This window comes from Perca flavescens, chromosome 15 (genome assembly GCF_004354835.1).
Source record: "Perca flavescens isolate YP-PL-M2 chromosome 15, PFLA_1.0, whole genome shotgun sequence".
Taxonomy (NCBI): domain Eukaryota; kingdom Metazoa; phylum Chordata; class Actinopteri; order Perciformes; family Percidae; genus Perca; species Perca flavescens.
In genome coordinates this window covers 34,778,628-34,850,716 of record NC_041345.1, presented here as the reverse complement: position 1 = coordinate 34,850,716, position 72,089 = coordinate 34,778,628, and the positions used below count along the sequence as shown (strand labels likewise).

The window sequence follows — 72,089 nt, the reverse complement described above, 5'->3', positions numbered from 1 at the left end:
TATTGTAATTCCCTACTGTCAGGTTGCTCAAATAAGTCCCTTAAGACTCTCCAGCTGATCCAGAATGCTGCAGCGCGTGTTCTCACAAGAACTAAGAAAAGAGATCATATTTCTCCTGTATTAGCTTCTCTGCACTGGCTTCCTGTAAAATACAGGATTGATTTTAAAGTCCTTCTCCTGACCAACAAAGCTCTAAATGGTCAAGCACCATCATATCTAGAAGGGCTCCTAATACCTTAGAGTTACTTGTGGTACCTAGATTGTCTAAAAGTAGAATGGGAGCAAGAGCCTTCAGTTATCAGGCTCCTCTCCTATGGAACCAGCTCCCAATTTGGGTTCGGGGGGCAGAAACTGTCACTTCATTCAAGAATGAACTTAAAACTCTCCTATTTGATAAAGCTTATAGTTAGGGAGTGAGGAGTTACACTGTCCACCTATCTGGCCCACCTGCTTCTCTTCATAATTGTTAGATTAATAACATATAACAAAAGTAGAGGGAGGCAGGCCAGCAAAGCCCGATCCGTCAGGGGAGAGTTCAAAGCCCAAACAGGCTACCTCTCCTTATGTCCTGTCTCTCTTAGTTACGCTGTTATAGTTCTAGACTGCCGGGGGACTTCCTTCCTTTGACACACTGAGCTGCTCTCTCCTCTTCCTTTCTATTACCATTTGTGTGCATCCCGTCTCAGAAATGCTTGTTACTAATCCTAGCTTCTGGGGAGTTTACTCCCCGGAGTCCTTATGTTTTTTCCCCCAGCGTATTTCCTTGGAGAACGTTGGCACCAAGATCCTGGTTGCAGCTGTCGCCGTGGTCCTGCTGCACTCCCTGCTGAGCTCAGCGGTGCCCTGCTATGTCATGCTGCTTCCTGCTGAACCCTGCTACTTCCTGCTGAACCCTGCTGCTTCCTGCTGAACCCTGCTACTTCCTGCTGAACCCTGCTGCTTCCTGCTGAATCCTGTTGCTTCCTGCTGAACCCTGCTGCTTCCTGCTGAACCCTGCTGCTTCATGCTACATCAATCCATGCTCTGCTGGGCCACGCTACATCCTGTAACGCCCTGCAGCGCCCTGATATGACATGAACTACTATGACTACCATTTGAAGTCACTGTTCCATTATTAATTTGACTATTATCACCACTGTTCATCATATCCCCAACCGGCCCGTCAGACACCACCTACCAAGAGCCTGGGTCTGTCCCAGGTTTCTTCCCAAGAGGGAGTTTTTCCTCGCCACTGTCGCACTGCTTGCTCTTGAGGGAAATACTGTAATTGCTGGAATTGTTGGGGCTTTGTAAATTATAGAGTGTGGTCTAGACCTACTCTATCTGTAAAGTGTCTCGAGATAACTCTTGTTATGATTTGATACTATAAATAAAATTGAATTGAATTGAATTTAAACTTTGTTTCACAGAGAATAACGTTATCTCACATCCTGTTCACAGTTCAGGTCTCTGCTTCAGGCTTCTCCGCTGCAGCCGACAGTAACGTTACACATCGCGGATCTAATTCTTCGTAAAAGTCGTTATATTGTTTTGGGGACAATGACATGGCTGATAGCTAGCTTGTCTTGTTGTTCAACATACTGTCAAATTATTTTTACTGATTGCCAACTGTACACAATGTTATTGACTTTGGATATTGCTAGCATAGCGTTAGCTTTCTGGCTTGTAGCTAAACTGAAGGGTTCTATCAGCTGAGCTAGATAAATATCTCCGGTTGCTAAGGGAGGCAAGTTGTATCTAAGGTCATTCCTAATTCCTGGGGGAGTGAACAACATTTGCATTGCATAAGAACCTGATGGATGGGAATGATTGTTCCAGGTATTAGTCAAACCCTCAGGCGTAACCAGGGAAACAGAGTTATTGTTTGGATAAACTTTAATTCCCAAAGAAGCCATTTACCGTGTCCCGCTTCACCGTCAACAGAAATGTTCAGTTTAATGTAAATTAGAGCAGCCGATAGCCTGCTAGCTCACTACAACGCTTCAGCTAATGTGTCAATTCCTGCAGTGATTAAAACAGCAGCTGGGTCATTTGTCCACCACGGCAGCACCCCATAAAATATACGGCTACTACCACAGCCCGTAAGGTGGTGTTGAGTAGCTAATAGACGAAGGGCTGCATTAAAAAGCTAGAGTTTACGTTGCTATGGACGCAGGATTCCAACCGTAGAGACGGAACAGACTATTTTCTCTAGTGGAAGCAATACAATCGCATTTAAATCAATAAACTCCCATTTAAATCAGTATTTTGTCAAGTTATTGGTCAAATTATTGATTTATTTGGTAAGTAGCCATGTAATAAGCGGGATAATGTAGAGCGAGGCGGTTGTTATAGCGAATACAACCCCTTCAGGCTGATTGAAGACCCTTCCGCTTCGCGTTGGGGTCCTGATCACCCTGTCGGGGTTATATTCGTTATAACAACCGCCTCGCTCTACATTATCCTATATATATATATATATATATATATATATATATATATATATATATATATATATATATATATATATATGCCCTACACAAGTAAAATTTCCACATTTGTGATAGCAGAAATGGGCTTCGTGTTCAGACAGGCTGTGCACCCAGGAAAGAAAATGTAAAATGCGTCATTTCCCAGAAAACCTTTCAAATCTGCTTAGAGATGTTGACTGCAGACTTGGTGATTTGGACTCAGGTAACCTTTCTGATGACTTACAATTTGACAAAAAAACTTTTAAGTTAATGACTCGAGACAACTTGATTTGAGGCGTGATGACTTGGATGATTTGCATGTAATCACAAGTTTGAATGTTAGCTGTCAAATATAAAACAATATAACTTAACGTTGTCACATTTCTGTCTAAATATCAAGTATGCAATGCAGCGGCAGCAGCAAAAATTGTGAGTCACGATTGGACGACTCAAAAAGGTCCTGGTATGTGATTGTCATGATTGGATAATTGAATGATTGAAATTGAATGCTTAAAAAAAAATCTTGATTTGTAAAAAAATAATGATATTCAAACGAATATTAGGCAGCCCTAAATATTCTGACCTGTTATGAGCATTATTTTTTGTAAATGTGTTTGCTTGTAAATTGTAAATTCAGATTCCAAGGCTTTTTCACGCATTTCAAAATGTAACTACACGTCTTTTCTTGCATAGAGAAAGTGTTGGCAACCCCCAGAGAGGTGTTAGTCAGTGCCAAAGGATTGGATTACATTGAGACAGTTTCTTAACCTGTGAAAACATCTCGTAGTTGCATTAAATAGTAGTCTGACTACGTAATAGTGTTTTGATGCGAGCCGTACGGGAGTACGCAGGGAAACCACCGTTTGGAGCTCTTTTTCTGCACTGACAGCCTGAAGGAGCTGCAGAGGAGGGGGCGTCTCTCTGCTGAGCCCTTCAACTGGATTTCACACCATGAATTAATCCGTGGTTCACATGCATGCCGAACCGCAGGGGCAGCCCGTACACTACTGGATCACTGACATTTCATATTCCAAAATAGAAAATATTCCTGTACGTACACACCGCCGCCGACTTGAGCCTCTAAAGTTACAGGAAGTCGTTCATTTTCAACAGAAGCTTCTCTCAGCTGCAAGGAGTGGCAAATCTGTCGGCGTTGCGTTTTGAGCGACCAGAGCATCAATCAGAAAGTTAAAGTAGGTCAACTTTATGGTAATGAGCTATGAGGCGGGTCAGCGGCAAGCAGCGGCAAACGGCAGCAACCAATCGGAATATAGACGTCCTTCACGCTGACTAATTCCAGAGAAACATACAATGTAAACGTTCGTTCCTACCAAAACATTAGTTCAGAGAAAATGGAGGAAAAGCTCATAATGGCCGTTGCTGGGTTCCCTATCATTTATGATATGAGGTTGTTTGCGTATAGGGACCAGTTAACGTTACTTATTACCTATTGGCCATGCAGTGTCTGCTTGTGCTTTCTCCATGATCGAACATAGATGCTGCCACGTCAGAGCAGCCAAAGCGTCAAACAGCTTCCCCGTACTTTTTGACAAGCGTCCTTGACGGGGGGGGGCCAGAGCTTCTTTGCAGCTCAAGTCGGCCACGGTGTGTACGTGCAGTTACACTTCATAACACTATTGTATAGAGCTCTGGGAGTTAACGTCACGCAATCCCAGCATGCACCAGTCAATATCAAAACACCGCCATTTTGGCAGGAAAGTGGAGAGCCGAGTGCCAGAGTCGGAGCTGAGCCAGAGTCGTTACCAGTTAGCTACGTTTACTAGCTAGTTGCTCCTGTTGGAATTTGTTGCCTTTCTCAATAAACGCAAGATTAAACATGGTGGATAGCTGCTGTGTGCCGGGATGCCAGAACCATCGGGGAAAAGATAAAGGGAGAGCATTTGATAGGATTCCAAAGATCCCGAGAGAAGAAGGAAATGGATCGCTGCCATAAAACGTGCTATAAGCAGACAGAAGCAAACAAACAAACAATGGATATGGGTTATGCTTTAACCACTTCATATCAGGTAACGTATTATTAGAGGGCGCCACCTCTAGAAACCTAAATATTGGTCAGAATGATGCTGGAACAAACCACTGATGGGGGAGGACATAAACTGTAGTACAGTAATGGCACAGTGCAGTATAATAGTGTAGTATGTAGTATAATGAAGTTTTACAGAAACACTCACTGGATAATAATTGATCTTCATCTGAGTGAAGTCCAGTCTGTCAGGCAGAGGGATCAGGACTCCTTCATCAAACCATTCTACACACACACACACACACACACACACACACACACACACACACATGCACACACAGACACAGACACACACACAGACACACACAGACACAGACACACACACACACACACACACACACACACACACACACACACACACACACACACACAGACACACTAGCACACACACACACACACACACACACACACAGACACACAGACACACACACACACACACACACACACACACACACACACACACACACACACACACACACACACACACACAGACACACACACACACACACACACACAGACACACACACACACACACACACACACACACACACACACACACACACACACACACACACACACACACACACACACACACACACACACACACACACACACACACACACACACACACACACACACACACACACACACACACACACAGACACACAGACACACAGACACACACACACAGACACACACACACACACACACACACACACACACACACACACACACACACACACACACACGTGTATAGTACCCTTTAAGTGAGTTGAAGTGTGTGTTTCTGACAGTGTATCAGTACTTACCCTCAATGAATGATGAAATCTTTGATGATGTGTCAACAAATGTCGCCTGCACAGAATCAACACACACACACACAGATAGGACTTCATGACGACAGGGAGCTCAACAGGACAATAGAGGTACAGTTCAAAGTTGAATTGACGGATAAATGTGGACATGGATAGTGTGCATGTGACATAATTTTGGCCCAAATTGAACCCCTATGGGCCATACACAGAGTGGATAAAAAAGTAAATGCAAGAGATGTTTTCTTACCAAAAATCTTCCCCATATCGTTTTAGGTTCAATTTTACACCTGAAAAAGTTTTAGTGAGTACTCATAAAATACTACACAGTACAATATGATATGAATAATAATAATGAGGGTGCTTACTTGGAGCTTAGAGCCTGAAGAATCAGACGGCATCCTTCCATATCGACATTTATAAGAACCTGACACGTCTGGAGGAGACAGACACACTTTTTTAAAGAGTGTAAATGTGTGATTGGTCAGAGTCACTTGAAGCTCTCTGGAAGTGTTGACCAACATGAGTCTGACGTCTGAGGAACATCTCAAATGTCCTGGACAGAAACACTGGTCTAAAGGATGTGTCAGCATTGCCAGACCTTCCTCCACAGCACTGTGGAGGAGGGTCTGGTTAGTACACACATCTGCCTGGATGGGAGAGAAACGTACTGTTTTATTGGCATTTCTAAGCTCCGGACGGAGCCACTTTGCCTCTGCTAAACAGTCTCAGGAAGGAACTTGTTTTGGTGGAACATGTGTACGTTCAAAAGTAGTTTTAGTCATGGAACAGAAAACTCTGATTGGACAGATAGTCTAGCTAGCTGTCTGGATTTACCCTGCAGAGATCTGAGAAACAGTTAACCATAGTCCTCACAAATCCACCGGAGGTTAGAACGCCAACACAAAGAAAGAGGAAGGGGACGGACATCTGGCCTAAATGAAGGACATCTGGTGGAACCACGGTGGCACTTGGGCAATCCTGGAAGTGGAACATCATGGATATAGACTACACTGATACTGATTGTGTGTAAGTGTGCTCACCACGGGAAGATGCGGAAGATCTGGGTTAACTAAAGATTGGGCAATGGCCTTCACGTAGACAGAGACTCCATCCTGACTGATGGTGACGTCTGGCACCTCGGTTAGCTCAACTTCAACACGACCCTTCAGTTGTAATAAAGACAGCATTATGAAGAGACACAAAACAATAGCGATAGTTATTATTGGAGACCTGAAAACTGAAACAAGGTCTGTGGTGTTTCTGCTCACCTCAGGTAATCCCCAAGTGTGTAGAACATAATTTGGTATAGTACCAATCTGTTGAGGAAAACAGAGGAGGTCGTGAGAGGAGGAGCTGCATCTTCCTTCCTCAATATATCCCAAAACAGCCTGTATTTCTCATTGATTTAACGCAAATACTGGACCAATCTCAGTCACTTCGGTCCAAAGTTACCCTTTAAGGTTGTGTCAGATATTTTTTGGCTGTTCTGACCTGTGGAACATCCAGTTGTAAAGGCCCGTGGCTGTAGAGAGCCTGGGCGGCGCTTTTAAACAGGTCCTCAGAGATGCCCACATAAGCCATCCGGTTACTTTCTGTGAACACCGGCTCTATGCCTGCTGCTGGTAAAGCAGGCCTTATGTCACCGTGGTACACCACACCCTGAAACACAGACAGGGACCACTTTATTACATCGTAAACATATTCTTTACATCTGACTTTGAAGTAAAAGCACAAAAGTATCAGCATCAAAATAAACTACCACAAGTAAAAGTCCTCATTCTGCAGAATAATCTATTTTTTATTTTAAGTTGATGACTTTAGTGTTACAGCTGGTGAAGATGGATCTTATTTTAATGACTTTATATCCTGTTTGGTAGTAATACATCATCATTTATCAGCTGATTATATTTTGTGTTAATAATCTGAATCTGTAAAGTAACTAAAGCTGATGTAGTGCAGTGAAAAGTACAATACTATTTCCCAGTAGAGTATAAGTAGAAAGTAGCAGAACATAGTCTAGTAAAGGACCCATCTACCTTGAGTACAGGTACTGGTTCTAACACCAGGAGAGAGTGTTCTGTTGTCAGAAGGTTACTAGACCTCTTGGAGTCTAGAAGCTGTCTGTCTCTTACTGTGAGAACAGGTACTGGTTCTAACACCAGGAGAGTGTTCTGTTGTCAGAAGGTTACTAGACCTCTTGGAGTCTAGAAGCTGTCTGTCTCTTACTGTGAGAACAGGTACTGGTTCTAACACCAGGAGAGAGTGTTCTGTTGTCAGAAGGTTACTAGACCTCTTGGAGTCTAGAAGCTGTCTGTCTCTTACTGTGAGAACAGGTACTGGTTCTAACACCAGGAGAGAGTGTTCTGTTGTCAGAAGGTTACTAGACCTCTTGGAGTCTCTGTCTGTCTCTTACTGTGAAAACAGGTACTGGTTCTAACACCAGAAGAGAGTGTTCTGTTGTCAGAAGGTTACTAGACCTCTTGGAGTCTAGAAGCTGTCTGTCTCTTACTGTGAGAACAGGTACTGGTTCTAACACCAGGAGAGAGTTCTGTTGTCAGAAGGTTACTAGACCTCTTGGAGTCTAGAAGCTGTCTGTCTCTTACTGTGAGAACAGGTACTGGTTCTAACACCAGGAGAGAGTTCTGTTGTCAGAAGGTTACTAGACCTCTTGGAGTCTAGAAGCTGTCTGTCTCTTACTGTGAGAACAGGTACTGGTTCTAACACCAGGAGAGAGTTCTGTTGTCAGGAGGTTACTGGACCTCTTGGAGTCTAGAAGCTGTCTGTCTCTTTACTGTGAGAACAGGTACTGGTTCTAACACCAGGAGAGAGAGTTCTGTTGTCAGAAGGTTACTAGACCTCTTGGAGTCTAGAAGCTGTCTGTCTCTTACTGTGAGAACAGGTACTGGTTCTAACACCACTAGACCTCTTGGAGTCTAGAAGCTGTCTGTTCTGTTGGTTCAACACCAGGAGAGAGTGTTACTTACTAGACCTCTTGGAGTCTAGAAGCTGTCTGTCTCTTACTGTGAAAACAGGTACTGGTTCTAACACCAGAAGAGAGTGTTCTGTTGTCAGAAGGTTACTAGACCTCTTGGAGTCTAGAAGCTGTCTGTCTCTTACTGTGAGAACAGGTACTGGTTCTAACACCAGGAGAGTGTTCTGTTGTCAGAAGGTTACTAGACCTCTTGGAGTCTAGAAGCTGTCTGTCTCTTACTGTGAGAACAGGTACTGGTTCTAACACCAGGAGAGAGTTCTGTTGTCAGAAGGTTACTAGACCTCTTGGAGTCTAGAAGCTGTCTGTCTCTTACTGTGAGAACAGGTACTGGTTCTAACACCAGGAGAGAGTTCTGTTGTGGTTACTAGACCTCTTGGAGTCTAGAAGCTGTCTGTCTCTTACTGTGAGAACAGGTACTGGTTCTAACACCAGGAGAGAGTTCTGTTGTCAGAAGGTTACTAGACCTCTTGGAGTCTAGAAGCTGTCTGTCTCTTACTGTGAGAACAGGTACTGGTTCTAACACCAGGAGAGAGAGTTCTGTTGTCAGAAGGTTACTAGACCTCTTGGAGTCTAGAAGCTGTCTGTCTCTTACTGTGAAAACAGGTACTGGTTCTGAAGAGAGTCTCCTCTTGGAGTCTAGAAGCTGTCTGTCTCTTACTGTGAGAACAGGTACTGGTTCTAACACCAGGAGAGTGTTCTGTTGTCAGAAGGTTACTAGACCTCTTGGAGTCTAGAAGCTGTCTGTCTCTTACTGTGAGAACAGGTACTGGTTCTAACAACTGTTGTCAGAAGGTTACCACCTCTTGGAGTCTAGAGTACTGGTTCTAACACCAGGAGAGAGTGTTTGTCAGAAGGTTACTCCTCTTGGAGTCTAGAGGTCTGTCTCTTACTGTGAGAACAGGTACTGGTTCTAACACCAGGAGAGAGTTCTGTTGTCTTACTGACCTCTTGGAGTCTAGAAGCTGTCTGTCTCTTACTGTGAGAACAGGTACTGGTTCTAACACCAGTTCTGTTGTCAGAAGGTTACTAGACCTCTTGGAGTCTAGAAGCTGTCTGTCTCTTACTGTGAGAACAGGTACTGGTTCTAACACCAGGAGAGAGTTCTGTTGTCAGAAGGTTACTAGACCTCTTGGAGTCTAGAAGCTGTCTGTCTCTTACTGTGAGAACAGGTACTGGTTCTAACACCAGGAGAGAGTTCTGTTGTCAGGAGGTTACTGGACCTCTTGGAGTCTAGAAGCTGTCTGTCTCTTACTGTGAGAACAGGTACTGGTTCTAACACCAGGAGAGAGAGTTCTGTTGTCAGAAGGTTACTAGACCTCTTGGAGTCTAGAAGCTGTCTGTCTCTTACTGTGAGAACAGGTACTGGTTCTAACACCAGAAGAGAGTTCTGTTGTGAGGAGGTTACTAGACCTCTTGGAGTCTAGAAGCTGTCTGTCTCTTACTGTGAGAACAGGTACTGGTTCTAACACCAGGAGAGAGTGTTCTGTTGTCAGAAGGTTACTAGACCTCTTGGAGTCTAGAAGCTGTCTGTCTCTTACTGTGAAAACAGGTACTGGTTCTAACACCAGAAGAGAGTGTTCTGTTGTCAGAAGGTTACTAGACCTCTTGGAGTCTAGAAGCTGTCTGTCTCTTACTGTGAGAACAGGTACTGGTTCTAACACCAGGAGAGTGTTCTGTTGTCAGAAGGTTACTAGACCTCTTGGAGTCTAGAAGCTGTCTGTCTCTTACTGTGAGAACAGGTACTGGTTCTAACACCAGGAGAGAGTTCTGTTGTCAGAAGGTTACTAGACCTCTTGGAGTCTAGAAGCTGTCTGTCTCTTACTGTGAGAACAGGTACTGGTTCTAACACCAGGAGAGAGTTCTGTTGTCAGAAGGTTACTAGACCTCTTGAGTCTAGAAGCTGTCTGTCTCTTACTGTGAGAACAGGTACTGGTTCTAACACCAGGAGAGAGTTCTGTTGTCAGAAGGTTACTAGACCTCTTGAGTCTAGAAGCTGTCTGTCTCTTACTGTGAGAACAGGTACTGGTTCTAACACCAGGAGAGAGAGTTCTGTTGTCAGAAGGTTACTAGACCTCTTGGAGTCTAGAAGCTGTCTGTCTCTTACTGTGAACGGCACGTCGAGGCTGCTGGGCGTCACCGTCACCTCTCCGCTCAGAGAGTAGTCCAGGTTCATACCAAGGTCTTCGCTCAAACTCATCGCCATGGTGACGTTCGCCAACATGGAGTTCACTTTAGGGACAACATGTCTCTTAATAGCAGGACAGACCTGCAGACAGACAGACAGACGGACAGACAGACAGACGGACAGGCAGACAGACATTCAGGGAGACAGGCAGACAGACAGACAGACAGACAGACAGACAGACAGACAGACAGACAGACAGACAGACAGACAGACAGACAGACAGACAGACAGACAGACAGGCAGAAAGACAGACAGACAGAGAGACAGATAGACAGACAGACAGACAGGCAGACAGATAGACAGACAGAGATACAGACAGACAGACAGACAGACAGGCAGACAGACAGACAGACCGACAGAGATACAGACAGACAGACAGGCAGACAGACAGAGATACAGAGAGACAGACAGACAGACAGAGATACAGAGATACAGAGAGACAGACAGACAGTATCACAGTCTGACCCGGTCTGCACCTAAATATACAAGTTCAGAACTCGGTTCAGGGCTGTTATAGACTGAAAGAGGAACAAACCTTGGTCTTAAATAGACGTTGGAACTGTTTTTTGAATCGGTTCAGCACATGCCTGAAGCACAACGGGAACATCTGATCAATCAATCAATCAATCAATCAATCAATCAATCAGTCTATGAAATGTGGTTCATCATTCATGTTGCCCAGAACTAAAGACTCAGCTGATTGTTTTAAAGCATCATTATATAACTATGTTTACATTAAATGAACAGCTGTAAAATCATGTTCCTCTCTGTGGCGGAAAGAGCCAGAACTTGTGTGGGAGGTTGTTTGTTGTTAGGCTTCTGCTGTACTCATGGATTGTCTCAAACACCATGTTCGAAAATAAGGATGCTCATAAGTATACCTGGTCCCAGAACACCATAGGCTGATGATTGATTTTGTAATCTTCCACCATCTGATGGTAATTGGCGGACATATTTCTGTCTTGTAGTTTTACTCTCTATGCAGATTTTGATGCATCTGGCCCTTGATCTTAGTCTCTTGTTACCCGAGTCCTTGGTGGAACTTCATGGCGATCTTGTCAGCTCGGACATCACAGTTCTGTATTTTGAGACTCAGACGTCCTTGGTTTTGGTTCAGTCTCACTCCAATGGTGGCCCTCACACCTTTTCCTGTAACATTAACCGTCCCTTCGTCGACACTGAAAACACACCAAATGTTTGTCCAGTGATTCAGACGATGCTCTGTTAGATGAACTTAACATGATTTCCTCAGGATATGTTAAAAGTACAAAGTGACAGTCACAGACTTGCAATGTGGAAATACTTTCATTTTCATCATTTTCAATGGAATTTGGTGTAAAAATGTTTTTCTCATTTCCCAGAGAATTCCGCTGTTTTGTGATGTCACAAGCATATCGACAGGACGTCATACTGCATGTTCACACGTTATTTGGATATTGTTTATTGATTCATGCAGTTGGCATTAATTGTAAAACTACATGCAGAGGCCGGAGATTATATGAGGGGCCATTAAGGCCATAAATCAAGAATGCATGCACATACACAACTTTCACCTCACAAACACACTACTTTTATACACAACTTTTTCTCCCAAAAATTGTGTGTGAGCTAAAAAGTAGTTTGTGTGCGAGCTAATATTTAAATAAAGGCCCAGCGAAGCAGTCTGAATAGTCTCTACACGTCTGAATTTTATTGGCTCCTCAATTTCAACCTTTTTTTTGGACTGCGGCTGTGGCTCAAGTGGTAGAGCCAAGCAGTGGTCTTCTACCAGTCAGTAGGTCGGTGGTTTAGGGTTACAGCTATGTAATGTACGCTATAACTTAATGATCATTATTAATTAATCCATTTGAAGTTGTATTGATGATGTTGGAGTGTTTAGTCATGAAATAAACTTTGGGTTTTTTACGTACATCTTTCCCCTCACATTGATTTCTCGTTGAAGTTCTGCAGTAAAGTTCAGGTCCCTGAACTCAAACTGAAGACCTGAATCCTGCTGGAACCTGACAACAACCTTATCACGGTCCACATCCAGACGATTCACTGTCAACCTGAAGAGGAGGAGAAAATAATAGAAATATGCATCATGATTAAAAACGAAGAAACAAAACATAATGATGAAAAACTTTAAAAGGAAAAACTGAAATCTAAATATAAAGAAATCATTTAAAGGGAAATACAAAGAAACAAAAAGATAATATCAATAAAAAGTAATAATGATATTATTATTATTAATATGGTTATTTACCCTTTAATCTTGCACTTTGCCACTTTCATGCCCTTAAACTGAAAATCTGGGAAAGGTTTGCCAATCAGCTCCTTCAAATACGCCTGACCGAAAGATTTCACTGCAAAAACACAAATTCTACTTCACTGAAAACACAGTACTCATATAACAGATATAAAACCAAATGTTCAGCTCATTCTCCGTAACCGATGTAGCATGAAAGCAGGGCAGAATCAGCCAACCAGCCAACAGCCAACCAGCCAACCAGCCAACAGCCAACCAGCAAACCAACCAGCCAACCAGCCAACAGCCAACCAGCCAACCAACCAGCCAACCAGCCAACCAACCAGCCAACCAGCCAACCAGCCAACCAACCAGCCAACCAGCCAACCAGCCAACCAACCAGCCAACCAGCCAACCAACCAGCCAACCAAACAGCCAACAGCCAACCAGCCAACCAACCAGCCAACCAGCCAACCAACCAGCCAACCAGCCAATCAGCCAACCAGCCAACCAACCAGCCAACCAGCCAACCAACCAGCCAACCAGCCAACTAACCAGCCAACCAACCAGCCAACCAGCCAACCAGCCAACCGGGGCGGAACCAGCCAACCAGCCAACCGGGGCGGAACCAGCCAACCAGCCAACCAGCCAACCAGCCGACCAGCTGGTTGATGAAAAGCTGTCACTGATTTGGAGATAGCAGTATGCTTTGTGTGGATGAAGCATGACATTGTTAAATAGGACTCATTTAGCAGCTGGCTCTCGTAACGTTACTACTCCACTGATTGTGTGTCCGTTACTGCCAAACCTCAACTCTGCCCCTCGCCGGAAGTCAGCTTTTATTGAAGTTTATAAGTTACCATGGCAATAGTACAAGGAAAAATGGCTGCTGCTCTGACCATTCTGCTATGTTGCTTTAAATGGAAATGGCCTTTTAATCCATTTTATTTCCTCGGACAACATATATGAAGAACTGGGCTGGCATTCACCCACTTTCCTGTTTGACATTCCTGTTTGACAGGAATGTCAAACAGGAATGTGGGCGAGGCATTTTAGTCAGCTGAGAAGAAGGAGTGAGAGAGAAAAGATCCATTTGGAGGGAAATGTGTTTTTTGTAGGGCTGTCAATCAATTAAACATTTTTTATCTAATTAATTACATACTCTGTGATTAATTAATCAAAAGTGAAAGTATTTTAAATATTTCAATTCAAATGAATCAATAAATAATCACCATTAGTGACATTAAAGTCGGTACTAAACAACAATCGGCGACATTAAAGATGCTCTAAGTGATGGCGCGCGTTTGTTAGACTACAACATTTTTTGTCACATACAGCAACATCTCATCACTATCGGCTAGCTGCCTGTCCCCTGAACACACTGTAAAAAACATCTCCTCACTATCTGCTAGCTGCCTGTCCCCTGAACACACTGTAAAAAACATCACCTTACTATCTGCTAGCTGCCTGTCCCCTGAACACACTGTAAAAAAACATCACCTCACTATCTGCTAGCTGCCTGTCCCCTGAACACACTGTAAAAAACATCTCCTCACTATCTGCTAGCTGCCTGTCCCCTGAACACACTATAAAAAAAAGTCTCTGTAGACAGATCAGGCTCCACAAACGCCAACAAAAACAAACTGCGCCAACCTGCACCACCAAACATAACAAACATGTGTTCCAGCCAATAACCGAGAAGAAGGAGTTGGTTGAGTCATCACTGCAGCAGCGTTAGCACGTAGACTACTTCCACAATGCGTATTCATGATAGCAGATAGTGAGGAGATGTTTTTACAGTGTGTTCAGGGGACAGGCAGCTAGCAGATAGTGATGAGATGTTTTTACAGTGTGTTCAGGGGACAGGCAGCTAGCAGATAGTGAGGAGATGTTTTTTTTACAGTGTGTTCAGGGGACAGGCAGCTAGCAGATAGTGATGAGATGTTTTTACAGTGTGTTCAGGGGACAGGCAGCTAGCAGATAGTGAGGAGATGTTTTTTTTACAGTGTGTTCAGGGGACAGGCAGCTAGCAGATAGTGAGGAGATGTTTTTTTTACAGTGTGTTCAGGGGACTGCACCACGAGGATGTAGGTTACCAGTTTCATTGAACGCACCGTCTGTGTTTTTCCATCGTCGGCAGCTGCAAATTGTTATGTCCCGATGTTGGAATCCTCTACAGTGAAATACAGTCACACTTTACACCGTTTAGCTGTCAGCATTTTAACCGTGTTTATCCAACTACTAGCTAGCGCTAGGCTAACGTTAGCTGCTGTTGAGTATAGTGTTAACTAGCGTAACGTGCAGCGATGTTTCTGTTGCTTGTAAAGTCTGTTTCAGAGCATCAGAGAGAAGCGCAGACATTTCAGAATGAGGCGCAGAAATCCACATTGCTATTCGGTCCGGTAGATACCGGTCGTTAAGGATTTCGGTACCCAACCCTATTCAGGAAGAAGATTTTTATAAGTAAATGTTCCAATTAATGATCGCATTCTCATCTCCCTCCTTTTTACATTTTACAGTCCAATGGTGGCTAGCACGGCTCTGGGTCAAAGATCAACATGAAATGGATTAAGCTACGTTATTTTTTCTCAGATTAATTAATCGAAAATGAACGCGTTATTTTGACAGCCCTAGTGTTGTTGTTTTGAACCTAACTTTAATTCTATAACTTAACTTATTATGCTATTAGTTATGTGATAGCACAGTTGGCGTGGAGTCAGGAATTAATTTCACTGCTTGTTGTGAGTGTATGATTAGAAACTTGAACACTTAGGGTCAGTTCGTGATCATTTCACTGAATTCTGTGAGACCAGGCTGACTGATCATGTGTCCGTTACTGCCAAACCTCAGCTCCGCCACTCGCCGGAAGTCAGCTTTTATGGAAGTTTATTAGTTACCATGGCAATAGTACAAGGAAAAATGGCTGCTGCTCTGACATGGGCAGCATATATGAAGAACTGGGGCTGGCATTTGCCCACATTCCTGTTTGACATTCCTGTGTGACAGGATTCCTGTCACACAGGAATGTCAAACAGGAATGTGGGCGAGGCGTTTTAAGCAGCTGAAAAGAAGAGTCTGTGGGAGAGAAAGATCCATTTGGAGGGAAATGTGTTTTTTGTACTTTATACATCCTTTATATACACAAAAACTATATAACACACTTAAAGAAGGGGAAAATTGTTGGTTACAGTTTTGCATCATTGTTTTTCAACGCAGATCTTACAAACATCTGGTGCTCTGTCGGTGATTCTCACTTTGAGTCCGGTGGGACCGTGGGCAGAGATGGAGGAACACAGGGAGAGCAGGAAGAAGAGGGACAACACACAGGAAGTCATCCTGACCAACTGAAAGACAGAAGAAACACTGTGGGCCACGTTCAGCCCCGACAACACGTAGCAACATCTTTAGTTAACCTACGTGCTGTCTTTCCATCGCCAGGCACCTTGCTGTCCTCCCAGGTCAAAGAATTGAGCAGCTTTTCATAAATATTCAAGTCTTATTTACAGATTCAAACTGCATTCACACCTTAACATGTTTCACATCTTTCACCCATTAGGAGTTTTATACGACTTTTAAATTATATTTATACTTTCTGAGAATATTGATTCATTTGAATTATAGCCGGCAATTCAGTTTTGCACCAGCTTTTACACAATCTGTCATTTAGAATCGGTTGTCCCTACAACTTTATCTTCTTACATGTTTAAACCAGCTATTAAGAAAACCTTAAAATAATCCCCATTTTGTTTCATACATTATTGGTATCATTCAACATTTCAGTGATATTCATACTAATAAAAAACACTCCCACTGTTCCGCTATTCTCACTACGTCACATCCACATATTTAGGAAACCAATCAAGTTTAGCTTTTCAGCATTCACATGCATGTTCTGCAGGAAATGCCTTCTAGTTACCATTTAGTTTAATAACATATAAATGTGTCATCATTACATGCTGTTTAGAACTCAGAACAGCATCAGAACCAAACATGAACAATGATTTATTTGCTGACAGAAACCTTTGAGAACTAACCTTCGAGACGAGCCACCGTTAAACTGTACATCATAGATAGGTAGCACCACACCGTCACACTTCTCCGCTAACTCCCCGTGTACCCGCCCCGAGCAAAATCAAAATAAATCAGGACTCACCTAGAATGTTCTCAGAGTGGCAAGCAGACCTTCTCAACAAGCTGTCAATGTACAAAGAACTATATACAAACCTAGTTCCTGTTTAACCGGTGTATTTATGGTGTCTCTTTCTAAAGTTATGCTAACAAAGATACACCCAGTCTTGCTATGCAGATGCATGACAGTCATGACTGGCTCCCAGGCAACAACAAAAGATAGAGATGTAGGTCAGGGGTTTTCAAATTGGGTGAATGTGAGCCTCCCCTTAGAGTAGGTAAGGACAGCCGAGCCCCCCCTTCCCCAAAATCCCGTCCTGCCCTAACCCACACACACCTCTGCAGTAAATGCCATCTTTTGTGTGTTCCAGGTGATGAGTTTCAATAACAAATAAAATGTAAATACTTTAATCTTGTAATTGAAGACATTTTATTTCCAAAACTTTTTAAAAAGTGCATTCAAAAACGATCTGCAACAGCAAATCAATAACTTCATGCAGGCCTAATTGAGGCTACTTTTAAAATCAGCGGGCCTATCGACAAGTCAACTAAACATGCTTAACATGTGTTATGATGGGGGGAGGGGGGGAGCATTAAACACTTCATTTCCTGCATTCTGGTGAATGTGTATGCACCTATTTCTACCTTTTTCTGAATCAATATGCTGCAGATATTAAGATATTAATTATATTAAGATACTCCTTAAATGTGCATATAACAATTATTCACCTCAATTATACATTATTCATTTTAATTTATTAATAAACCCCTGGACTGTAATATTTCAGATGTGTTTGAGCAAGATTTCTGCTCATGTTCAAAACTTTGTGCACATTCAAAATATAACTCATCCCATCTGTGTTCTCTGAGATTTGGAGGAGTCGTGATAGTTTGAGAAAAATAAAGTTATAATAGGCTATTACAATAATAATTACGTGATTGCTCTGCCAATACGGTAGATCTCAGACCTTCTGACAGACTCAGAGCCCCATTTGGGTCTCTGAATGAGACAAAGTTTAGGGAAGTGGCTGTACGCTGCTATTCACCGGAGGTGGAAAACCGAAACTACGGCAGAAATACACGGAGCACAAACGCAACACACCTGCTGCAGCATGTCCACAGCAGAGCGCATCCAGAAACCTGAAGCTGCACAGCGTTTTACAGCGAGAGTGGACACTAAGCGACACCTGGTTTCATATTTGTCAGTTAACTTTTCAAAATACATTCGGGGCTACACTCAAAAGATTCGGGGCTGAAGCCCCGGCAAAATCAGCTGACGCCGTGTCTGTCAGTGGGAACAATGAGGCCGCGCTTTTGATGTGCAGAGGTGCTGGATGCGAGGCGGCACTGCAGAGAGAAATAAACGCAAGCTGTCCTCCACCTGCAGCCTTGATCTGTTTTTAGAAGGGGGTTAGGACTTTCATAGCCTTAGTGGAGATCTGGGGGAACTCACTCTCCACATATAACCATAAATGCGTGATCAGCATTTCTCCCAGTCTCTGTCACACTGCGGCGGAGGTGCAGCCTCGGACCCCCACCAGGTGAAACCTAACCTTAACTCAGGATCATATTTCCTATGGTTTTTGCTGGGTCCTGTCTCCTCCCTTGATGCTGACTTCTGTTGTCTTGGGACAAGGAAACGATTCATTTTAAACGATTCATCGCGCCTCCCCTGTGGCTCTTTGGCGCCCCCCAGGGGAGGCGCCAAAGAGCAGACTGGGAGGACTGGTCAGGTGCTCCCAGTTACCTTGTTATGACCTCAGCCACAGACCTGCAAGTAGACAAGCAGACAACAGTACACAGACACAAAAGGCATCCCTGATTCATCCACTTGCTTCCCTTCCTTGAGTCTTAGTCCCTCCCTCAAGGAAATCATGAGAGGAGAGAGGAAACAAGGAAATGTCTTTTAGAGGGATGAGACGTCCTTTCCTCTGAAGCGATACATGAATCCATCAGCTGTTTGGGCGGAGTTAGCAACTCCTTCAACTGCACGGCTTCAAGGAAGGCTGCTTTCTGTATCCAAGATCATAGCTCCTCCATCCTTCCTCCTCCATCCTACATCCTCCCTCCTACATCCTCCCCCCTCCATCCTCCCTCCTCCCACCTACATCCTACATTGGCCATTCTCCATCCTTTCTCCTATATCCTCCTTCCTCCCTTCTCCATCCTCTCTCCTTCCACCTCCATCCTCCTCCTACATCCTCCCCCCTCCATCCTCCCTCCTCCCACATCCATCCTACATCCTCCATCTTCCCACCTACCTCCTACATCCTCCATTCTCTATCCTCCCTCCTACATCCTCCCTTCTCCATCCTCCCTCCTCCTGCCTCCATCCTCCCTCCTACATCCTCCATCTTCCCTCCTACATCCTCCATTCTCCATCCTCCCCCCTCCATCCTCCCTCCTCCATCCTCCCTCCTCCATCCTCCATCCTTCCCCCCTCCCACATCCTCCCTCCTCCATCCTCCATACTCTCCTCCCTCCTCCATCTTCCTCCTTTCTCCCACCTCCATCCTACATCCTCCTTCTTCCCACCTCCATCCTCCCTCCTACATCCTCCATACTCTATCCTCCTACATCCTCCCTTCTCCATCCTCCTTCCTCCCTTCTCCATCCTCCCATCTCCATCCTCCCTCCTACATCCTCCCTCCTTCCTCCCTTCTCCATCATCTCTCCTTCCACCTCCATCCTCCCTTCTCGATCCTCACCCTCCATGCTCCCTCCTACATCCTCCCCGACTCTATCATCCCTCCTCCATATTCCCCCCTCCATCCTCACTCCTCCCACCTCCATCCTCCCACCTCCATCCTACATCCTCCATCTTCCCTTTTCCATCCTCCCTCCCTCCTCCCACCTCCCCCCTACATCCTCCCTCCTACATTCTCCCTCCTCCCCGATCCATCCTCCCCCCTCCATCCTCCCACCTACATCCTACATCGGCCATTCTCCATCCTCCCTCCTCCTTCCTCCCTTCTCCATCCTCCCATCTCCATCCTCCCTCCTGCATCCTACATCCTCCATCTTCCCTCCATCCTACATCCTCCCCCCTACATCCTCCATCCTCCCTTCTCCATCCTCCCTCCTCCATCCTCCAACACATTTCTACCAGACAACATGGCGTCTGTTCTCCATCAGGAAACACACAACAACAACAACACCTTAGTTTATTTCTTTATATATGATATCACTCAGAGACCATGAGGATGCTGGGAAGTGCAGTTCACATACAGCAGATTATACAGATATATAAAAAACATTAAACATTCCAAATACAGATAAATAATAAAGAAAATGTTTCATATGAACATAAATCAGCTTCTGTCATTTACAAAGAGAAACATTTAAATCACAACTGTCACACACACACAGACACAAACGCACACACACACACACACACACACACACACACACACACACACACACACACACACACACACACACAAAGTCCAGCAGGTATTAAATGGCAGTGTATCGGTCTGGTTTGGTCCGGTTCTGGTTGTGTTTCCTTGGATACCGTCAGTCTGTCTCAATCCAGGAGGTGACCCAGTGTTTGGGTGACTTCCTGTTTCTGGACGAGCCAACGCCATCCCGGATCAGGAAACCGTCAGCGTCCGTGTGCTGCTGCTGCTCGTCTTTACCCATGATCCTCCCCTGGTGGAGCACCGCGGCCGGACACGCCCTCTGACGCACGAAGAAACCACACTGTAGAGAAAACGCAGATACCTCGTATGTCCAACAGGAAGTATCTAAACACATATCAATAAATACATAAACTGATGCTGATGAAGAGACAGATAGATGTCAGCAGGGAAACAGATTCATATAGATCCAAATAAAGTTATTGAAGAGCAGATCGATCAGATGCAGAAAGAGTCAGAACAGCTGGAAGGAGGGAAGCAAAGAAGTGAAGACCCGCCCCCTGTGACTGAGAGAAACCAGTCAGAAACAAGTGAGCAACCAAAGAAACTCATTAGAAACCAGTTAGAAGAGAATGAGACCCAGGAATCCAGCAGGGGGTCCTTACAGAGGGGCTCTCTGGCAGCTGTGTGCCCGCCCTCAGAGCTCCGTATTCAGCCTCTCACTCTCCGACGGCTGGCTCCTCCTGGACGCTCTCTGGCTCTTTGCCTGGTACATCTCTCTGGTGCTGGCTCTCCTGAAGAAACCACACTGAACAGCAGGGGGCGACATGGTGAAACCATACTGAAAAGCAGTGGGAGATATGCTGAAACTATACTGAACAGCAGGGGGAGATACGGTGAAACCATACTGAACAGCAGGGGGAGATACGCTGAAACCACACTAACAGCACGGGGAGATATGCTGAAACCATGCTGAACAGCAGGGGGAGATACGGTGAAACCACACTAACAGCAGGGGGAGATACGCTGAAACCATACTGAACAGCAGGGGGAGATATGGTGAAACCACACTAACAGCAGGGGGAGATACGCTGAAACCACACTGAACAGCAGGAGGAGATACGGTGAAACCACAATGAACAGCAGGGGGAGATACGCTGAAACCCTACTGAACAGTAGTGGGAGATACGGTGAAACCATAATGAATAGCAAGGGGAGATGCGGTGAAACCACACTAACAGCAGGGGGAGATACGGTGAAACCATACTGAACAGTAGGGGGAGATACGGTGAAACCACACTAACAGCAGGGGGAGATACGCTGAAACCACACTAACAGCAGGAGGAGATACGCTGAAACCATACTGAACAGTAGGGGGAGGTACGGTGAAACCATACTGAACAGCAGGAGGAGATACGCTGAAACCATACTGAACAGTAGGGGGAGGTACGGTGAAACCGCACTAACAACAGGGGGTGATACGCTGAAACCATACTGAACAGTAGTGGGAGATACGGTGAAACCATACTGAACAGTAGGGGGAGATACGGTGAAACCATACTGAACAGTAGGGGGAGATACGGTGAAACCACACTAACAGCAGGGGGTGATACGCTGAAACCATACTGAACAGTAGGTGGAGATACGGTGAAAACTCACTGAACAGTAGGGGGAGATACGCTGAAACCATAATCAACAGCAGGGTGAGATACGGTGAAACCACACTAATAGCAGGGGGAGATACGGTGAAACCACACTAACAGCAGGGGGAGATACGCTGAAACCACCCTAACAGCAGGGGGAGATACGCTGAAACCATACTGAACAGTAGGGGGAGATACGGTGAAACCGCACTAACAACAGGGGGAGATACGCGGAAACCATACTGAACAGTAGTGGGAGATACGGTGAAACCACACTACCAGCAGGGGGAGATACGGTGAAACCACACTAACAGCAGGGGGAGATACGTTAAAACCACACTGAACAGTAGGGGGAGATACGGTGAAACCATACTGAACAGCAGGGGGAGATATGGTGAAACCAAACTAACAGCAGGTGGAGATACAGTGAAACCATACTAAACAGTAGGGGGAGATACGGTGAAACCACACTGAACAGTAGGGGGAGATAAGCTGAAACCACACTAACAGCAGGGGGAGATACGGTGAAACCATACTGAACAGCAGGGGGAGATACGCTGAAACCATACTGAACAGTTGGGTGAGATACGGTGAAACCACACTAACAGCAGGGGGAGATACGCTGAAAACATACTGAACAGCAGGGGAAGATACTGTGAATCCATACTGAACAGTAGGGGGAGATACGGTGAAACCACACTGAACAGTAGGGGGAGATAAGCTGAAACCACACTAACAGCAGGGGGAGATACGGTTAAACCATACTGAACAGCAGGGAGAGATACGGTGAAACCACACTGAACAGTAGGGGGAGATACGCTGAAACCATACTGAACAGCAGGGGGAGATACGGTGAAACCACACTAACAGCAGGGGTAGATATGGTGAAAACATACTGAACAGCAGGGGGAGATACGGTGAAACCATACTGAACAGCAGGGGGAGATACGCTGAAACCACACTGAACAGTAGGGGGAGATACGGTGAAACCATACTGAACAGCAGGGGGAGATACGCTGAAACCATACTGAACAGCAGGGGGAGATAGGGTGAAACCACACTAACAGCAGGGGTAGATATGGTGAAAACATACTGAACAGCAGGGGGAGATACGGTGAAACCATACTGAACAGTAGGGGGAGATACGCTGAAACCATAATCAACAGCAGGGTGAGATACGGTGAAACCACACTAATAGCAGGGGGAGATACGGTGAAACCACACTAACAGCAGGGGGAGATACGCTGAAACCACCCTAACAGCAGGAGGAGATACGCTGAAACCATACTGAACAGTAGGGGGAGATACGGTGAAACCGCACTAACAACAGGGGGAGATACGCGGAAACCATACTGAACAGTAGTGGGAGATACGGTGAAACCACACTACCAGCAGGGGGAGATACGGTGAAACCACACTAACAGCAGGGGGAGATACGTTAAAACCACACTGAACAGTAGGGGGAGATACGGTGAAACCATACTGAACAGCAGGGGGAGATATGGTGAAACCACACTAACAGCAGGTGGAGATACAGTGAAACCATACTAAACAGTAGGGGGAGATACGGTGAAACCACACTGAACAGTAGGGGGAGATACGCTGAACCATAATCAATAGCAGGGGGAGATACGGTGAAACCATACTGAACAGCAGGGGGAGATACGGTGAAACCACACTAACAGCAAGGGGAGATATGGTGAAACCATACTGAACAGTAGGGGGAGATACGCTGAAACCACACTAACAGCAGGGGGAGAAACGCTGAAACCACACAGAACAGCAGGGGGAGATAGGCTGAAACCATACTGAACAGCAGGGGGAGATATGGTGAAACCACACTAACTGCAGGAGGAGATACGCTGAAACCATACTGAACAGTAGGGGGAGATACGGTGAAACCGCACTAACAACAGGGGGAGATACGCTGAAACCATACTGAACAGTAGGGGGAGATACGGTGAAACCACACTAACAGCAGGGGGAGATACGGTGAAACCATACTGAACAGCAGGGGGAGATACGGTGAAACCATACTGAACAGCAGGGGGAGATACGCTGAAACCACACTGAACAGTAGGGGGAGATACGCTGAAACCATAATCAACAGCAGGGGGAGATACGGTGAAACCATACTGAACAGCAGGGGGAGATACGGTGAAACCACACTAACAGCAGGGGGAGATACAGTGAAACCATACTAAACAGTAGGGGGAGATACTGTGAAACCACACTGAACAGTAGGGGGAGATACGCTGAACCATAATCAATAGCAGGGGGAGATACGGTGAAACCATACTGAACAGCAGGGGGAGATACGGTAAAACCACACTAACAGCAAGGGGAGATATGGTGAAACCATACTGAACAGTAGGGGGAGATACGCTGAAACCACACTAACAGCAGGGGGAGAAACGCTGAAACCACACAGAACAGCAGGGGGAGATACGCTGAAACCATACTGAACAGCAGGGGGAGATATGGTGAAACCACACTAACTGCAGGAGGAGATACGCTGAAACCATACTGAACAGCAGGGGGAGAAACGCTGAAACCACACAGAACAGCAGGGGGAGATACGCTGAAACCATACTGAACAGCAGGGGGAGATATGGTGAAACCACACTAACAGCAGCGGTAGATATGGTGAAACCATACTGAACAGCAGGGGGAGATACGGTGAAACCATACTGAACAGCAGGGGGAGATACGCTGAAACCACACTGAACAGTAGGGGGAGATACGCTGAAACCATAATCAACAGCAGGGGGAGATACGGTGAAACCATACTGAACAGCAGGGGGAGATACGGTGAAACCACACTAACAGCAAGGGGAGATACGGTGAAACCATACTGAACAGCAGGGGGAGATACGCTGAAACCACACAGAACAGCAGGGGGAGATACGGTGAAACCACACTGAACAGCAAGGGGAGATACGCTGAAACCATACTGAACAGCAGGGGGAGATATGGTGAAACCACACTAACAGTAGGGGGAGATACGGTGAAACCGCACTAACAACAGGGGGAGATACGCGGAAGCCATACTGAACAGTAGTGGGAGATACGGTGAAACCATACTAACAGCAGGGGGAGATACGGTGAAACCATACTGAACAGCAGGGGGAGATACGGTGAAACCACACTAACAGCAGGGGGAGATACGGAGAAACCACACGAACAGCAGGGGGAGATACGGTGAAACCACACTAACAGCAGCGGTAGATATGGTGAAACCATACTGAACAGCAGGGGGAGATACGGTGAAACCATACTGAACAGCAGGGGGAGATACGCTGAAACCACACTGAACAGTAGGGGGAGATACGCTGAAACCATAATCAACAGCAGGGGGAGATATGGTGAAACCACACTAACAGTAGGGGGAGATACGGTGAAACCGCACTAACAACAGGGGGAGATACGCGGAAGCCATACTGAACAGTAGTGGGAGATACGGTGAAACCATAGTAACAGCAGGGGGAGATACGGTGAAACCACACTAACAGCAGGGGGAGATACGTTGAAACCACACTGAACAGTAGGGGGAGATACGGTGAAACCATACTGAACAGTAGGGGGAGATACGGTGAAACCGCACTAACAACAGGGGGAGATACGCGGAAACCATACTGAACAGTAGTGGGAGATACGGTGAAACCACACTACCAGCAGGGGGAGATACGGTGAAACCACACTAACAGCAGGGGAGATACCCACACTGAACAGTAGGGAAACCATACTGAACAGCAGGGGAGATATGGTGAAACCACACTAACAGCAGGGGGAGATACAGTGAAACCATACTAAACAGTTACTGTGAAACCACACTGAACAGTAGGGGGAGATACGCTGAACCATAATCAATAGCAGGGGGAGATACGGTGAAACCATACTGAACAGCAGGGGGAGATACGGTGAAACCACACTAACAGCAAGGGGAGATATGGTGAAACCATACTGAACAGTAGGGGGAGATACGCTGAAACCACACTAACAGCAGGGGGAGAAACGCTGAAACCACACAGAACAGCAGGGGGAGATACGCTGAAACCATACTGAACAGCAGGGGGAGATATGGTGAAACCACACTAACTGCAGGAGGAGATACGCTGAAACCATACTGAACAGTAGGGGGAGATACGGTGAAACCGCACTAACAACAGGGGGAGATACGCTGAAACCATACTGAACAGTAGGGTAGATACGGTGAAACCACACTAACAGCAGGGGGAGATACGGAGAAACCACACGAACAGCAGGGGGAGATACGGTGAAACCACATTAACAGCAGCGGTAGATATGGTGAAACCATACTGAACAGCAGGGGGAGATACGGTGAAACCATACTGAACAGCAGGGGGAGATACACTGAAACCACACTGAACAGTAGGGGGAGATACGCTGAAACCATAATCAACAGCAGGGGAGATACGGTGAAACCATACTGAACAGCAGGGGGAGATACGGTGAAACCATACTGAACAGCAGGGGGAGATACGGTGAAACCATACTGAACAGCAGGGGGAGATACGCTGAAACCACACAGAACAGCAGGGGGAGATACGGTGAAACCACACTGAACAGCAAAGGGAGATACGCTGAAACCATACTGAACAGCAGGGGGAGATATGGTGAAACCACACTAACAGTAGGGGGAGATACGGTGAAACCGCACTAACAACAGGGGGAGATACGCGGAAACCATACTGAACAGTAGTGGGAGATACGGTGAAACCACACTAACAGCAGGGGGAGATACGGTGAAACCACACTAATAGCAGGGGGAGATACGTTGAAACCACACTGAACAGTAGGGGGAGATACGGTGAAACCATACTGAACAGCAGGGGGAGATATGGTGAAACCACACTAACAGCAGGGGGATACAGTGAAACCATACTAAACAGTAGGGGGAGATACGGTGAAACCACACTGAACAGTAGGGGGAGATACGCTGAACCATAATCAATAGCTGGGGGAGATACGGTGAAACCATACTGAACAGTAGGGGGAGATACGGTGAAACCACACTGAACAGCAGGGGGAGATACGGTGAAACCATACTGAACAGTAGGGGGAGATACGGTGAAACCATACTGAACAGCAGGGGGAGATACGGTGAAACCACACTGAACAGTAGGGGGAGATACGGTGAAACCACACTAACAGCAGGGGGAGATATGGTGAAATCACACTAACAGCAGGGGGAGATACGGTGAAACCGCACTAACAACAGGGGGAGATACGCGGAAACCATACTGAACAGTAGTGGGAGATACGGTGAAACCACACTAACAGCAGGGGGAGATACGGTGAAACCACACTAATAGCAGGGGGAGATACGTTGAAACCACACTGAACAGTAGGGGGAGATACGGTGAAACCATACTGAACAGCAGGGGGAGATATGGTGAAACCACACTAACAGCAGGGGGGGATACAGTGAAACCATACTAAACAGTAGGGGGAGATACGGTGAAACCACACTGAACAGTAGGGGGAGATACGCTGAACCATAATCAATAGCTGGGGGAGATACGGTGAAACCATACTGAACAGTAGGGGGAGATACGGTGAAACCACACTGAACAGCAGGGGGAGATACGGTGAAACCATACTGAACAGTAGGGGGAGATACGGTGAAACCATACTGAACAGCAGGGGGAGATACGGTGAAACCACACTGAACAGTAGGGGGAGATACAGTGAAACCACACTAACAGCAGGGGGAGATATGGTGAAATCACACTAACAGCAGGGGGAGATACGCTGAAACCAGACTAACTGCAGGAGGAGATAGGCTGAAACCATACTGAACAGCAGGGGGAGATACGGTGAAACCACACTAACAGCAGGGGTAGATATGGTGAAACCATACTGAACAGCAGGGGGAGATACAGTGAAACCATACTGAACAGCAGGGGGGAGATACGCTGAAACCATACTGAACAGTAGGGGGAGATACGGTGAAACCACACTGAACAGTAGGGGGAGATACGCTGAAACCATACTGAACAGCAGGGGGAGATACGGTGAAACCACACTAACAGCAAGGGGAGATATGGTGAAACCATACTGAACAGAGGGGGGAGATACGGTGAAACCACACTGAACAGCAGGGGGAGATACGCTGAAACCACACTAACAGCAGGGGGAGATACGATGAAACCAAACTAACAGCAGGGGGAGATAGGCTGAAACCATACTGAACAGCAGGGGGAGATACGGTGAAACCACATTAACAGCAGGGGTAGATATGGTGAAACCATACTGAACAGCAGGGGGAGATACGGTGAAACCATACTGAACAGCAGGGGGGAGATACGCTGAAACCATACTGAACAGTAGGGGGAGATACGGTGAAACCACACTAACAGCAGGGGGGGATACGCTGAAACCACACTGAACAGTAGGGGGAGATACGCTGAAACCATAATCAACAGCAGGGGGAGATACGGTGAAACCATACTGAACAGCAGGGGGAGATACGGTGAAACCATACTGAACAGCAGGGGGAGATACGCTGAAACCATACTGAACAGTAGGGGGAGATACGCTGAAACCATAATCAACAGCAGGGGGAGATACGGTGAAACCATACTGAACAGCAGGGGGAGATACGCTGAAACCACACAGAACAGCAGGGGGAGATACGGTGAAACCATACTGAACAGTAGTGGGAGATACGGTGAAACCACACTAACAGCAGGGGGAGATACGGTGAAACCACACTAACAGCAGGGGGAGAAACGCTGAAACCACAAAGAACAGCAGGGGGAGATACGGTGAAACCACACTAACAGCAGGGGTAGATATGGTGAAACCATACTGAACAGCAGGGGGAGATACGGTGAAACCACACTAACAGCAGGGGGAGATATGCTGAAACCACACTGAACAGTAGGGGGAGATACGCTGAAACCATAATCAACAGCAAGGGGAGATACGGTGAAACCATACTGAACAGCAGGGGGAGATACGGTGAAACCACACTAACAGCAAGGGGAGATATGGTGAAACCATACTGAACAGCAGGGGGAGATACGCTGAAACCACACTAACAGCAGGGGGAGATACGCTGAAACCACACTAACAGCAGGGGGAGATACGCTGAAACCAAACTGAACAGTAGGGGGAGATACGGTGAAACCATACTGAACAGCAGGGGGAGATACGGTGAAACCACACTAACAGCAGGAGGAGATACACTGAAACCATACTGAACAGTAGGGGGAGATACGGTGAAACCACACTAACAGCAGGGGGAGATATGGTGAAACCACACTAACAGCAGGGGGAGATACGGTGAAACCATACAGAACAGCAGGGGGAGATATTGTGAAACCATACTGAACAGCAGGTGGAGATACGGTGAAACCACAATAATAGCAGGAGGAAATACGCAAAAACCATACGGAACAGTAGCGGGAGATACGGTGAAACCGCACTAACAACAGGGGGAGATACGCTGAAACCATACTGAACAGTAGGGGGAGATACGGTGAAACCACACTAACAGCAGGGGGAGATACGGTGAAACCACACTAACAGCAGGGGGAGATACGGTGAAACCACACTGAACAGCAGGGGGAGATACGGTGAAACCATACTGAACAGTAGGGGGAGATACGGTGAAACCATACTGAAAAGCAGGGCGAGATACGGTGAAACCACACTAACAGCAGGGGGAGATACGGTGAAACCACACTAACAGCAGGGGGAGATACGGTGAAACCATACAGAACAGCAGGGGGAGATATTGTGAAACCATACTGAACAGCAGGTGGAGATACGGTGAAACCACAATAATAGCAGGAGGAAATACGCAAAAACCATACGGAACAGTAGGGGGAGATACGGTGAAACCGCACTAACAACAGGGGGAGATACGCTGAAACCATACTGAACAGTAGGGGGAGATACCGTGAAACCACACTAACAGCAGGGGGAGATACGGTGAAACCACACTGAACAGCAAGGGGAGATACTGTGAAACCATACTGAACATTAGGGGGAGATACGGTGAAACCACACTAACAGCAGGGGGAGATACTGTGAAACCACACTAACAGCAGGGGGAGATACGGTGAAACCACACTGAACAGCAGGGGGAAATACGCAGAAACCATACGGAACAGTAGGGGGAGATACGGTGAAACCATACTGAACAATAGGGGGAGATACAGCGAAACCACACTAACAGCAGGGGGAGATACGGTGAAACCATACTGAACAGTAGGGGGAGATACAGTGAAACCACACTAACAGCAGGGGGAGATATGGTGAAACCATACTGAACAGCAGGGGGTGATACGGTGAAACCACACTAACAGCAGGGGGAGATACGGTGAAACCACACTAACAGCATGGGGAGATACGCTGAAACCATACTGAACAGCAGGGGGAGATACGGTGAAACCATACTGAACAGCAGGGGGAGATACGGTGAAACCACACTAACAGCAGGGGGAGATAATCTGAAACCATACTGAACAGTAGGGGAGATAATCTGAAACCATACTGAACAGTAGGGGAGATACGGTGAAACCATACTGAACAGTAGGGGGAGATACGGTGAAACCATACTGAACAGCAGGGGGAGATACGGTGAAACCACACTAACAGCAGGGGGAGATACGGTGAAACCACACTAACAGCATGGGGAGATACAGTGGGGGAAATAAGTATTTGACCCCTTGCTGATTTTGCAGGTTTGCCCACTTACAAAGAATGCAAAAATCTACAATTGTAATCATATGTACATTCTAACAGTGAAAGACAGAATCCCAAAGAAAATTCCAGAAAATCACATCATATGAATTTATTAAAATTGATAACCATCTGATGAGGAAAAACAAGTATTTGACCCCCTGGACAAACAGCAAGTATTCTGGCTCCTACAAGCCAGTTAGTCTTTCTTTAAGACACAGCCCCAATCCGAACCAATTATCTACATCAAATACACCTGCCTCACCTCGTTACCTGTATAAAAGACACCTGTCAACACCCAAACAACCAGCATCCAACATCACCACCATGGGCAAGACCAAAGAGCTTTCTACGGACATCAGGGACAAGATTGTTGATCTGCACAAGGCTGGGATGGGCTACAAGAGAATTGGAAAGCAACTTGGAGAGAAAAGATCAACTGTCGGTGCAGTTATCAGGAAATGGAAGAAGCACCACACCACCGCCAACCTCCCTCGGTCTGGGCCTCCACACAAGATCTTGCCTCGTGGGGTGTCCCTGATCATGCGAACGGTGAGGAATCATCCCAAAACCTCAAGGGGGGAACTGATGAATCAACTGAAGGCAGCTGGGACCACAGTTACAAAAGAAACGGTTGGTAACACACTACGCCGTCATGGATTGAAATCCTGCAGCGCACGCAAAGGTCCCCCTGCTCAAGAAGAAACATGTACAGGCCCGCATGAAGTTCGCCATTCACCACCTGGACGACTCAGAAGAGGCCTGGAAGAAGGTGATGTGGTCAGATGAGACCAAAATAGAACTTTTTGGCCTCAACTCAACTCGTCGTGTTTGGAGGGCAAAGAACACCGAGTACAACCCAAAGAACACCATCCCCACCGTCAAGCATGGTGGTGGCAACATCATGCTTTGGGGGTGCTTTTCAGCCAAGGGGACGGGACAACTCCATCGTATTGAGGGGATGATGGACGGGGCCATGTATCGTGGAATTCTGGACCGACATCTCCTTCCCTCAGTGAGAGAGCTGAAGATGGGTCGAGGATGGGTGTTTCAGCACGACAACGACCCTAAGCACACCGCCAAAGCAACAAAAGAGTGGCTGAAGAAAAAGCACATCAAGGTTCTGGAGTGGCCTAGCCAGTCTCCAGACCTGAATCCGATTGAAAATCTTTGGAGGGAGCTTAAAATTCGAGTTGCCAGGCGACAACCTCGGAACCTGAATGATTTGGAGGCTGTCTGCAGGGAGGAGTGGGCCAACATCCCTGCCGAAATGTGCACAAACCTTGTCACCAACTATAAAAACCGTTTGACATCTGTGCTGGCCAATAATGGCTTTTCTACAAAATATTAACATGCTGTTTGTCCAGGGGGTCAAATACTTGTTTTTCCTCATCAGATGGTTATCCATTTTAATAAATTCATATGATGTGATTTTCTGGAATTTTCTTTGGGATTCTGTCTTTCACTGTTAGAATGTACATATGATTAAAATTGTAGATTTTTGCATTCTTTGTAAGTGGGCAAACCTGCAAAATCAGCAAGGGGTCAAATACTTATTTCCCCCACTGTACGCTGAAACCATACTGAACAGCAGGGGGAGATACGGTGAAACCATACTGAACAGCAGGGGGAGATACGGTGAAACCACACTAACAGCAGGGGGAGATAATCTGAAACCATACTGAACAGTAGGGGGAGATACGGTGAAACCATACTGAACAGTAGGGGGAGATACGGTGAAACCATACTGAACAGCAGGGGGAGATACGGTGAAACCACACTAACAGCAGGGGGAGATAATCTGAAACCATACTGAACAGTAGGGGGAGATACGGTGAAACCATACTGAACAGCAGGGGGAGAAACGGTGAAACCACACTGAACCCTAACCTCCTAAATAAAATGGGTAGAAAGGCCATTAGTTTGCTGTGTTCATTTGATTGCTTCACAACACATTATTGTTGTCATGGTGACAATGTGTAAGTGTCGCCATGAACTGTATCACAGCTCGCTTGGAGGAGAGCGCTCGGGAGACGTTCTCTGGACCAGTGGGAGTGACTCGAAGGGCTGTAAGACCCTGCAGCAGTTCAGCTCATTCTCTGTAACCAATGCTGCATGAAAGCACGGAGAAACTAGCCAGACAGCCGGCCGGTGGGTGAATTGTTAGCTCACTAACGTTAGCTGACTTAACGTTAGCTTGCTAACTCCAACGTATCTCCTTGTCATATTGTACACAGAAAACATGCCAAACAAAGCTGTCACTAATCTGGAGATAGTAATGTGTTTTGTTTGGATGAAGCATGAAGTTGCTTGCTTTGGCCCTCTGCCTTGTAATGTTACTATTAAGGGGGTAAGCTTCGCTTCAGAACTCAAACCTTCGATGGCGCCATTTTGTTGCTACAAAGCGATCACCTCCTGTTAGTATTTCACTGATCGCCATTGTTTTTTTTACATCACTTGACTGCAAATAACTTTACATCTGAAGCGTTTAAAGACTCTATATGTCCATTGTTTATTTCTAAAGAAACACGACAATGTATAAAAGGCTCCATTACCTTGTACCTCACGTTATAGCTCCGTAGTAGACGCTTTTGTAAAAATAGGCTAACGATTGGGTCATAACCACGAGACTTACTGTCGCACAGTAGAGGAATTACCGTATAGTACAGGAGAAGCTCACAGGCAGTTTCGACTTACATTAGCTGTTTAGGTTTAATTACTAATGTTAACTAGCATGTTAGTTAGCGATAATTAGCCTGTGCTTATGTTATCTCCTTACATATACCTACACTCTCCGTCTCTGTAAGATTGGAAATGATTGAGATTTCTCTTGGCACAGCTACCAGAAGACTTACAACTTTCAGACACGTTGCTCACGTCACATCTACGTTGTCTCTGTCAGTTGGAGGCTGCGCAGTAAAGCAAGAGATCACCGGAAAAGTGCTTCTAATATCCTTCACTGGTCTCCGTCCAGAGCAACGGGTTCTATTGGTCCATTATATATATGTCAACGGTTACTACTCCACTGTAAGTTTATATGTTACCATGGCAATGGTACACATAAAAATGGCTGCAGCTCTGACTATTCTGCTACGTGGATTTGAATGAAAATGGCCTTTCTATCCATTTCATTTCTATGAGGGGGCGACACCATGCCACTGGGATTTTACTTATGATTTTATAGACAAAATGTAAAAATGATCACATTTCTGTGGAGAGTAGATGCTAAAACGTCAGCCAGCAGTGTTTAGTGAAGAGTTTTGTGTTGTTCTGTATGTGACAGAACTCTGTTTACCTTCCAGAGCAGCAGGCAGATCCCAGCCAGCAAAAGGACTCCAGTCAGCACCGACAGCACCAGGATCCACAGGGGGGCGCTGGAGTTCACCGGCTGCCCCGGCTCTGGGTAAACGAGGACCTCAATCTGCAGAGGAAGCACACTGGGATTCAGCAGGAAACAGGAAACTACAAACACACTGATCTGATCAGTGTAGTTAAGGTTAGGATAGCCGATTGGTCAGGGGATAGGACCTGAACCAATCGTGTTCTGTTACCTTGCACGAGCATGGACACCTGGCCAATCGTAGTGCAAATGCTACTGAAGGGCATTAAACAGTGTCTTAATGCACAGTGCTGCCTCTGGGCAGCGCTGTAATAAATAGTGCTGACTCTGGAGGGGGGGGCGCTGTAATTCCCCCTGCTACCTCTAGTGGTCGCTGGCTGCAGGAGACTACCTCTGTGCTGCGAGGCTCCATGGTGATGGTCGGTTTGTTCGTCTGCAGCTTCAGAGTCGCTCGGCCTCGAACCAACACACTCCTCGCATCGCTGAAGTCCTGAAACACAAGATCCCATTTAAAAAAAAACAATCATTTAAATTTTGCCACTAGGGGGCAGCAAAGCAGAAACACTAACACAGTCCTGATATTTTTATGCATTTAAGTGCAGAAGTTGTTACCATAGACTGTTAATATTAATGGACAAAGCAACTGGTTCGGCGAAGTGCTGCAAATGCGGAAGTGCCTTAAACCTGCATTATATCTGAATTATGGTCTCGTTGATTTTAAAATCAGCTATAAAGCAGGGGGTGTTTTAGGGTGTGGCTATGATGTGATTGCCAGTGAAAGTGTGTAACGTAACGTAGAGTGTAAGGGCTCTTCCCTCACTCCTCCCTCTCTAAAATTGTCACATCCCCAATCAGGATGGCTGCGCCCGTAACGGCAAACTTGATGACTCATAGCAGATCTCCACAAACCAACGGGTGACGTCACACATGCTCTGTCCATTCATATTAACAGTCTATGGTTGTTACAGAGTACCTGAGCACAGCTGAGGCTGAGCCAGACAGGAAACCAACCCCCCCTCCATACCCTCGGAAGATATGGAGGGTTTGTCCCCCCCTCCATACCCTCGGAGGATATGGGGGGCTTGCTCCAGAACTAGGAGCTAAAAGAGGCTGCAAAGATGGAGACGGTCTTTAAAAGGTTAAATATAAATATGATGAAGCGTTGGTACCTCGATCAGGGTGGAGTTCCAGAGTCTGGCTCTGACTGTCAGAGTCGCTGAGTTCTTCATGTCGACCAGCGGACAGACGAACGTCACACACTTAGCGCCGCGAACACAGTCCTGCACACGCACGCACAAACACACACACACACACACACACACACACACACACACACACACATCAGTTACTACATGTGTTCTCCAGCCCATAAATCAAATCTAAACCCTCCCACAGCCTTTTGAAAAGGTAAGAACAAAACAGCCGTAACAGGTGTATTGGTACCAGAGTGTAGGACTTCTTCTTCTGTCCCTGCAGGTGGAGGATAGGTAAAGTTTTTTCTCCCTGCTTCTCCTCCGCCTCCTCCGCCTCCTCCTTCAGACTTCTCCTCTTCCTCTTCTTTGTCTCATCATTTGACAGCTGAGAAAACAGGAACAGAAGTTTATTAACGACAGTTCATCTTCAGTCATCTTAATTGCTACAGCCAGTTTCACACAACACAAGTTGAGCCAATGTGCTTTCCAGTCGAGGCAGCTACTTTGAAATCTGCCTCAATACAATGAAACTACTTTAAAAAAGTACTTAATCTACAATACAAAATGCAATACAAAACTACTGACATGATAAAACCAAAGTCAAGTAAAGAAACAGAGGATAGGAGAGGAAAGCAAACCAGCAACAGATTAAAAACCTGGATAAGGAAATAGAATCCAGAAGTTCAGAGGACGTGACAGACTGAACTGAAGAGAAAGGTTGGTCTATCTTTTTTAGACATCTTCTTAAATTCTCCTTTAAGGGTATTTGCATATAACTGACCCTCATGTGTTTCATTTCAAAATGTTCAGAACAAACTCAGCTTTCTGTGAAGTGAGATTCAAATTTGTCCCACAGCATTGGTATGGCATAGTTAGCCTGAGGCTGAGGCATTGCCATAGTTACCCTGAGGCTGAGGCATTGCCATAGTTACCCTGAGGCTGAGGCATTGCCATAGTTACCCTGAGGCTGAGGCATTGCTATAGTTAACCTGAGGCTGAGGCATTGCTATAGTTACTCTGAGGCTGAGGCATTGATATAGTTACCCTGAGGCTGAGGCATTGATATAGTTACCCTGAGGCTGAGTCGTTGCTATAGTTACCCTGAGGCGTTGCTATAGTTACCCTGAGGTTGAGCGGATTGATGATGTTGCCGGGCGGAGTGCAGCGAGCCTCCAATGTGCCATTCACTCGGATCTCTGCGAGGTACAGCAGCCACTTCCCATTGGTCGCCTCCCACGGCCAATCAAACTCCAGCTGCAGGTAGCCTAGGTGACCCAGTGGCTTCCCGCTGCTGTGCACCTATCAGAGATGAGTTAACACCTGTCTGTCTGTGTGTCTGTCTGTCTGTCTGTCTGTCTGTACCTGAAAGGTGAAGAGCAGCAGACTGCCGATGTCCTGCGTCTGCTTCATGGACGACTCACCGGTCACATGACCGCTGAAGGAGGCGGGGCCTGGCGGGTTGATTCTGTCAGGACACAGGTGAGTTCATCAGGTCAGAGGTCAACTTTCTGCAGAGCAGAGAGGCGAAGCACAGCGCAGGAACCTTCTGGAATTGGTTGCTACTTGAAAGGTCAGAGGTAACAAGGTAAGGGTAGCGCTGTACCTAGCTGGGCGGCAACGTTCTCCCCATCAGAAAACAATGTAACGGCCAGCACAGAGCAGTTTTACTGCGGATCATGTGTAGGTGCTTTAGACTGAGTGGTACTTACAGAGTGAGAGATGTCTGCAGTGAATACTCCACCAACATGGAGACCGAGACAGGAAGCAGGTCTGACTGCTCGCTGAGCCTGAAGACACATAGTACACACAGTACTGTGACTTTCTGCTCCATTGCCTGGTACTTGCCTTTGTCAGTGACAAACAAAAGTAAATTACACAGGATAGTTAACATGGCCAGCAAGATTGCTGGACTTCAGTTCATTTCTTTGACCACGATCTGTGAATCTACGGTAGTGAGGAAAGGACAAGCTATTTGCGGTGACGAGTTACATCCCTTATTTCAGGCGTATGAGGTGCTGCCATCAGGCAGAAGATATAGGGTGCTGTCCTTACAAACCAACCGGGCTCGCAAATCATTCATTCCTACCAGCATTACACTACTAAATAAATTAAGGAGCATAACTTGATCGTTTCTGGGTTAGTGGTCTTGTTGTTGTCCGTTGTCTATGGTCTGTTGTTTGTCTATTTGAGGAGCTGTATGGTGCAAGATGAATTTCTGGAAGGATCAATAAATGTCTATCTATCTATAGAGACACAACTCAGTACCTCTGTGTGTATGTGTGTGTGTGTGTGTGTGTGTGTGTGTGTGTGTGTGTGTGTGTGTGTGTGTGTCTCTGTGTGTGTGTGTGTGTGTGTCTGTGAGTGTGTGTGTGTGTGTGTGTGTGTGTGTGTGTGTGTGTTTGTGTGTGTGTGTGTGTGTCTGTGTGTGTGTGTGTGTGTCTGTGTGCGTGTGTTTGTGTGTGTGTGTGTCTGTGTGTGTGTGTCGTACGTGCACAGCTGCAGCCCAGACTGAATCTCTCTGGTGTCTAAACTGATCTCAGACGTCTGAAATATGATCAACACCTGAACCTGAAATACAGAAAGAGAAGGAGGATCAGGTAGAGGCTAGATTGATACACGTCTCAACACTTCAGGCTTCCCGTCCGTCACTGCAGCCGAAGACTGACTGTAACGAAGTATAGCGGCACATGCTGCCGGTATAAATCTCCAATAAAGGCTTTTTACAAAAAGCCAAGAAAGTTCTGTACCTTCTGGTTGCTTTTGAACGGGTTCCCAAGCTCACACAGAAGAACAGCGTCCTCAATAGAACACTCCACCGCTGCTGGGCCGTCGCCCTGAAACACAAAAAGACACTGGACTGACTGTAGGAGTAACTGGTCCAAGTCAAGTCCCGGGTACTTCAGGGTAAGTCAAAGTCAAGTCTCGGGTTGTGAAAGTTTATATAAGTCAAGTTTCAACTAAATTCTAAGTCCTACTGGGGCAAGTACATGTCAAGGTTTTCATAAGGAAATTGGGTAACACTTTACTTGAAGGTATCTACATAAGAGTGACATGACACTGTCATGAACACATGACACAGTCATAACACATGAACCCTAACCCTAACTTGCCATGACAAAAAACGAATGACACTTACTAAAAGAAGCATTATGTCAGAAACATTTATGACTTGTTTATAATGTTTAGGACACGTTCATGACAGTGTCATGTCACTCTTATGTAGATACCTTCAAGTAAAGTGTAACCAGAAATTGCATGTCTTTTAGGTTTCTGAACACTTTAACAGTTATTGGTAGCCTATTTCCAATAAACTCTTCCAGTTTATGTTTCCATAATGTAAAGTATGGTGTCCCTCAAGGATCACCACTCGGCCCACTACTCTTCTCTACCTACACACTCATACTCTGTAAGTTAATTGGTTAACTACCTTTTTTCGGACTCCGGAGTATATGAGCGATGGTGGGATGCTAGCGTTCAAAACGGCGTTGTGAGCGTCCTCTGCTGGTCGCCCTGGTGATGGTGTGTTGCTGACGTTAACCTCCAGAAACAATCGGTTAATGCTGGAGTCGTAGTGCAACACTTGACTGTCCTTCTGCCTGGAGACAGACACGTACACAAATCACAACATGTCAGCAACAGTCTGAGGTCATCTGGGAAAATCAGTTAGGAGATGATACAGTGGCCTGGTTAGGACAAACCTTTGTGATGTGAGAGAGCTGCTTATCATCTGTTAAACCAACACCACCCTAAATGCAGGACGAACTGTCAGATATGTTTTAAAGCGCCCATATTATGCTCATTTTCAGGTTCATAATTGTATTTTGAGGTTGTACCAGAATAGGTTTACATGGTTTAATTAAAAAAAAAAAAAACATGTATTTGTTGTACTGCACATTGCTGCAGCTCCTCTTTTCACCCTTGGTGTTCAGAGTGAGACATCTCACTTCAATCCCATCTTTGGTGGGAGGCGCACATGCGCAGTAGCTAGGTACTGGGCTACTAGCTAGAAGCTAGCGCTGCTTTAGCTAATACCACATTAGCTAGCTGTTTCTCCAACTTCAGTCATTACAAGGCAGGATTAGCCGGGAGACTTCTTCTAAACAAGGGCACACTTCCAACTTTGCGTGGAATACCTGCAGATAAGGGACATTCTTTTGTAGATTAGGGTGAACTTATGTGTGTTGTAGCAGTGTTTTGGTGGTGAGTCACCTTGTTCTCAATGGCAAAACAGTGCTACAACACACACGAGTTCACCCTAATCTACAAAAGAAATTGTATAGAACTACTTACATGTCCCTCGTCTGCAGGTATTCCACGCAAAGTTGGAAGCGTGAAGATGTAGAGAAGATGTGCAGGCCGAATGTTAATCCTGACAAGGTTACACTAACATTTTAAGGGCAATCTAATCTTGCAGTCAGCAGTGGGAGTAGTGTTAATATTGGTGGACTGACCAGCTAATAAACTGCTGACCTCACGTGTCTCATGATCCACAATAAAACTGATTCATGCATGAGTAATGATGAAATATTTGAACATTTGCTGCATACCTGAACCCCTATATTTCTTTACTACAACTACCACAACTACTAAAAGTAGAGACAAAGTGCTTCTTTGAATCATACTGCAGTTCTACTTCTCTCATTAGAAAACAAATCTACTTGATATGATCAATATCAATCGTTACCTGAGCATCCGTTTGTTGAACCCACATAACGGATGTTTTAGCACAAAGACAGAAAAGCTTTCTCAAAGTGGAGCCACAGTCTTCACTTACATGGCAAAGGGTTTCTGGTTCTCGTCTGTGAACTGGGCCGTCATCTGCAGGTTGCTATGGCAGCGGTTATCCGAACCACAGGCCTTCTGGATGTGGATCTGAAATTCAACATCAGCAAAGGAATGAACAGATGAGGACAGCTATTACAGTTTGACAATCTGAATGAAATAAATTTCTAACATTTAACTTTCAAACGGACATTTATGAATCCAGTATTTAATCTGTGAGGGGGTGAGGGTACAACAAGAACTGTGTCTACGTTGCTAACATCAGGGGTTACAGAACACAACAGAAAGTGAGAAATAAAGATATATTTATATAGATTTAAACTTTGGAGCTTCTGGCTTTAACAAGGTCTCATTCTCTAACAGATTAGTTGTTCAGATGTTCATGATTCCTAAAACAACATCCTTAAACAAGTGTGATGTTCTAGAATATGCAGAAAGTTTTGAACAATACAGGACAATAGTAAACCAAAAATTAACCATAATGCACAAAATGAAGTGTTTGGCTTCACATGTTTAACTCAAAGCAATTCTCTGGAGTTCAAAGCTGATGTGTATTAGGTTCTGACCTGGGTTCTGATGGGCCGAGGCGTCTGGCTCAGCACCGGGAGGCGTTTAAGGTCCTGGACGGCGTTTCTTTTCTTGGGAAGCTTCTCGTACAGAGAGACGTTCAGCAAGAACACCAGAGGTTCCACTTTGTCTCGGATCCGGCTCTGCAGAACACAAACACACACAACTGAAACTCAACAACACTTTTTACACAGGGAATGTTTGTCTTCGCGACTCACCAGTGCAACAGACCACTCCAGAGCGTCCTTGAACGCACCAACAGTGATAGTTTTCAGTCTGTGCTGTAAACAGCAAACACACACACACACACTTTTCACTATCTTTGTGGGGACCCATCATTGGCATAATGCATTCCCTAGCCTCTTACCCTAACCTTAACCATCACAACTAAATGCCTAACCTTAACCCTTATCCCCCACCCTAACGATAACCTAATTCTATCCCTAATCCTATCCCTAATCCTAAAACCAAGTCCTGAAACAGCCCTTTAAACTTGTGGGGTCCAGCATTTTGGCCCCACAAAGCCCACACACACACACACACACACACACACACACACACACACACACACACACACACACACACACACACACACACAAAACACAAAACACACAAAACCCTAACCCTTAAAGTGATGGTTGGGAGTAATTTCACCCTAGGGTTCTTTGCACCATGACCTCGAGCCAAACAACCCCCCAGAAGCTTTTTTGACCTTGATCTAACATTGGGAGAGTTAGCGTTATCAGCTGAATAGCTTAGTGCAGGCGCTAATGGATCCAAGAGTGTCTCTTGTACATTACCCGAAATGATACCAAACGTCTACACTAGTACAAATAGGTTATGTACTCATCTTACAGCAGCAACAACAACAGCAGAGAGCAGAAGCCAAAAGGCAAGTGTTATTTACATAAACTTCTGGTGTACTTACAAACTTTACAATCCATCGTTTTATGAGTACATAACCTATATGTACTAGTGTAGAAGTTTGGTATCATTTTGGGCATTATTAGTGGGGTAATGTACAAGAGACACTCTACTGGGGGGGTGTTTGGCTCGAGGTCATGGTGCAAAGGACCCTAGGGTGAAATTACTCTGAACCATCACTTTAAGTACAAAACCAAATCAAAGCGATAAACATTTCTTTTCAAAGAAAAAGAATTAAACAAAACCAACAAAATTATCAACCTTTTATAAATTTGTTGAAAATTTTTTAAACATGGTTTTAAATTTGCAAAGTGAACTACACATAGTTAATTCTATATTAAAACTGTTCCACAAGGTAAACCCTTTTACCGACGACATACAGATGTTGTTCTTACTTGTTTTTTTAGACATTCCCTTCAGTTCATACTACTACTACCAACCTCTGAATACTGTCAGGGAGCAAATTATTGTGTGCTTTGTACATTATTTGTGCAGTGTTTAGATCAACTAGATGACTGAATTTTAAAGTGTGTGTGTATAATAAATAGGGGTTGGTTGGTTTGTAGTAACCCAATCTACTTACAGTTCTTATTAAAGGACAATTCCGGCGCAAAATGAACCTAGGGGTTAATAACATATGTGTACCGAGTCGAACGTTCCCTGGGAAATGTTTCCATCTTGGAAAAACAGTCATGAGCAGTCTAATCATGAATGCTGTGTTTTGAGATATGTTATTGGTTACTGGTTGCATGGCGTTTGTAGTTTGACTGGTCATGACTGTTTTCTAAGATGGCACCCGTATGAACCCATGAACTCTACTATCTTTATAATCTATCTTTTTAATAAACTGTCTGTACACATAGTTCTCAATGCTTGGGTTTACATGTAGGGACCCTCATTATGCTACCGTTTAAGTGTGGTGCTATTTTGAGCTTTGTTAGTGGTATAAGATTTACTAGATTTACCATCTGCCCCAAAAGCTAGCGTTAGCAGCTAACCACTGGTTCGCGTAGCTTGTTTAAAGCTAGAGACACATTTGATTAGCATGAAAACATTTCCCAGAGAACGATCGACTCGGTACACATATGTCATTAACCCCTAGGTTCATTTTGCACGAGAATTGTCCTTTAATGGAAGGTAGGGGGATCTTGTGTGAGGTTTATCGGATGTATATTTAACGCATTTGGATGACATAATGTATGCATATGTTTTCTGCATGTGTACTGTATGTTTACTGTGTTTATGTGCGATACGTTGCCATTTCTTGTTCTCTCGACTGCCCAAGACAAATTAATAAAGGCTTATCTCATCTTATCTAGTTTTTTTTTTTTTTTAGTAAGACTTTAAACAGCATCAAGACACATGATGATGACTCCACTTTAACTGAACGTAGACGTGAGGAAGCACTGACGGTGTAGGACTTTCTCTCTCTGCAGGCAGGGTCTAAAATTAACTGTTTTGTCCACCAGCCAACTGGTTAGTGAATGTTGAAGTTTTTTCCAGCCACTCAGTTGATTACTGTTGTTGTTTTGGCTAGTGAGGGCAGCAAATCTACCAGCCGTTTGGATATTTCACCAGCATTTGGCTGTTAGATAGTGCTAATGTTGAACCATGTCTGCAGGTTGATTTAAATGAAGTGAAACCTGCTGCTGCCTAGAAAGAAATCCAGCTAAAATGAATGGTTAACGGACTAAAAATAGCAGCACGAGTTTCTTTTTAGGATGGTGTACGCCATGATGCGTTATATACTGGAAAAATTCTTCTCCTATCAATTGGTGTTCTGGCACACTCTGCAGAGCCTCTGTCTCTAACGTCACCAAGAAAATGAACTTATTCCTCTTTAAATGTATAAATACAGCGTTTTTCTCCACTCTTTCTTCATCAACATGGCTGTCTTTGGGCATGGCAGTGTTATCCTCTGAAAGGTAATCTCAAGCAGTAAAGTCCGTTGTTGAGTTGAACTGTTGATGATTTCCATAAACTCTGACGGAACCAGTTTGAAACAGCGTTCACTGAGTCATCACAACAGAAATATACAGAAACACAAACATGCGCAGATAAGAAAGTTATAAAGACGTGATAGGACGAGTCCTGAACATTGTCAACTTTAACTCAACGTGCATTTACCAACAAAAATGTCAAACTGTTCCATTCAGACATTTCTCCAACAGAAAGTTTAGTGTTTTCTGTCTGAACGCTGGAGGAGAAACAGGAAGTAAACTCTGATTAAAGCTCAGAAGAATCAGTCACTCTTATCTCACACAGCACAACTTCCTTTCATTAAACCTTAAAATATCTGAAACTGCATCAAACTGCACATCTCACGTGTTTTTTCCTTCAGAAATCAAAAGAGAAACATTCAGAGTCAATGTTCGTGAGAATATTTGTTATTATTATTGGAAGTTGTAGCAGAGGTGGCGTTAGCTTTTATTTTCAGTTGTTAAAAAAGGTTTTTGGTGGATAACTTGGGAAAGATTCTCGGACTGGACATCAGATTTCTTTTTCATTTTAAATACATTTCAATGGAGCCAATCATAATGTTGGTTCACAATAACTTCTGGGTAGAAAACTTCTTCAGAGGCAAAAGATTTTATAAAAAAGTTGGAGCATTTTTAACGGGGATAGGTGGGACATCAGTGTTTAACTTTATGGGCCTTTTCTTGCACCCGGCGCAGCACATAGCCAGACGCAAGTGTCTTTGCTAGTCTTAAAGGTGCAGTAGGTAACACTTATAAATTGCATGTCAATCACTGCTCATGCACATGCATTCATTCTCCCTTGTGGGGGGAGGGGCTTAGGAGACCGTTTTAGCAGAAAGGGGCGAAGTGACTGAGAATATGTCAATGTTCAAATTCTTTGGCTAAGTCCTGGATCTGCACAATCCTAGCTAAAGCAACTTTAAGACTGACGCAGTTGTCAATTTCCTGTTTAAATACAAAAGCACCTGCACCCATCTGTGGCCCATGGGCGTGCTGGTCTTACAGGGAGGTGTGTGAAGGTGCATTCTGGGAGTATTGCTATCTCGAGTCAGCAGAAAGTGATCGCGCCATTTGATCCACAAAAACCTGGACTAAAGTCAATATTGCAGCATTTCATTGTTATTTTAACAGAGCATTAGTAAAATGCTCCTAGGCTCGGCACAGCGTGCGCACACTATGCTTGTTACACAATCAGGGAGGCTCAGAGCACACACACATGCAGAAGATTAAAAACATTACAATGTGAAATAGTATTATGATTTGATCTGCTCGCACACTTTCACTTCACGCACGAGCCGATCAGTTTCTTTTCTCCGTCCTATTCAGCAAATCCTCCATCATCATAGCAATGCTCCAAGGTCCAAACGCACCTGGCTTTTAAAGGGAATGGGAGATGATCTCTGATTGGTTTATTGCATGTTACGCCCAAAACACACCTCTGATTAATGAAAACACAACCCTTTTGGACTATGCGCCCGGCGCACATACCCTTTTCTCCGCCATTAAACTAGCAAAAATGGATTTATACACGCCCTAAACACACCTCATGCCGTGCGCTAAGATCATTAAAATAGGGCCCCATATCTTTCAACGTTACAGCTACGGCTAAAAATGACAACAGAAAGAAACTGATTACACATAAATATCTTCAGAATTCAAATCAACGGCCACTGTCTAACAGGAAGTGATTGTTGTGTTATAGAGACGTCACAGAGATTCGGTTAATAGCGTTTCCCTTCAGATAGTTATGAGTTATTAAAATCAACATGTCCAGATGTGAGTGTGTCTCACCAGCAGTCCGACTCTTAGGGTCTCACATTGTTTTTTCGGCATTGACAGGTAACTTGAGTACACGCTCTTCCCATTGTCCTGGAAATGGAGGCGGGGGTTGAGGCTGGTGACATCAGCAGCAATGGCGAAGTGGACGGCTGAGAGACAGACAGACAGACACAATATTAAAAACACCTCACACTTTATATATATTTGTTAAATATCAACATCTTATTTTCGTGTAAATGAAGGTTTAAGACAAGTTAATTTCTTTAGCAGCTTCAAAACCCAAAGTCGAGTCAAGGTGGTTCAGATGAAAAGGTCACTAAATAACAGACAGATAAGAGACATATGCCTCCTTCCTCTGGGACAGATGTTAGTAGTTTTAGAAACATCTGCTATCATTGTACACTGATTGTTTTGTAACCATGCATTTGGTGAGTCAGTTTTTAATAATGAAAAGCTCAATGTTGGTTAATAGGTTTGATAAGGACAAAGGGCAGCGGACTGACCACAAATGGACTAAAATTGTGTATTTTCTTTATTTATTTATTCACAATACCACTTGAAACATTACAATAATACAGCTGGGGGGGTACAAGATTAATTGGGTAGAATGACTGGGTCCCCCAAAGAAGTTAGAAAAGCTTATAGGTGGGGGCCCGTGATTCAATAAAAAGTAGTGGTGCAAACTATAGAATACACAATTACCACAAATGATGATGACTAGTTGCACGCGAGAGGCGCACCAGTACATACATAACATTACATACACATACAATCATACATATACATTCCAGTAGTCCATGAAAAAAACAAAAAATCTGTTTTATATTAGATGTAGGTTAATAAAAAATATTTTTTTTGTTGTCTTTTAAAGTTGGAGATAAAGGGCAACACCTTGAGGCCATCATCAATCCCGTTCCAAATCTGCGCCCCCCTACAGACAACACTCAAACTGGCGCGAACATGGCTGCGACATTTTCCTGATATAAGCGGTTTGATTCTCGTTTGGTTGGTATGCTGGGGGCTGGAGATAGGAACAAGACTACTCAATCTAGAGTTCAGCCTGTTGACAATTTGGAACATAAGGCAAGCATTATGGTATTCATTTAGCTCAGTCAGTCTTAGTAACTCAAAACGGTGGAATAGAGGTTTGGTGGGGGAATTTATCTCTGACCAGGACAGAGCCCGTACGACTTTCTTTTGCAAGGATATAAGTTTTTTAAGATGGCTGGTGAAAGTGTTACACCATATCACATTGCAATAGTTAAGGTGCGGTTCAAAGAGAGTTTTATACAATGTGAGAAGGGCAGACAGAGGAAGAAAATGTCTGATCTTATAAAACAAGCCAACATCCTTGGACAATTTATTTACAAGATAGTCAATATGACATTTAAAGCTGAGAGAGTCGTCAATGAGGACCCCCAGGAATTTAGTGGAATACACTCTTTTTATCTCCTGCCCATTTATTTTAATCAGGCAGTGATCAGTCTTTTTAAATTTTTTACATGATTTAAATAAAATGTAATTAGTTTTGCTCACATTTAATGACAGTTTATTACATTTAAAGCAGGAGCCCACTTTAGTTAATTCTGAGTTTACTATCTCTTGTAGAATAAGTGGGTTCCTGTGTTATGTAAACAAATTTGTGTCGTCTGCAAAAATTATTTTATGAAATATTTTAGAGGAATTTATGAAATCATTTATATATAAAATGAATAAGAGTGGCCCTAAAATAGAACCCTGGGGGACCCCAAAGGTCATAGGCTGACAAGTAGAGTTATGGTCATTGACATGGACATACTGTTCCCTCTCGTATAAATAACTTCTGAACCATTTAAGTGCTAGACCTCTGATACCATAGTGATGCAATTTGTACAGTAAAATATCAAAGTCAATGGTATCAAAGGCTTTTGATAGGTCCAAGAAAATACCAACACCACATTTTCCCTCTTCAATGCAGTCATGTATTTGTTCTATTAAATCGAGTATTGCCATAGAGGTTGTACTCTTTTTTCTGAAACCGTATTGAGAGGGGACAAGAATATCCAGTTTTTCAAGATAGCCACTGATTCTGGTGTATACCACCTTCTCCATTACTTTGGAGAAGGTGGGTAGGATTGATATGGGCCGGTAATTGCTCAAATCATTTCTGTCACCCGATTTAAAAATTGGAATTATTTTAGCAATTTTTGTCATTTTTGGTACAGTGCCAGTAAGTAAAGAAAGGTTGATGCAGTGAGCCAGTGGCTCTACAATGACATTTGCAATGGCTTTCATAATCTTACTACATATTCCATCTACACCTGCGGTGTATGAGCTCCTGAAGTCCAAAATGATCTTGAGGAGCTCGGTACTATCTGTTGGTATCATAAAAAATGATGTTAATGTAGCTACCAGAGAGAAAATGCTTAAAGTTAACACCCTGGGGTTGATTTATCTTCTTAGCCAAATTTACACCTATTGAAGCAAAATGATTATTAAAACTCTGTACAAGATCGGCTTTAACATTAACAAAGTCAGGCAGGGTAGTAGGTTTATGTCTCCTGTTGAGGACTTCATTTAACACATTCCATGACCTCCTGCTATCCCCCTGTGAAGCTTGTAAAAGTTCAGTGTAATGGCATCTTTTGCTCTTTCTTATGATCTGCGTTAGTTTATTTTTATAAGAAATATATTTCTCTTTATTTAAGCTAGAAGGATTTTTTATGTAGGATTTATAAAGCATACTTTTATATTTAATAGACTTTTAAATTCCCTTTGTAATCCAAGGGTTCTGGAGGGTAGTGCTGCATCTGACAGTTTTCTCAGGGATTGTATCCATGATGGATTCTTGGATGATCTGTATCAGGCTGTCATATGCTGTATCAGGAGTCACACTGTCATAGACAGAGTCCCATGACTTGGCCTGTAAATTAACAATTAAGTACTGTAAAGTTCTGTCGTTGATGATTTTAGATTTAATTTTTGAGAGTGGAGGAGAGAACGATTTGCCAGAGCCAAAAAATATTACAATAGGAAAATGGTCTGTGATGTCAGACTGCACGACTCCAGCTTGGTATTTTGAATATTAGTAATGATATTGTCAATAATGTTTTGGATGTCGGTGTAACTCTAGTAAATCTATTAATGGTAGGGAAGAAAGAGGAGGAATGCAATGTGTTCATAAAGTCATGTTTTACCCCATCTTCCTTTGAAATATCAATTATAAAATCACCCAGGAGTATACACTCTTTTTTTTGCTTATTCAGTTTATGCAATAGATCTTCCAGTTTACAGTAAAAAGTGTCAAGAGCAGAGTCTGGTGGGCGATAGAGTACACCGACAATAAATATTTTGTCATTATTGTTAATCTCAATAAATAAGGACTCACAATAGTCATCCTCTAGATAAAGATCACAAGGTTTTACTTGGAGACTGTTCTTAACATAGAGGCAGACCCCTCCACCTGTTCTATTAGGTTATTCTTAATTTGTAGTTTGTACCCATCGAGGTTAAGTAAATCTGCATATGAAAAATCATTGAGCCAGGTTTCACTACACCCAATAACATCAAAATGACAACTTGAATTAGAGAGTAAAGAAGCTAAATCAGAATGATGTTTGTTTAGGCTTCTAATATTTAAATGTAACAATGAATAATTATATTTATCATTTAATGGTTTTAAGTTATCAGGGTCAAGAACATTGCAAATAATATTCCCACCCATTTTAAGGATAAACAGACATTAGCGAGAGCGCGAGCCGCAGCGTGTTTTCACTTGTTACCACGTCACGTCATCATGTCATTTTATGATGATTAAACCTGAATATGGCACAGTGAATTACTGTATGTTGTATATAATTCATCCAAAAGACAAAGATCTCTGTGTGTTTGACCTTTGACTGTCCAAACTTGACGATTTGCTGTTTAAATAATATAGAAAATGTATTTTTTATCATGAAAATGTCAGAATTTATAGGGCATATGGAGCCAGAGTGTGCAAAAATGTTTCTTATTTTCATTCATGTATTTCTTCACATTTTGTATTTGCAAGACTGAAATATGTCTGTTAAACAGACGTGTCTTGTAATCCCATGTGAGATGGGCCAAATGTTTGGCACAACACAACTACTGTACTAAACAGTTTGAATGCAAACAATTGTCTGCAGATAAAACTGAAATTGTGATTGATAACATTTAGTCAGCGATCACGCAAAAACATGGGTGCCTGATCTCCATCTTCTCGGTCTAGTCCGCGTAATCTGGCTGGGAGTTTTCATCACTTCATCAGTTTTGATGCTCAAACACAGGAACAAACAACACAGGCCTTTCCCCCTGGAGACCGGGGTTCATGTCCTGTGTGTCACTGAAACGTACATTTTGTAACCCCACCCACCATCTTGTGCCAACCCTAACTGTCCCGTTCTTATGCCGCGTCTCAGTTAAACGTACGTCCCGACCCAGAGCGACTAAAAGTGACGCCAAGTGTCCCAAACAAGTGCATCTAAATATGACGCTAAAGGAGACTTGTTGCAGCAATAACAAACACCAAAGATACCGGACCAAGCGTCGCTTTCTGATGTGATGGGAGTGAGAATGTGTTGGACATTATGACAGATTGTCTTTAGATGTGAGTGCTGTGGAGATAGAGCTGGACATGCAAGACTATTTCAGAGTCTTTTTACGTTCTTCTAGTGGACGGTAGGCTTGAGTGTACCTCAGGGAGACGTTGCCCCTCAGTCGGCAGCTCTTCAGCTTTAGAATAGTCTCCTAATAAGATTAAGCTCGCTAAATCATCAGTTCAGACATTTAGGTTTTAAACCTGTGTCTTATATTCTGTTTCAATTGTATATTTTGTATCTGGTGTTTAATCTCATTGGTTCATTTGTGTGTGTGTGTGTGTGTGTGTGTGTGTGTGTGTGTGTGTGTGTGTGTGTGTGCATGTGGGGTTTGGTGTCATAGCAACAGTGTGACCTTGTCTCTGATTGGTCATATTAACGAGACAGAGGCAGGGAATACAGAGAGCTCCCAGAGGAATACTGAGTGTGTGTGTGTGTGTGTGTGTGTGTGTATAATAATATCAGTTTCTGTAATGTGATTTATCATTCACAGAAACACATGCAGAGGACAAGGACCTGAGGACACACAAGGACACATGATGATGTAATCTGATAGGTGTGTGTGTGTGTGTGTGTGTGTGTGTGTGTGTGTGTGTGTGTGTGTGTGTGTGTCACTTTGTTGATTAACAGCTGCCGTTAATTGACATCTGTGTCCTGTCAATCGATCAGGTCGCCCAATTAGCTGAGAGCACACACACACACACACACACACACACACACACACACACACACACACACACACACACACACACACACACAAACACAGGAAGCAGCAGACCATGAACAGACTCGTTAGCATTGTGTCCTCATAAACACTCATCTGTCAGGTTAGCGCCAGATGCTAAGTCTGAGGTTTCAATCAATGTTTCTCAAATAGGGGAATTTGAGATTATTTTTATGCATAATTCCTAAACAGATGCAGCGCTGTTCCACTGTAATAAGGCTTTGTTTTCTACCAGAAATGTTCTGTGCTATTCAGAGTGCTCTGAGCTGGAGGAATATTTTTGACAAAAATTAGAAAACCACAGCTTTAAATGATTCCTACAGTCATGACGGATTCTCAGAAACAAATTGAATCTGGATGTTTCAACAGTTTTCAGCAGTGATCCAGATTAAAAATCTGCAGAATTTAGGCTGCTCGGATGGAGATGTGTTAACACATTGTTTGTTTGTTTTAATTTTCATAAAGTCTGAGGACAATGGGGCGACCTCTGGCTCTCCCACTAGAGAGTAGGCAGCGGCTCGGGGTTAGAATCCAACCACATGTCTTCCTCCCCTTAAAGTCCAGAAGATTTGAGGAAAATTGACTGAAGATTGGCTGTGTCCCTGCTGACATGATGCAGTATGCATGGGTCAAACTTCATGTTATTACAATAAATATGCTGTTTATACTCACTGATGTTGTCTCTGTCGCTCCTCTCTCCAGTGCTGAACATGTAAGAGAAACACACCTCCACCTGAACACTGACACACACACACGCACACGCACACACACACACGCACACACACACACACACACACACACACACACACACACACACACACACAGTGAGTCCGCCTGTTAGCATGTTAGCCTGTTAGCTTGTTAGCAGGTTTGAATCTCACCAGAAGTCGCAGCTGTTGGGGTCAACAACGTCTGGAGAAACTCTAATGGTTTTATTCAGGTGAACGACTGGACGAGTTCTGAGGAAACCAATACAAATGTAAAAGTAGAATTTGAACAGATGGTCACTGTTAGAAAGATAAGATAGGATAAGGTAAGATAAGTTAAGGTAAGATAAGTTAAGTTTAGATAAGATAAGATAAAGGAGAACTCCGGGCAATTTTTACGTTAATCTTGATTGCTATATGTATATGAGTACTGTCGATAGCAAAAAAAAAAAAAGAGCTGAATCGGTGCTAGAAACACGGAGCTGCTAAAGAGTGCCTTTGTGCCTCTTAACAGACACAAAATGCAATTAAAATGTCTGTGCAACATGAACAGGGCCCTTACATGACAACAAGATGCATTTAGCAACTTAGCCATTGTTTAAATTCACCTACCCTCTTAGCTGCTAGCTGCCGTCTGGGATGAGTGAGTGTGTTCAGCCAGGCTCCGGTAATAATCATCACGCAGCAGTTCCATGTGTATTTGTAGCATATATATCCATTTTGTGTGCTGTCGTTGGTGAATATGAGTCTCTGCAGTGGTGAATTGTGTGGTAGTTTCCTTAGCCAGGCTAGCAGCCCGGACCGGCATCCTTCTACTTCCTCCCCGCCTCCCTCGCCTGCCGAGGCCGATAACAATCCAACAGGCGCCCGCTGGTCTGGTGGAGGTCTTCCAGAAGACCGTTCAAGCCTTTGCGGTGAAAATTTTTATTTTATTTCAACCTCACAAATAGGTAATTGAGCACTGTAGTGGTTATGACCACATTAGTGAATATGTAACTACATGGAAACGGACCAAATTCTGTTTATGCCCTGTACAGTAAAATAGTGTTTTAGACTGCTAGCTGTAGTCTCGCGCTGAAGTCCCGTGGGAATTCAGTTGTAGCGTGAAAAAGGTAAATAGCAGTGTGTAGGTTGGAGGAGCGTAGTGTGTGAAAAGTGACAATTGGAGATGTTCACAAGGGAAGAAGCTTAGAGTTTGAAAAACAAGGGTTGATTTACTGTGGAAAAGAAATGGAAAGCGTTTGTACCTTTCCAAATTGTGGCAACAGAATGAGAAAATACAAGAACCTAAACTTTCATCGTCTTCCTTTCCATGAACATGATATTCTGCAGTTGTGGCTAATTGCACACTGCTATTTACCTTTTTCACGCTACAACTGAATTCCCACGGGACTTCAGCGCGAGACTACAGCTAGCAGTCTTTAAACAGAATTTGGTCCGTTTCCATGTAGTTACATATTCACTAATATGGTCATAACCACTACATTGCTCAATTACCTATTTGTGAGGGTGAAATAAAATAAAAATGTTCGCCGCAAAGGCTTGAACGGTCTTCTGGAAGACCTCCACCAGACCAGCGGGCGCCTGTTGGATTGTTATCGGCCTCGGCAGGCGAGGGAGGTGGGGAGGAAGTAGAAGGATGCCGGTCCGGGCTGCTAGCCTGGCTAAGGAAACTACCACACAATTCACCACTGCAGAGACTCATATTCACCAAAGACAGCACACAAAATGGATATATATGCTACAAATACACATGGAACTGCTGCGTGATGATTATTACCGGAGCCTGGCTGAACACACTCACTCATCCCAGACGGCAGCTAGCAGCTAAGAGGGTAGGTGAATTTAAACAATGGCTAAGTTGCTAAATGCATCTTGTTGTCATGTAAGGTCCCTGTTCATGTTGCACAGACATTTTAATTGCATTTTGTGTCCGTTAAGAGGCACAAAGGCACTCTTTATCTTATGCCCCCATAACTGCCGTTTTAGCTGAGTGGGACCTCTCGGCATTAGCTGCAGCAGCTCCGTGTTGCTAGCACCGATTCAGCTCGTTCTTTTTGCTATCGACAGTACTCATATACATATAGCAATCAAGATTAACGTAAAAATTGCCCAGAGTTCTCCTTTAAGTTATGATAAGCTGTACCTGAGCAGAGCGACAGTATCGTCCAGAGAGCCGACCAGCAGGTCTGGATATCTGTTCCTGTCGATATCCAGACCTCCAGACAGAGAGTAGCCAAACGTCCTGAAGCCCGGAGACACTCTGCTGCCCCAGATCACCTGCAGGGGGAGACACAGAGAGTTACAGACACTCTGCTACCCCAGATCACCTGCAGGGGGAGACACAGAGAGTTACAGACACTCTGCTGCCCCAGATCACCTGCAGGGGGAGACACAGAGAGTTACAGACACTCTGCTGCCCCAGATCACCTGCTGGGGGAGACACAGAGAGTTACAGACACTCTGCTGCCCCAGATCACCTGCTGGGGGAGACACAGAGAGTTACAGACACTCTGCTGCCCCAGATCACCTACAGGGGGAGACACAGAGAGTTACAGACACTCTGCTGCCCCAGATCACCTGCTGGGGGAGACACAGAGAGTTACAGACACTCTGCTGCCCCAGATCACCTGCTGGGGGAGACACAGAGAGTTACAGACACTCTGCTGCCCCAGATCACCTGCTGGGGGAGACACAGAGAGTTACAGACACTCTGCTGCCCCAGATCAGAGAACAGAGAGAAGAGAAGCACTGACAGATTATTACCGGGTCAGAAACCAATGCAGCAGTGGGGAGGGGCAGACATAGCCTACGGACCAAGTGCAAACATGTAACCCGAGTTTACCCCAGTTAATACATGCAGGAATCCCCGGTTACTAAAGGAAATGGGAGGAGAACTCTGAGTTCAGAAACAGGGGGAACGTGTTTACATGGCGGCCGAGAACCCGGGATATTGCCTATATAATTGTTTATTTAAACTGTGTGTAAACACAATCACTGCTATCATACAGAAGTGTTCACTGACCTGTCCAGACCCTCCTCCACAGCGCTGCGGATGAAGGTCTGGCTAGTCAACACAGCATTCCTGGATAGGAGAAAAACGTGTTCTGGTTTGTTGGCATTTATTTAAATCAGAATCATCTTGGGCGGTGCTAAGCTCTGGACGGAGCCACGGTGCCTCTGCTAAATAGTCTCAGGAAGGAACTTGTTTTGGTGGAACATGTGGACGTTCAAAAGTAGTTTTAGTTTAGCAACAGAAAAGAGAGAACTTCCGGCAGCACCGGAGCAATCCCTTAGATGAATCATGGTTGAAATAGACTACCACTGACCTGGCTCGGGTCTGCAGAGACGCCCACTCTGCTCCCGCTCCAGATCATCACACTTCCTGTTTCATGGAAAGGAGCTCCGACTGCAAAGTCTGAGACACAAAAAACACCTTAGCTTCTTCTTCTCCTTCAGCATTTTGTTACACTTTTTGAGTGCAACTTCTATTTCTTTTAGTTTCATTTGCTGTGGTGCAAGTGAGGAAATATCCTGGCAAAGTTGTATTTTCAGCACAGCATGTACACCCTAAATGTCAAACAAATTGCTCATTCAACCGTACGTTTGAACTAAACTAGACAGGAACAGTCCTAAACATTTGAACCAGTTAATATCTGCGTCCTCACCCTGGAAGCCATCTTGGTTCAGGTCTCCGGCGGCGGTGACAGCCATACCAAACGCCGAGCCAGCCGGTCCTCTCAGCACCGTGCTGGCCCGAGAATCAAACCGCCCTCCTGCGTTCATGTAAACGTAAACTGCTCCGCCCACCTCCTCCTGGCGATGGAAGTAAAAAGGAGCGCCCACCAGCAGGTCGTTCCACCTGCAGGACACAGAAAACCACAAGTCTGTCTCCATGCATAAGCCCTGCCCACAGCGGAGAGGAAAACAAGTCTTCGATCCTTTCACTACGCTAACGTTATGCCCAACGTTGCAAGTACGGATATATCCTTTAACGCCCATCTAAAACAAACCTCAAGAACAGCCTTTTTTCATCTTCGTAACATTTCCAAAATTAGGAATGTCCTGTCTCAAAACGATGCTGAAAAACTAGTCCATGCATTTGTTACTTCCAGGCTGGACTATTGTAATTCCCTACTGTTGTCTTACTCAAATAAGTCCCTTAAGACTCTCCAGCTGATCCAGAATGCTGCAGCACGTGTTCTCACAAGAACTAAGAAAAGAGATCATATTTCTCCTGTATTAGCTTCTCTGCACTGGCTTCCTGTAAAATACAGGATTGAATTTAAAATCATTCTCCTGACCTACAAACCTCTAAATGGTCTAGCACCATCATATTTAGAAGAGCTCTTAGTACCTTATTGTCCCACTAGAGCACTGCGCTCCCAGAATGCATAGTTAGTTATGAGGCTTCTCTCCTATGGAACCAGCTCCCAGTTTGAGTTTGAGTGGCAGAAACTGTCACCTCATTCAAGAATGAACTTAAAACTCTCCTATTTGATAAAGCTTATAGGTAGGGAGTGAGGAGTTGCAGTGTCCACCTAACTGGCCCACCTGCTTCTCTTCATAATTGTTAGAATAATAATATATAACAAAAGTAGAGGGAGGCAGGCCAGCAAAGCCCGATCCGGCAGGGGGAGAGTTCAAAGCCCGAACAGGCTACCTCTCCTTATGTCCTGTCTCTCTTAGTTACGCTGTTATAGTTCTAGACTGCCGGGGGACTTCCTTCCTTTGACACACTGAGCTGCTCTCTCCTCTTCCTTTCTATTACTATTTGTGTGTATCCCATCCCAGAAATGCTTGTTACTAATCCTAGCTTCTGGGGAGTTTACTCCCTGGAGTACTTTGTTTTTTCCCCCAGCGTATTTCCTTGGAGAACGTTGGCACCAAGATCCTGGTTCCAGCTGTCGCCGTGATCCTGCTGCACTCCCTGCTGAGCTCAGCGGTGCCCTGCTATGTCATGCTGTTTCCTGCTGAACCCTGCTACTTCCTGCTGCTTCCTGCTGAACCCTGCTGCTTCCTGCTGAACCCTGCTGCTTCCTGCTGCTTCCTGCTGAACCCTGCTGCGTCCTGCTGAACCCTGCTGCTTCCTGCTGCTTCCTGCTGCTTCCTGCTGAACCCTGCTGCTTCCTGCTGAACCCTGCTACTTCCTGCTGAACCCTGCTGCTTCCTGCTGAACCCTGATGCTTCCTGCTGAACCCTGCTGCTTCCTGCTGAACCCTGCTGCTTCCTGCTGAACCCTGCTGCTTCCTGCCGAACCCTGCTACTTCCTGCTGAACCCTGCTGCTTCCTGCTACGTCCATCCATGCTCTGCTGGGCCACGCTACATCCTGTAATGCCCTGCAGCGCCCTGATATGACATGAACTACTACGACTACCATTTGAAGTCACTGTTCCATTATTAATTTGACTATTATCACTATTACTGTTCATCATATCCCCAACCGGCCCGTCAGACACCACCTACCAAGAGCCTGGGTCTGTCCCAGGTTTCTTCCCAAGAGGGAGTTTTTCCTCGCCACTGTCGCACTGCTTGCTCTTGAGGGAATTACTGTAAATGTTGGGGCTTTGTAAATTATAGAGTGTGGTCTAGACCTACTCTATCTGTAAAGTGTCTTGAGATAACTCTTGTTATGATTTGATACTATAAATACAATTGAATTGAATTGAAATTAACTTACAGATATGTCATTTAGTTAGTTAATGTTAGCGTAGTGTCTCTCCGTTCTTTCTGCTGATTCCTCACGTCTGTTTCCCCCTTTGTCTTTATAAAAGCTCAGTTTTTCGGGTTGGTAGCTTATAAAAACTTAGAGGGGAAAACACTAATACAGCAAATTAACGCTGCATTCTCTGTGTCAATCCTGTATCGATGCTGAGATGTTGGACTGTTGAGATACAAAAAGCAGACACAGGAAGTAACCTGTGAACCCTGCGTTACCCGTCATTGTTGATGTCGGTGGTTGCCACGGCGTTGCCGAAGTATGAGCCCGTCTGTTCCCCGCGCAGAGTCTGCTGAGTCATCAGTGTTTTGGAGCGCTTGGCGACCAGCAGCACGGAGCCGCGAGCGTCTTCTTTACTGTCTTTAGGAGCTCCTGTTGAGCCAAACATCGGGACAGAAATCAGTATGGCAGCCAGACGTTCAAACAGAACAGGAAGGGGAGGAGTCGCTCACCTGTTACTATGGTTTCATCGTCTTTAGAGAGGAGACGGAGAGCCTGAGTCACCGAATAGCCTGCAGAGACACACACACCCACACACACACACACACAAAATGTCAAATACTTTTAGGAAAATATCCAAATATTTCTGAAAAAGTGGGATGTACAGACAAATATCTTGGATTACTTTGATCTTGAAGAAAAGTGTTGTGATTTCTGGATGTTTGATCAGAGATAAAGAAGAAGTCTCTCTGAGTGAACCTGTTTCACCGAGTTATAAAGGAGTAGCAGAGATTTAAATGGACAGTTCACTTGCTAGAGGAGATGTGGAGATTTAAAGGGACAGTTCACCTGCTAGAGGAGATGTGGAGATTTAAAGGGACAGTTCACCTGCTAGAGGAGATGTGGAGATTTAAAGGGACAGTTCACCTGTGTAAATGTGTCTGCGCCTCATGTTGGGGAAGGAACTCCTCCGGATGTCAAAGACATCGTCTGGATTCATCCAAGAGACGTGGACATTTCCTACAACACACACAGACACACACACAGACACAGGATTATAGTCTGTCTGTTTTTCTCCCCACCGAGGCTGCAGCGGACATTGGGAGATGCCTCAAAAGACTGTCCATGTCCAGGTCTGTCAACGCTGTGTCTCAGCAAAGAAATGGAGAGAACAAACAGCCCCCGCTGCGGCTGCTGGCTAGTGTTCACGTTAACGTTTGCTAACTCCACCAGACACTGGTTAGATATAACGAGACAAACTCAGGTGTCAGTCAGCTGGCAAGAACACTGCGTTCCTACGCTGTGACAAGAGTGTGTAAATTAAACATTAAGTTGTTAAATTTTACCAATTTAGTGTCCGGTCTGTGTAATGTTGACATAGATCAACCAGAAGAAAAAGCCAGTTGTGCAACACCTACTGTACCAGAGGTAGAGTTACTCCGTCATTCTTCCTGCTCATGTGTACAGGGAGAACTGGCAGAACCGTTATTCACTGAACCGGGATTAAACCATACCCCAGTTACTGCTGTGCATGAAAACAAACAAAGATAAATGAAGAGACGTTAGAAACAGAAGCTCACCTTGCCATTCATAGCTTCCAGGTGAGCCGACGATGACTTCAGTCTGAGTGATGGAGGCAGAGATCCCCATGTTACACATGACCTCACCGCTGACATCACCCAGGTGACTAAACACACATATGCATACACACAGACACAGACAACAGTCATGCGAACAGATATGCTAACAGTTTTGCTAACAAATATGCTAACAGATATAACACCTGCAGGGCTGGTCGAAGGTCTGCCAGTGTCGGTCTGTCTCGTTGTACTGAAGGTCGTTTCCATGAAGATAACAGCGGCCAATCATGTGTCTGAGTTCAAACTCTCCATAGAGTTTAACAAAACGATGACCGCACGCCTGCAGAGAGAGAGAGAGAGAGAGAGAGAGAGAGAGAGAGGAGACAGTTAGCTGGTTAGTTAGCTGGTTAGTTACTGTGAGAGTTGGATCAGCCAATGAGAAGTCAGACTCACCAGGACCCTCCCTCCAGGTCGGCCCTGACTGGCTACTGAGACGCCCAACCACATGTCTTCAAACAGGTCCTCAGACAGGTTCAGCTCTGCAACAGACAGTCAGACATGGCAAACATTATTTATCTAACATGTTCATTTAGAAAAACTACAGTCCTGACTGAAGACTCGCCAGTTTAAACAACATCCAGTAATGCTCTACACAGTAACAGTCCAGGGTCAACCCTAACCCTAACCCTCCTCTACACAGTAACAGTCTAGGGTCAACCCTAACCCTCCTCTAACCAACCCTCCTCCTCTACACAGTAACAGTCTAACCCTAACCCTCCTCTACACAGTAACAGTCCAGGGTCAACCCTAACCCTAACCCTTCTCTACACAGTAACAGTCCAGGGTCAACCCTAACCCTCCTCTACACAGTAACAGTCTAGGGTCAACCCTAACCCTCCTCTACACAGTAACAGTCCAGGGTCAACCCTAACCCTCCTCTACACAGTAACAGTCCAGGGTCAACCCTAACCCTCCTCTACACAGTAACAGTCTAGGGTCAACCCTAACCCTCCTCTACACAGTAACAGTCCAGGGTCAACCCTAACCCTCCTCTACACAGTAACAGTCCAGGGTCAACCCTAACCCTAACCCTTCTCTACACAGTAACAGTCCAGGGTCAACCCTAACCCTCCTCTACACAGTAAAAGTCCAGGGTCAACCCTAACCCTAACCCTACTCTACACAGTAACAGTCCAGGGTCAACCCTAACCCTACTCTACACAGTAACAGTCCAGGGTCAACCTTAACCTTAACCCTCCTCTACACAGTAACAGTCCAGGGTCAACCCTAACCCTCCTCTACACAGTAACAGTCCAGGGTCAACCCTAACCCTCCTCTACACAGTAACAGTCCAGGGTCAACCCTAACCCTCCTCTACACAGTAAAAGTCTAGGGTCAACCCTAACCCTCCTCTACACAGTAACAGTCTAGGGTCAACCCTAACCCTCCTCTACACAGTAACAGTCCAGGGTCAACCCTAACCCTCCTCTACACAGTAACAGTCCAGGGTCAACCCTAACCCTCCTCTACACAGTAACAGTCCAGGGTCAACCCTAACCCTCCTCTACACAGTAACAGTCCAGGGTCAACCCCAACCCTCCTCTACACAGTAACAGTCCAGGGTCAACCCTAACCCTCCTCTACACAGTAACAGTCCAGGGTCAACCCTAACCCTCCTCTACACAGTAACAGTCCAGGGTCAACCCTAACCCACAGTAACAGTACGGTTACCAACAGGCTCTGTAGTAAACAAGCCACTAACGCGCTAACATGCAGACATATTTTGTGTTTTTATGTTAGCTGAACCAGAGAATACAGATACATATTTAAAGAAAATTTAAAGCAGCCAACCTCAGGGAAATAAACTAATTATGTGCTGTCTGTGTTTTTCATTAAAGTTTAATTTGATTAGAAAATGTCTGTTGCTGTGGTTACCACAGATAAAAGCTCTTATCTGTCACTTCTCACTGAGGGATAGACTACCCATAATGCACCAGGAGAGAGATAACATCACATTATAAAGAGAGTCACCTGGGTCTATGAGCTTCATCCTGCTGCACTCTGATTGGTCAGTGGTGATCGGGCAGCTGAAAACTCCTCCTGTCCGATTGGCTGGGACGTTAGGCTCTGCCTTCTCCCTGGGAGCTCCGACCAATAGGCTGTCAGGGAGAGACGGGGAAGAGAGAGAGCGAGAAGAGAGAGACAAAGAGATGGGAGACAGGGGAGAGAGTGACAAAACAGGTGACAAAAATGTTGAAAAAAGTGACTAAAACTTTAAAAAACCTGGAACATTTAGTTATCCTAGAAATGTGTGATTCAGTGATCAGTGTTGGGTAGCGCCAGCGTTAGTTGCTAACTTAAAGGGAACACGTCCAGTTACCGGAGCTCTGTGTTTACCGGAGCTCTGTTTTTACCAGAGGTGTGTGTTTACCGGAGGTCTGTATTTACCGGAGCTCTGTGTTTACCGGAGGTCTGTGTTTACCGGAGCTCTGTGTTTACCGGGGCTCTATGTTTACCGGAGGTCTGTGTTTACCGGAGCTCAGTGTTTACCGGAGGTCTGTATTTACCGGAGCTCAGTGTTTACCGGAGCTCAGTGTTTACCAGAGCTCAGTGTTTACCGGAGGTCCGTGTTTACCGGAGGTCCGTGTTTACCGGAGGTCCGTGTTTACCAGAGGTCCATGTTTACCGCAGCTCAGTGTATACCGGATGTCCGTGTTTACCGGAGCTCCGTGTTTACCGGAGGTCTGTGTTTAACCGGAGGTCTGTGTTTACCGGAGGTCCATGTTTACTGGAGCTCTGTGTTTACCGGAGGTCTGTGTTTACCGGAGGTCCGTGTTTACTGGAGCTCTGTGTTTACCGGCCGCTGGATGATCCGGTTAGTGATGGTGACGGACAGAAAGGAAAGTCAACGCTTCACAACAGCAGTCCACACACCAAAGATGCTAATGTTATTTTATTTATTAACTATTATTAATTATTACATTGTAGAGAGTCCGTGAGTCCAACAAAGAAATGAATTCTTCAGATCTTATGGAAGAGATGTTTGCAGACGTTCCTCCGGCTGCTTTTTATTTGTTTGTTTTATTTCTCCGAAGAGATGGAAGTTATGTTTTGGTTAGACTGAAAGGTTCATTTGAATTCTACAATTTAGTCTTTTAATGTTATCTTTTGTCTTGGGAGTTGGTAGTTTGGATCTCTTCCAACACTAGACTGGGTATGTCTGACTGCCTTTCTGTCTGTCTGTGTGTGTCCGTCTGTCTGCCTGTCTGTCTGTCTGTCTGTCTGCCTGTCTCTACATTCTGTCTGTCTGTCTGTCTGTCTGTCTGTCTGTCTGCCTGCCTGTCTCTACATTCTGTCTGTCTGTCTGTCTGCCTGCCTGTCTGTCTGCTTGACTGTCGTGTGATTCATACACACAGGTTGTTATTCTCTTTAAAGCCGTTGGATGCAAACATTCACCAGCTTTATTTACATCTATGTTTTTCCAACTTCAGATCATTTGATTGACAGGTGGAGGTAAACATAGCTAGTGTCTCCTGGGATGTTATGTCTTAGTTTATCTTTCTCCCTGGGATTAATGAAGAGACGTTTGAAGGACTCAGACAGACATACACGCAGGGGACTCGGCTGTCTCCTCTAACATCTCCATTTATTACGCTCAGTCCTGACAAAGCAATGAGATTGGTCAGGCTGACTCACAGTATGACATCACTGGGACTATAGAGACACAGCGTATTTAAGTCCCGCCCCACTCTTGCACTTACAGTTTGGAGATAACATCTCTGTCTCAACGTCAGTAATCTTATTACTTTCCCTTGTAACACAGCTGAAACTGAGTCCAAACAGCTGTGGGTGGTGTGTGTTTCTGTGTGTGTGTGTGTGTGTGTGTGTGTGTGTGTGTGTGTGTGTGTGTGTGTGTGTGTGTGTGTGTGTGTGTGTGTGTGTGTGTGTGTGTGTGTGTGTGTGTGTGTGTTTGTGTGTAGACAGGAAATGAGTCCCAGAGAGTAAGAAATCAGTCTGGCAGCTGAACACACATCAGCTGATCCAGGTCTCCGAGTGACCTTTGACCTCTCAGGTGTGTTAGCGTGCTGATGATGTAACTTCCTGTCAGACATGACATCATCATGTGTTTTTTTCACGTTGAAAACAGCCAAGAGTCCTCAGCAGCTCCGCCAACCGTCTCAAACACATTTCAAACCTCCGGAAGCATTCATTATTGATTCTGTTGAGCCAATCACTGAGGGGGAGGGAGCCACTGGTGACCCCTCAACTCCCAGAGGAAACTACTTTACTGTGCGTGCGTGTGTGTGTGTGTGGTCCATTAGCAGCCAACCCAATCAGAGGACATAAAGAGACGGTTGTCATGGAGACTACAGAAACAGACAGCTCCGTTCACTGGTCGCTCCGCTAACATTTAGAAAGTCTACCATCCAATCATTCTCCAGGTTCATCACACACTGCACCAGCATTAACCAGTACTAACACACACACACACAGATACACATACACATACACACACACACACACACCTGACCCTGTGTGTGTGTGTGTGTGTGTGTGTGTGTGTGTGTGTGTGTGTGTGTGTGTGTCAGTGTGTGTGTGTGTGTGTGTGTGTGTGTCTATGTGTGTGTGTCTGTGTGTGTGTGAGTGTGTGTGTGTGTGTGTGTGTGTGTGTGAATTCCTCTTGTGTAACAGGGTTAAAGTATGTTCCTCATGCTACACATTATTTCACTGCAGCAGACAGATGCTGAAGCTTGTTTTGTTTGAAAATGGTCATATTGTTTATTACTGACATGTTTTATATCCCCCCACTACCAGAATGATCTCCACAGGAGACCAAAGTCTCACAACAACACAAACTTACTAGGTGATGGAGGCAGCTCCCCTTGGGTTCTGTGACGTCAAATGTCTGTTTTTGTTAAAGGTGTCTGGCTGTACTCAGATGATCTTCTTACAGGGATAGTTCAGCTGGTTGTTGAGTTTCAAGTGGGGTTGTCTGAGCTACTTCTCCATAGTTAGTGGCTTGTCTGATCTACTGCTGCCTCCATCAGGTAGTCTGTCTGTGGGTTCCGTGTTTCACAGGAAATCACCAATGCTATTGGTTACTTATGTCAGTGCATTGTCATTTGAGCAATACATAGGCTATTGGGGTCGGGCAATATGCTAGTTGTGCAATGTCTTATTGTGCAAGGGCTGTGCTACACTTATTAAGGAGAATGCAGCCGACGGGATTGTTCAATTAAAAACTGGCACTGAAAGGAGGAGTTAATGTACTTACTATATAGGTACCTGTCTAATATATATGAGAGTATTACTACAGTATATAGGTACCTGTCTAATGTACAGTACAGGCCAAAAGTTTGGACACACCTTCTAATTCAATGTGTTTCTTTATTTTCATGACTATTTACATTGTAGATTCTCACTGAAGGCATCACAACTATGAATGAACACATATGGAATTATGTACTTAACAAAAAAGTGTGAAATAACTGAAAACATGTCTTATATTTTAGATTCTTCAAAGTAGCCACCCTTTGCTTTTTTGATAACTCTTCAAACCCTTGGTGTTCTCTCAATGAGCTTCATGAGGTAGTCACCTGAAATGGTTTTACCTTCACAGGTGTGCCTTGTCAGGGTTAATTAGTGGAATTATTTCCCTTATTGATAAAAAAGCAAAGGGTGGCTACTTTAAAGAATCTAAAATATAAGACATGTTTTTAGTTATTTCACACTTTTTTGTTAAGTACATAATTCCATATGTGTTCATTTATAGTTTTGATGCCTTCAGTGGGAATCTACAATGTAAATAGTCATGAAAATAAAAAGGAAACGCATTGAATGAGAAAGTGTGTCCAAACTTTTGGCCTGTACTGTATATGAGAGCATATTTTGTGTTGCATGAAAGTATGTGTTGAGAGATGCTTATTTTCTGTATTTTGTGTTGTCTTTGTAAAGCTGCGGAACAGAGTCTAAAACTAATTTCCCTTCGGGGACAATAAAGCATATCTTACCTTATCCAATCTTATCTTATCTAATCTTATACAAAGACAATGCAAAGATGCCAATAGCCGCGAAAATATACTCAGACAAACAGACATAGAGACAGATAGACAGACAGGCAGAGAGACAGACAGAGAGAGATACAGACAGAGAGACAGGCAGGTGGACTCACAGGTAGCTGTCTGTCTGCAGGTCTTGGTGCAGAGCGACAGAAAGTCCGAACAGACTTCCGTCTCCGCCCGTCTTCAGCAGCGGGAACGCCGTGTCGAGGTTAAACGGCGCGCTCAGACCGACGCACACGCTCAGCAGCACACACACACCTGTCGCCATGGAGACACACACCTGAAAGGACGACAACAACAACAACAACAACAAGTTTCTGTCAGACAGGTTGAAATGAAGAGAGCTGTTTAGTGTGTTAGAGTTGCAGCAGATGGACTGTGAGAGGATGTGGAGTAGCTGGTGTGGAACCACAGAAACACAGCCCAGTCTGTACACAAAGACAACACAAGAAGAGGAAGATGAGGCAAACCTGGATCTGCTGCTTCTTAATGAAGATTAATACAATGTTGCTCCGCAGGTTCAATTCCCGATGAGCTCCGTCTGCCTACTGCTCAGTCTGCCGACCGACTGATCTGATCTGATCGCGCTCAGACGGCTCTCTCGATCTCTCTGTCTCTCTCCCTCTTTCTCGCTCTCTCTCTCTCTTCCTCTCTCTCTCTCTCATTCTCATTTTTCAGGCACCCTGAAATGAAATCATGTCCCTCTCTCCGCCCACACACAAACACACACACACACACACGTTTGCAAGGGCACCTTGATTTTATCTCTACACACACCCCCGTTTTAATTTGTTTGTTTGTCTGTGTGTCTATGTGTGTGTGTGTGTGTGTGTGTGTGTGTGTGAAAATCTGACATTATAAGGGCTGATTTTTAGACTGCTCTCCCACACACACTTCCTGTCTTTGTGATTACTTCCCCTTTTCTGTTACTCCTTTTTCTCACACACACACACACACACACACACACACACACACACACACACACACACACACACACACGCTGGACAAAAGTCCATTCAAAAAACAGCAGAAAATACCTTCCCTTGGGTGGCAAACTCTACAGTCTACAGTTGATCACACACACACACACACACACAGAGTTATCTGAGGCTGCCACAATAGCTAATCAGACTCGGCAAAGCGGAGAAAAAGCAGCTGATCAAAGCTTCCTGTCAGCACCTGTTATTTTATCCGTCTGATATTTAAACTCCTTTAGAACCCAACATAACAACAGAATATAGTACAACACATCTTACTCCGTACACGTTAAAACTCCTTTAGAACCCAACATAACAACAGAATATAGTCCAACACATCTTACTCCATACACGTTAAAACTCCTTTAGAACCCAACTTAACAACAGAATATAGTCCAACACATCTTACTCCGTCCACGTATACTCCAACACATCTTACTCCGTACACGTTAGTACTCCTTTAGAACCCAAAATAACAGAATATAGCACAACACATCTTACTCCGTACACGTTAAAACTCCTTTAGAACCCAACATAACAACAGAATATAGTCCAACACATCTTACTCCGTACACGTTAAAACTCCTTTAGAACCCAACTTAACAACAGAATATGGTCCAACACATCTTACTCCGTACACGTTAAAACTCCTTTAGAACCCAACATAAAAACAGAATATAGTTCAACACATCTTACTCCGTTCACGTTAAAACTCTTTTAGAACCCAACATAACAACAGAATATAGTCCAACACATCTTACTCGGTACACGTTAGTACTCCTTTAGAACCCAACATAACAACAGAATATAGTACAACACATCTTACTCCGTACAATTTAAAACACCTTTAGAAACCAACATAACAACAGAATATAGTCAAACACATCTTACTCCGTACACGTTAGTACTCCTTTAGAACCCAACATAACAACAGAATATAGTACAACACATCTTACTCCGTACACGTTAAAACTCCTTTAGAACCCAACATTTCAACAGAATATAGTCCAACACATCTTACTCCGTACACGTTAGTACTCCTTTAGAACCCAACATAACAACAGAATATAGTCCAACAATTCTTACTCCGTACACGTTAAAACTCCTTTAGAACCCAACATAACAGAATATAATCCAACACATTTTACTCCATATACATTAAAACTCCTTAGAACCCAACATAACAGAATATAGTCAAACACATCTTAGTCCGTACACGTTAGTACTCCTTTAGAAACCAACATGACAACAGAATATAGTCCAACACATCTTACTCTTTACACATTAAAACTCCTTTAGAACCCAACATAACAGAATATAGTCCAACACATCTTACTCCATACACGTTAATACTCCTTTAGAACCCAACATGACAACAGAATATAGTCCAACACATCTTACTCCGTACACGTTAGTACTCCTTTAGAACCCAACATAACAACAGAATATAATACAACACATCTTACTCCGTACACGTTAAAACTCCTTTAGAAACCAACATAACAACAGAATATAGTCCAACACATCTTACTCCGTACACGTTAGTACTCCTTTAGAACCCAACATAACAACAGAATATAGTACAACACATCTTACTCCGTACACGTTAAAACTCCTTTAGAACCCAACATAACAACAGAATATAGTCCAACACATCTTACTCCGTACACGTTAAAACTCCTTTAGAACCCAACATAACAACAGAATATAGTCCAACAATTCTTACTCCGTACACGTTAAAACTCCTTTAGAACCCAATATAACGGTATATGATCCAACACATCTTACTCCATACACATTAAAACTCCTTAGAACCCAACATAACAGAATATAGTCAAACACATCTTAGTCCGTACACGTTAGTACTCCTTTAGAACCCAACATGACAACAGAATATAGTCCAACACATCTTACTCTGTACACGTTAAAACTCCTTTAGAACCCAACATAACAGAATATAGTCCAACACATCTTACTCTTTACACGTTAAAACTCCTTTAGAACCCAACATAACAGAATATAGTCCAACACATCTTACTCCGTCCACGTATACTCCAACACATCTTACTCCGTACACGTTAGTACTCCTTTAGAACCCAAAATAACAGAATATAGCACAACACATCTTACTCCGTACACGTTAAAACTCCTTTAGAACCCAACATAACAACAGAATATAGTCCAACACATCTTACTCCGTACACGTTAAAACTCCTTTAGAACCCAACATAACAACAGAATATAGTCCAACACATCTTACTCCGTACACGTTAAAACTCCTTTAGAACCCAACATAAAAACAGAATATAGTCCAACACATCTTACTCCGTACACGTTAAAACTCCTTTAGAACCCAACATAACAACAGAATATAGTCCAACACATCTTACTCCGTACACGTTAGTACTCCTTTAGAACCCAACATAACAACAGAATATAGTACAACACATCTTACTCCAACCCAACATAACAACAATTTAAAACACCTTTAGAAACCAACATAACAACAGAATATAGTCCAACACATCTTACTCCGTACGTTAGTACTCCTTTAGAACCCAACATAACAACAGAATATAGTACAACACATCTTACTCCGTACACGTTAAAACTCCTTTAGAACCCAACATTACAACAGAATATAGTCCAACACATCTTACTCCGTACACGTTAGTACTCCTTTAGAACCCAACATAACAACAGAATATAGTCCAACAATTCTTACTCCGTACACGTTAAAACTCCTTTAGAACCCAACATAACAGAATATAATCCAACACATTTTACTCCATATACATTAAAACTCCTTAGAACCCAACATAACAGAATATAGTCAAACACATCTTAGTCCGTCTTAGTACAACCCAATATGACAGAATATAGTCTTAGTCCGTCCTTAAAACTCCTTTAGAAACCAACATGACAACAGAATATAGTCCAACACATCTTACTCTTTACACATTAAAACTCCTTTAGAACCCAACATAACAGAATATAGTCCAACACATCTTACTCCATACACGTTAATACTCCTTTAGAACCCAACATGACAACAGAATATAGTCCAACACATCTTACTCCGTACACGTTAGTACTCCTTTAGAACCCAACATAACAACAGAATATAATACAACACATCTTACTCCGTACACGTTAAAACTCCTTTAGAAACCAACATAACAACAGGATATAGTCCGACACATCTTACTCCGTACACGTTAGTACTCCTTTAGAACCCAACATAACAACAGAATATAGTCCAACACATCTTACTCCATTACACGTTAAAACTCCTTTAGAACCCAACATAACAACAGAATATAGTCCAACACATCTTACTCCTTTAGAACCCAACATAACAACAGAATATAGTCCAACAATTCTTACTCCGTACACGTTAAAACTCCTTTAGAACCCAATATAACGGTATATAATCCAACACATCTTACTCCATACACATTAAAACTCCTTAGAACCCAACATAACAGAATATAGTCAAACACATCTTAGTCCGTACACGTTAGTACTCCTTTAGAACCCAACATGACAACAGAATATAGTCCAACACATCTTACTCTGTACACGTTAAAACTCCTTTAGAACCCAACATAACAGAATATAGTCCAACACATCTTACTCCGTACACGTTAGTACTCCTTTAGAACCCAACATAACAACAGAATATAGTCCAACACATCTTACTCCGTACACGTTAGTACTCCTTTAGAACCCAACATAACAACAGAAAATAGTACAACACATCTTACTCCGTACATGTTAAAACTCCTTTAGAAACCAACATAACAACAGAATATAGTCCAACACATCTTACTCCGTTTAGAACCCAAACAACATAACAACAGAATATAGTCCAACACATCTTACTCCGTACGTTAAAACTCCTTTAGAACCCGACATAACAACAGAATATAGTCCAACACAAAACTCCTTTAGAACCCAACATAACAACAGAATATAGTCCAACACATCTTACTCCGTACACTTTAGTAGTCCTTTAGAACCCAACATAACAACAGAAAATAGTACAACACATCTTACTCCGTACATGTTAAAACTCCTTTAGAACCCAACATAACAACAGAATATTGTCCATCAATTCCTACTCCGTACACGTTAAAACTCCTTTAGAACCCAACATAACAGAATATAATCCAACACATCTTACTCCATATACATTAAAACTCCTTAGAACCCAACATAACAGAATATAGTCAAACACATCTTAGTCCGTACACGTTAGTACTCCTTTAGAACCCAACATGACAACAGAATATAGTCCAACACATCTTACTCTGTACACGTTAAAACTCCTTTAGAACCCAACATAACAGAATATAGTCCAACACATCTCACTCTGTACACGTTAAATCTCCTGTAGAACCCAACATAACAGAATATAGTCCAACACATCTTGCTCCTTACACGTTAGTACTCCTTTAGAACCCAACATAACAACAGAATATAGTCCAACACATCTTACTCCGTCCATGTTAGTGCTCCTTTATAACCCAACATGACAACAGAATATAGTCAAACACATCTTACTCTGTACACGTTAGTACTCCTTTACAACCCAACATAACAACAGAATATAGTACAACACATCTTACTCCTTACACGTTAAAACTCCTTTAGAACCCAACATAACAGAATATAGTCCAACACATCTCACTCTGTACACGTTAAAACTCCTGTAGAACCCAACATAACAGAATATAGTCCAACACATCTTGCTCCTTACACGTTAGTACTCCTTTAGAACCCAACATAACAACAGAATATAGTCCAACACATCTTACTCCGTCAACGTTAGTACTCCTTTATAACCCAACATGACAACAGAATATAGTCAAACACATCTTACTCCGTACACGTTAGTACTCCTTTACAACCCAACATAACAACAGAATATAGTACAACACATCTTACTCCTTACACGTTAAAACTCCTTTAGAACCCAACATAACAGAATATAGTCCAACACATCTTGCTCCTTACACGTTAGTACTCCTTTAGAACCCAACATACCAACAGAATATAGTCCAACACATCTTACTCCGTCCATGTTAGTACTCCTTTACAACCCAACATAACAACTGAATATAGTACAACAATTCTTACTCCGTACGCGTTAAAACTCCTTTAGAACCCAACATAACAACAGAATATAGTCCAAAAATTCTTACTCCGTTCACGTTAAAACTCCTTTAGAACCCAACATAACAGAATATAATCCAGCACATCTTACTCCATATACATTAAAACTCCTTAGAACCCAACATAACAGAATATAGTCAAACACATATTAGTCCGTACACGTTAGTACTCCTTTAGAACCCAATATGACAACAGAATATAGTCCAACATATCTTACTCCGTACACGTTAAAACTCCTTTAGAAACCAACATAACAACAGAATATAGTCCAACACATCTTACTCCGTACGATAGTACTCCTTTAGAACCCAACATAACAACAGAATATAGTACAACACATCTTACTCCGTGGATGTTAAAACTCCTTTAGAACCAACAGAATATACAACACAATATAGTACAAACCCAACATAACAACAGAATGTAGTCCAACAATTCTTACTTTGTACACGTTAAAACTCCTTTAGAACCCAACATAACAGAATATAATCCAACACATCTTACTCTGTACACGTTAAAACAGAATATAATATAGTCCAACACATCTTACTCCGTGTACACGTTAAAACTCCTTTAGAACCCAACATAACAACAGAATATAGTCCAACATCTTCTTACTTTGTACAACCCAAAAACTCAACTTTAGAAAAACCAACATAACAGAATATAGTCCAACACATCTTACTCCATGTACACGTTAAAACTCCTTTAGAACCCAACATAACAACAGAATATAGTCCAACACATCTTACTCCGTTGCGTTAAAACTCCCTTTAGAACCCAACATAACAACAGAATATAGTCCAACACATCTTACTCCATATACACGTTAAAACTCCTTTAGAACCCAACATAACAACAGAATATAGTCCAACACACCTCCAACATTTAGAACCCAACATAACAGAATATAGTCCAACACATCTTAGTACAACATGACAACAGAATATAGTCCAACACATCTTACTCCATACACGTTAAAACTCTCCCCAACATTAACAGAATATAGTCCAACACATCTTACTCCGTAAAACTCCTTTAGAACCCAACATAACAACAGAATATAGTCCAACACATCTTACTCTTTTAAAACTCCAACATATAACAGAATATAAAACACATCCTTTTAGAACCCAACAACATAACAACAGAATATAGTCCAACACATCTTACTCCGTATACGTTAAAACTCCTTTAGAACCCAACATAACAACAGAATATAGTCCACACATCTTATCTTTAAAACTCTACCCTTTAGAACCCAACATAACAACAGAATCCTAGTCCAACACTCCTTTAGACTCCTTTAGAACCCAACATAACAACAGAATATAGTCCAACACATCTTACTCCATACACGTTAAAACTCCTTTAGAACCCAACATAACAACAGAATATAGTCCAACACATCTTACTCCGTTATCGTTAGTACTCCTTTAGAACCCAACATAACAACAGAATATAGTCCAACACATCTTACTCAT

At 44.0% G+C, this 72,089-nt stretch overlaps 1 protein-coding gene across 2 annotated transcripts; it reads right to left on the bottom strand.

Annotated features, from left to right (window-relative positions):
- Positions 1–20,052: 20,052 nt before the first annotated feature.
- LOC114568873 (integrin alpha-3) lies at positions 20,053–65,696 on the bottom strand. Of its 2 annotated transcripts, XM_028598496.1 has the most exons (30): positions 64,921–65,696; positions 64,561–64,730; positions 60,420–60,547; positions 58,842–58,927; positions 58,592–58,728; positions 58,389–58,495; positions 57,736–57,828; positions 57,321–57,380; positions 57,087–57,240; positions 54,817–55,010; positions 54,478–54,566; positions 53,295–53,428; positions 51,323–51,400; positions 51,114–51,181; positions 45,135–45,271; positions 40,659–40,721; positions 40,440–40,583; positions 39,866–39,963; positions 38,519–38,687; positions 37,839–37,925; positions 37,580–37,659; positions 36,801–36,878; positions 36,454–36,556; positions 36,214–36,390; positions 35,342–35,476; positions 35,068–35,178; positions 34,290–34,388; positions 33,854–33,979; positions 20,866–21,008; positions 20,053–20,543 (listed from the first exon to the last, which is right to left on the bottom strand). In XM_028598496.1, exons 2-29 carry the CDS (start codon positions 64,716–64,718, stop codon positions 20,898–20,900), a joined length of 3,204 nt encoding a protein of 1,067 aa, XP_028454297.1. In that variant the 5' UTR covers positions 64,719–64,730; positions 64,921–65,696; the 3' UTR covers positions 20,053–20,543; positions 20,866–20,897. The 2 variants fall into 2 exon arrangements, with proteins under 2 accessions (XP_028454297.1, XP_028454298.1); XM_028598497.1 differs by lacking the exon at positions 40,659–40,721.
- Between the last annotated feature and the right edge of the window lie 6,393 nt (positions 65,697–72,089).

Coding starts and splice junctions, on each gene's coding strand:
- LOC114568873 (XM_028598496.1), bottom strand. CDS start 64,718: ATGGCGACAGGTGTGTGTGTGCTGCTGAGCGTGTGCGTCGGTCTGAGC. Junction 57,381..57,735: donor GCGCAGACACATTTACACAG/GTGAACTGTCCC, acceptor GTGTCTCTGCAG/GCTATTCGGTGACTCAGGCT. Junction 35,179..35,341: donor AGAAGAAGTCCTACACTCTG/GTACCAATACAC, acceptor GTGCGTGTGCAG/GACTGTGTTCGCGGCGCTAA.